At 47.9% G+C, this 60,948-nt stretch overlaps 1 protein-coding gene across 1 annotated transcript; it reads right to left on the bottom strand.

Annotated features, from left to right (window-relative positions):
* Nucleotides 1–410: 410 nt before the first annotated feature.
* On the bottom strand, nucleotides 411–44,942 carry STX12 (syntaxin 12). The gene is made up of 9 exons (XM_074976421.1): nucleotides 44,768–44,942; nucleotides 33,777–33,846; nucleotides 27,750–27,849; nucleotides 10,119–10,256; nucleotides 9,084–9,127; nucleotides 7,229–7,331; nucleotides 6,602–6,674; nucleotides 6,281–6,363; nucleotides 411–1,986 (listed from the first exon to the last, which is right to left on the bottom strand). The coding sequence occupies exons 1-9, from the start codon at nucleotides 44,886–44,888 to the stop codon at nucleotides 1,894–1,896; spliced, it is 825 nt and encodes a 274-aa protein (XP_074832522.1). The 5' UTR covers nucleotides 44,889–44,942; the 3' UTR covers nucleotides 411–1,893.
* Between the last annotated feature and the right edge of the window lie 16,006 nt (nucleotides 44,943–60,948).

Below are 60,948 nucleotides of genomic sequence, written 5' to 3'. Positions count from 1 at the left end.
GTGTGTGCCACGCATTCAGCCCACGGCATGCTGAGCGAAGGCCCCATGACGCTAACAAGGGGCCCATTACTGTGGGCTCTGGGGGTCTACTGCATCTCAAAAGAGTTCAGTACGTGGCCAAGTTCAGTGTTCTTTTAACTGAAGTGTCACCAACACAGTTTCAGCACGGAAATCTTGTACACATCCATGTAAAAAAAGGAGTAACTGCTCACTTTACATTACCTTTAACTAAATATGGAAGATCTTACACTAGATGTGAACACTGGAAATGTCACAAGCAAGAGTGGTTGGAATGAAAACAGCTTTCTACCCTACCTAGAGAGGACAGCTTCAAGTGACTAAGGATCATTTTCTCCAGCGTAAGCAGTTTGTCCACATTTCAAAACGTATGAGAAAGATGACTGATCAAACACTTTTAAAAATGTTTATTGACGGTTATTGGATGGAATGATGGTGCAATAGTGCAAAAAAACAGTGCAATTATGAAAACACATTCCCTCCGCAGTTTTCACATTTAGTTAAAATACTAACCTCAGACAGACATGGAATAAGGATTAAATACAAAATGGGTCAATATGCTACAGTTAGCTGCATGATGACGCACTTTAGTTTGAATCTTATTTTTCCATCAGTGCATTTCAGTTCAGAATCACATTGAAGAATGGGAGTGGCAGGTAGATGCTATCCTTTCCTATGATGGAACAGGAAGTAGAGCCAGAGATAAAAAACTTAGTCAAGCAATACCTCTGCTATTCTAAAACTACCACTGATTTACTAAGCCAAATTCCTTATCCTCTTATGAAATGATTAAGATCATCACAGGTTCATAACTGGTATTTGTTCACAAAATGCACACAATCTGTTCTAGTAGCAATTCCACATTTTTAACTAGCAATAGAGTTTCAAGAATCGTTTCTAGACAATTCAGTTTGACTAATGCAACCCATTAAACTTCAGTAAACCTCTGGGCTCAGTTTCCAACCTTGCATGGCTTTCTCATTGAAAACTCATTTTAAAAGCACCATTAAAAGTGAGAAGTTGTCACATTAACCAGTTAAGCTATTCGTTGTTCCAGATTTCAGGTTTGCGTATGCCACAGGGAGTGTTTCTGCAGCAATGTTTTATTTCTATACCAGTGGCGGGGGTGCTTAGTGGGAAGATTTCAGCTAAATTTTCTCTGGGAAACGATGTACTGTGAGCGTATGTAATGTCAAATGCTGTGTTGTCACCACAAACGCTAATGAGAAAAAGCCTGCTACCAAACAGTAATAGAAACAGTTACAACTATCTGAAGGCTAAACAGGTCGCTCACTGAGCCCACTAGTGACTCCAACTTAAGCACTCGTGCATTTTACACCTTACCAGAGTGGTGAAGTTTCTCCAGAAGAGTTAAGAACTATGGCCACCACCTGGGAGACTAATCAAACCATGGGGCAGACGACAGAGATTTTAGGAACTGCCGAGTCAGTATAAAGTGAGAATCAGCATTGTGTACTCTCTGGAAATAATTCCTATTTGCACCACTCCTACAAAGTGTAGCTGTACATAGAAACATGTTAGAAGAATTGTAGTGCACTTTTCCAAAGCAAAACATTTTCAACTACTGATCATATTCAAGATACAGCTGGGATAGGAAGTAATAATATAACACACAAAGCAAAAAACACAAGATCGTTTTGTTACATAAAGCAATATAATTTGTACATAACTGATAAATACTGTCTCCACGATTCACTAATTCCAAGTACTGTACTAATGATCTGCAGGTTAGTTTCTAAATCTACTACTAGAAGACATTCTGGTTTGTGCTCTCTCAAAGCGGTCAATTCTTTTTCAAGACTAGCCGGCTTGTTTTCCCAGCTCTGCAATGAAATTAGATTCTATATGAGGACTTCATTTTGTTGCCTGCCAGATAGCGAATCCCAAGATTACAGAAGCCACAGCAAGGCCAAGAATCAGGATGCAGATCTTCTTACGAGATTTCTTCTAATGAAAGAAACAGCACAAAAAATATTGTCATGGAAACGGCAGATGACAGGAGACGCAGTGAATCTGTCTAATTACAGGGTTCTATACAGGAGACAGCAGCAGAAGATGAAGCCCAGCACCTCTATCCTGACTCAAGTGGAAAGTAGCAAAGATTCCAGAGACCCAATTACGCTTTCTTTAAAAACAGAGTAGGACAGCGTGGAGGGTGAGCTTGCATTTTAAAATGACTAGCTGCCCATGGTACGTTTGGACACACCAGCATGATTTCTGCATAAATTATACCTCTACCCCCGGGAGGATTCTTTGAGAGCATCAATCAGGCCAGGGTCAAAGAATAACTAATTTACCTGTGTATTTCCTCTGTGTGTGTGCCTGAACTGGCCTTCTTGGGACTCTGCAAAGAATATGTGGGTGAGCTTGTCAGCCACAATTTCTGCTCTTTGAGGTAACAGCCTCTGCTCTTTGCATTATATGTTATCTCCATATCCTGACCTGGGCATCTGATATGCCAGTGAACACAGACATGCAGCTGTTCTAAAGTTCACTCACAGCAGCCTTATTGAGTCTCATTTCCCTAGACACATGGTAATGCCTGTAATGCACGCAGGCTCTAAATGCAAGTCCAGCGCTTGGGTTTGTGAAATTGTGAAGTAGTCCTGTGGCCCAGTGATCTCACACTGCTGGATGGCGAGAGCAGCTGCAGTTCTGCTGGAGTGGGAGTTCCCAAGCAGAGGGACATCTACCACCATTAGCACTGGCCCTTTCCCTTCTTCACGGCTGAAGCCAAGAATAGAGAACTGCTGCTGTACAGCACTGTAGCTTCCTCCTGCCCATCTCCAAGAGGCTCATATGTGCCTGTTCCTGAGCAGTAGCCCTCTCTACACAAGGAGGTGGCTGAACCAGAACCTTAGACATGGCACAGGCTCTAGAACTGCAAATGCAATAGGCAGGAGAGATGCATGCCATCAAGCCAACACTAGAGAGCTAATCAAAGTAGCCAAAAAGGGGCTCTGAAAAGCTACAGAGAGATTTGGTAGCAGATAAGTGTTTGGGTGCCAGAGGGAAGAATGGATGAGTGGGTAGTAACCAAGTAAGTTGTAAGGAACTGACAGCAAATGGCAAGATAATGCAAGTCCAGAGGTGTGTGGCGTGATATTATATCAAGAGATAAGTATGATGTGATAGTCTGTTAAGCTTTTTGAGACTGGGCTAGTGTGTGTTGGCATCTCTGGTAAGTATTGTGTAGTAAAGGTTTGCCTGGGCTATAACATAACATTTAATATTCCTGTGTTGGGAAGAACACCGCAACAGTCCAACATTCTGGTATTTAATTTCAAAAAGGGGAATTACACAAAAATGAGGAGGTTAGTTAAACAGAAATTAAAAAGGTAGAGTAACTAGAGTAAAATCCCTGCAAGCTGCGTGGAAACTTTTCAAAAGATACCATATTAGAGGCCCAACTTAAGTGTATACCCCAAATTAAGAAACACAGTAAGAGACCTAAAAAAGAGCCACCATGGCTTAACAACCGTGTAAAAGAGGCAGTGAGAGATAAAAAGGCATCTTTTTAAAAGTGAAAGTCAAATCCTAGTGATCAAAATAGAAAAGAACATAAACACTGCCAAATTAAATGTAAAAATGTAATAAGAAAAGCCAAAAAAGATTGAGGAACAGTTAGCCATAAATTCAAAAAACAATAGTAAAATGTTTAAGTACATTAGAAGCAGGAAGCCTGCTAAAAAAGCAGTGGGACCCCTGGACGATAGAGACATAAAAGGAGCAATCAAGGAAGATAATGCCACTGCGGAAAAACTAAATGATTTCTTTGCTTCAGTCTTCACGGCTGAGGATGTTAGAGAGATGCCCAAATTTGAGCCATCCTTTATGGGTGACAAATCTGAGGAACTGTCCCAGATTGAAGTATCATTAGAGGAGATTTTGGAACTAATTGAGAGGCTAAACAGTCACAAGTCTCCAGGACTGGATGGTATTCACCCAAGGGTTCTGAAAGAATTCAAATGTGAAATTGCGGAAGTATTAACAGTGGTTTGTAACCTATCCTTTAAATCAGCTTCGGTACCCAATCATTGAAAGACAGCTCATATAACACCAATATTTAAAAAGGGCTCTAAAGGAGACCCTAGCAATTATAGGCCGGTAAGTCTAATGTCAGTACTGGGCAAATTAGTAGAAACAATAGTAAAGAATAAAATTGTCAGAGACGTAGAGGAACATGATTTGTTGAGCAAAAGTCAACATGGCTTCTGTAAAGGGAAGTCGTATCTTACTAAACTATTAGAGTTCTTTGAAGGGGTTAACAAGCATGCAGACAGGGGGATCCAGTAGACATAGTATCCTTAGATTTCCAGAAAGCCTTTGACACGGTCTCTCACCAAAGGTTCTTATGTAAATTAGGTGGTCATGAGATAGGAGGAAAGATCCTTTCATGGATTGGGAACTGGTTAAAAGACAGGAAACAAAGGGTAGGAATAAATGGTAAATTTTCACAATGGAGCGGGGGGTAACTAGTAGCATTCCCCAAGGGTCAGTCTTTGGACCAATCTTGTTCAACTTATTCGTCAATGATCTAGAGAAAGGGGTAAGCCGTGAGGTGGCAAAGTTTGCAGACGACACCAAACTGTTCAGGATAGTCAAAACCAAAGCAGACTGTGAAGAACTTCAAAAAGATCTCAGCAAACAGTGATTGGGCAGCAAAATGGCAAATTAAATTTAATGTGGGTAAGGGTAAGGTAATGCACATTGGGAAAAATAACCCTAATTATACATATAATATGATGGGGGCAAATTTAGTTACAACAGATCAGGAAAGGGATCTTGGAATTATAGTGGATGGTTCTCTGAAAACATCCACGCAGTGCGAAGCGGCAGTCAGTAAAGCAAATAGGATGTTAGGAATAATTAAAAAAGGCATAGACAATAAGATGAAGACTATCTTACTTCCCCTATATAAAAACTATGGTACGCCCACATCTTGAGTACTGTGTGCAGATGTGGTCTCCTCACCTCAAAAAAGATATATTGGCATTAGAAAAGGTTCAGAAAAGGACAACTAAAATGATTAAGGGTTTAGAACAGGTCCCATATGAGGAGAGGCTGGAGAGACTGGGACTTTTCAGTCTAGAAAAGAGGAGACTGAGGGGCGATGTGATAGAGGCATATAAAATCATGAATGGTGTGGAGAAAGTGAATACGGAAAAGTTATTTACTTGTTCCCATAATATAAGAACTAGAGGACACCAAATGAAATTAATGGGTAGCAGGTTCAAAACTAATAAAATAAAGTTTTTCTTCACACAGTGCACAGTCAAGCTGTGGAACTCCTTACTGGAGGATGCTGTGAAGGCCAGGACTCTAACAGAGTTTAAAAAAGAGCTTGATAAATATTTGGAGGTTAGGTCCATAGATGGCTATTAGCAAGGGGTAAGGTATGGTGTCCCTAGACTTTTGTCGAAGGCGGGAGATGGATGGCAGGAGACAAATGGCTTGATCATTGTCTTCAGTTCACCTCCTCTGGGGCACCAGGCATTGGCTACTGTTGGCAGACAGGATACTGGGCTCGATGGACCTTTGGTCTGACCCAGTATGGCTGTTCTTATGTTATGCGCGTGTAAATTCACAGATTTACTGTATCAATATGAACATCAGCCTTAACATAAGAGCATCACATAACAGCCCACACCGGGTCAGACCAAAGGTCCATCGAGTCCATTGTCCTGTCTTCTGACAGTGGCCAATGCCAGGTGCCCCAAAGGAAATTAACAGAAGAGGGAATCATCAGGCAATCCCTCTCCTGTCACCCATTCCCAGCTCCTGACAAACAGAGGCCAAGGACACCATTCCCGCCCATCTTGGCCAATAGCCTTGTAATGTCTCCACTATGACAGTTACCTGCCTCTGCTAAGGAATATTCTTTATCATCTTCCAACTCCAGTTTTACTTTAAAAATGCAGTACTGGAGAAAGAAGCCAGCAGCTATCTTCAGCTATTCTCCAGGTCTGTGCATGCCACTTTATAGCCACTGCATGCCAGTGCAGGCCGAGTAGAGGGGCCCCAGAGAGAACCCACAGTTCATTTCCATTACTGATAAGCTGATTAGTAAATGTGGCTGCAGGGTTTCCCGCAGATGGAATTCATTCGATGATTTAGTCCCACCTGAGCCCTGCTATTTGTGAGACAACGTGCCTGCCTGGCTGTGTCTGCCTTGTTCTGTGCACTGTGAGATCAATGCCAGGCAATGCGTCCGTGTGCAAGGGCACACAAAAGGGTTTACCTGATAATAAGCAGCTCTCTGTAACTGTTCACTGGCTCTTTCCACGTGGATTTCTGAACTTTCCACATTTGCTTCTATGCTATCTGCACAAGTGCAAAGGGAGAGAACTCAAGTTACATTAAAAGCCAGACCTGCAGAATAAAAGATTAACTGAACGTGTCACCATGTGGCATTGATATAGAATAGCTGCAATGGGTCAAAATCAGCCATGCTCAGTTTTTCCATTTACACTGAATTTAAAATGTGGAATAAGCATAGAATAAAGTCAGATAAAAGAGAGGAGTTATTCTTCCAGGGCACCTGTTGTCCACATGTACTTACCAATCATATCTCCTTGATCATGAATCATCATTGCTAAATCCTTAAAGATCTGATTGACATCCAAAATGTCTGCCTAAAGACAAAAGTTTAGTACTTAACAGTCAGACAAGCTATAGCAGGCACAGAACATTTTTTCAAAGCTAGTTGCTTCTTTGCTTAAAGATCCATTTTAGGAATATTGCCCAAGGCCTAACAGAATAAACCTCCTCTACAAAGGAGCTCGCATCCTACTTGCGGGTTGATTTTCAGTGGTTATGGCAAACAGTATTTTCTGCCTCATGTGAGATGAGAGCTTTCAAAACGTGTACGTCAAATACAGCAACGAGCAAATTTCACGTGTATTCAGTTGTCATCCCAAGGCACTAGCGATTGGCCCAATGAGGGATTATTCTGAACACTTGATGAAGACTTTGTCTCTACCACCTTTGGAGCATCGCAGATGGGTACTAGGGTACCCAGACCTCTTCAGCTAGGGGGTCATTCACTGAAGAGCCAGTATCTCTACAAGGAGCTCCGTCCCAATGAACTCTCAGCCCTCTTGATCCCTCCCTGCAGACACACAAGCCTAGAGCCCGTTGCTCAGTCCTCCTGTTCAGATCCCCTTGCTGACTGGACTGCAGAGCTCACCTCCAGCTGCCTGATAGCCGTTTCCCTCTCTTTAATGAGTTCCAGGTCCTGTTCAGTTATTGCTACATCTTCGTGAGACTGCATTTGATTCCAGTCTTCGTTACTGCAGAGAGAACACAGACTAAGAGCCCGTTCCTCCTGAGCAGCAGACACTTTCACTCCTCATTCACACCACAGTGCCAGAGGACGCTCCCTCCAGGGACAAAATCCAAACAGGAGTGGATTTAAACCTTTAGGACATGGCTTCCCAAACTGGGGGCATGAAGAAATTCCGTGGGGAGGGGGGCACAAGGCAACCCAGCCCCTATGTCATGTCTCCCACCTGAAGAAAAAGCTGGTCTTTGCTTCTGGCTCTCAGCCCCTGTCATTTTACATGGGGTGACCCGGTACAGCCGCTATAAAAAGCGGGCAGCTGGCGAAGACCCTCCTGCAAAGGGGATTGAGTGGGGGTTGGGGAGGGGAGGGGAAGGATAGGGTTAAGATGGAGGCTGGGGGTGCCTGGCTTGGGAGAGGGGGATGGAGTGAGTGGAGGTACCTGGCTTTGAAGGGGGCTTGGGCGGGGGGCTTCGTGGGGCTCAGGCAGCTGGTTTGTGGGGCTCATTGGGTTTGGGTGGCTGGCCCCAGCAGTGCGGGGCTCAGTCAGCTTGGATGGGTGGCTCTGGCACCACAGGGCTCGGCTGGGCAGCTCCAGAGGCTGGCACAGGGCTCAGGCAGCTGCCCAGCTGGGGCTGCACCAGGCACTCGCAAGGGGCCAAGAAAAACTATTTGTGCTTATTTTTAATTTCAAATATCAAGTTTGTGTTCATTTTAAATTACAAATTAAGTTTTTTGTTAAAGGGGGTTGGATGATGGTAAGAAGAGGTGGGAGGGTGTGAGAGTTTCTCAAAATCAGAAGGAGGGGGCGTGATGCTGAAAAGTTTGGGAACCACTGCTTTAGGACAAGTAAATGGATTCTGGCAATGCAGTTCTACTTCGAGACAAAGTGGGTTAGTGATGAGAGGGACGATGGGATGCAGGTGGGTTTTGTATGAGGACATGTTAACATCGCAGTAAAGAAACTAAATGGTGGTCTGTGTAGGATGCTTTGCTCTAAGATGTATGCTTTCCTTAATGGGAAGGATTTTCTATTGTGTGTTTATACGGCACCCAAGGAGGAAAATAGGCACAGATGAAGTCTATGGAGAGCCAACTCCAAGCATGCTGTTTTGAGATCTAGGCAGAGAATGCCATGCATGGGTCTGGGTCGAAGGATACCCACTGAATTCATGACATTGGAGGTCTAAATAAGGCCGTTGGTGTTTTAATTGACTACCCTACCAAAACAACTGCAAATGAAAACCAACAGAGATGTTAAAGCAGGTTGTCCTCATGCACAAGTCATCTGCATCCTGGACAGACAGCATTAGTCATTAGCAACAACACTGCACAAGGTAGGCACAATTATGGGCAAACCAGCAAGCGCAATACAAGACTGTTTTCAAATATTTAGGATGAGGAGAGGTGTCCTCCTCCTTCTCCACTCAAAGGTCAAATGCTTTGGAAGCCGTACCAAAGATTCCACATCTGAGTTAGTTCACAGCCCTCCAGGAGTGTTCACGAGCTGGGATATTTCAAGATGTCAGGGTACCAAACAGGCAACATGTGAAGTAGTCTAGTTTTGAAATAGTTAAATGTTTTGGTACAGCTAACTATATGTGGAAATGTTTCCTATGGTGTAGGAACTGGGTTTCCTGCACTCTCTGCATTGAGTTCAGGGATAATGCTGCACTACTGCAGTTTCTGGTAGTAATGTGTTAAGCACAGATAGATCGAAGTGATACAATGTCCCCCCAGGAATGCAAGTGGTAGTTGTTACCTATCAAATGACACCAACTGCTCCTCTTTGTGTCGCTCATCAGTCTGGAAGAGAGGAATGGCTCATTACCGTTAAAAAATGCACGCGTAAATGGCACAGCCAACAAAAGCAAGGTATACTTAGATTCTCACTAAGTGGAGATGAAGAGCTGTAATGTACTAGGGTGAGCATCTTTAAGGCGCTTGCCTTGCCTTGGTTTTTAGACATAAGCTATAAGGGGCACTGAACAAGTTTAAGTCTTTTGTAATTGAGAAAGGGATGGATAAGCAATCAGTGTTTCAGTGCATTTACTTCTGAGGCCATCAGTCCATTCAGAATAGACTGGGTGGAAACTTCAGCAAGAGAACAGAATTAAGACTCAGTATTCCAAGGGGATTAGACAAAGCAGGCGAGAAGGTGGGTAAGAGGACTGGGGGAAAAAACAGTTTTGGTTACGCTAAGCAGCATTTTATTAGGAATGCTTCTTAGTAATCGTGAGAGAAACAATACATCAGAACAGGATTAAACCACCCACAGATTGGAAGAAAACTGGTAACAGCCTGAGGCAGTAGTAGGACAAATGGGGCACAAGAGAAGGGGGCAAAGGCGATGGAGAGACTGCCTGCCAAGAGGTGGCACAAGGAGGGACAAAATTTTAGAGTCTTTTTGGAGTACAATAAACCAGTGCTCAGCCCTCCAGAGTTGTTCCTCTCTCCATATATACATGCACATGCCTGACTTCCCTCCTCCTCCACTACAGTGAGCAGGCAAGGCCCTGGAAGGCTTTTGGCCCCGTGTTTCAGAACACAGAGCGAGTACACAGACATTGCTCAGTGGCAGTGCAGGCTGACGGTTAAGAAGCTTGCAGCCAAGCACACATATAAGCTGATAAGATCTCAGCAGGTTGGTGTCCACTTTACCCCACAAAATACAAATGCGAACATTTTCCTTTGTTCATGCTTTGTCAGAGAAGATCAAATATTTGAGTGACAAGTGCAGCTGTAATGAGGACTTCAGAGATGGGTGGATTCACTACACAACTCTTAAAGAACTTACCAAGAGACGAGAGCCAGCCCGAGCCCTTGCTACAGTCTCCTTCTCCTTCTCGGACACTCGTCTCTGCACTGCTTGGAAGTTATTCAAGGCTGCAGAGAAGTCACTCATTAAACGCTCCTTCTGCAGTTTCTGTTGGCGCTAAAGAATTGAAATAAGATAAAGATTTATTCAAATATCTCCTGAGGAGACAAACCACAAAGCATGGAGGCCCCTATCTCCAGCGTTCAGACAGATTACCCAGTCTAGCCCTGGACAATGACAGACTATTCCCTACCTGTGGGGAGAGTTCTCTAGCTTGCTTTAAGTTTAGAGAGCAAGGAGACTTTCCTGCAGACATTCACAGAATCTAGTATGTTGTGTAGTAGTGAGAGGACCTGACAATCAGGCTTGGTGTAAGGCCCAAAATAATGGTCAAGGCCTTGCTAAAGCACCTCAAGCCTGAACAGAGGGTTAAAGCAAAAACTGAGCTAGGTAGATTCTGCTCACACAAATGCAGCAAGAGACAGGGCTGGTAAGTCACAGGGCTTCAAAGCTCATAAAAACCACCACAAACCACCCAGCACCAGGCACTCAGTGATACACATGAGCACACCCTGCTTGGTATCATAGCATAGCATCCCCATAGACAATAGCTTAGCACCAAGTACATTCTGACCCAAGGTCAGGAACAGGTCACAATGCCAACATGATGGATAGTGTTGTTTTGATGGTACCACCATTATCCCCCAAGTTAATAGGTCGACCTAGTTACACTGAGGGGCGTCGATGTATTACAATGAAGGGGTTGTACCTGGATACGTAATGTGTATGTAACTTGTTTGCACCCGAGTATAAAAGCGTATGTCACACTGAACGTATCGCCCAGTTTAGGGGACAGTACTGGGGCACTCCGGCCCCCTGAAAATATACCAAGGACATGGTGCTTGCACACACTGCAACAAACATAAAACAGTAGACACCTAATCTAGGTGCCCGGGGAGTTGGAGACATATGTCAACAACAATAAAAACTGCTTCCAGCGCCTTCGTAGCTCGCTTGATTTGTGGTTCTTGGGGGCTCTGAGGTCCGCAGTGTTGGCTAACCAGAGTCTACACTGCTGCCCAAAGAGAGCACATGCATGTGGCCAAGGTGATTACCATCAAAGGGAGCAGACTGGATGTCCGAGCATTGTTCCGGTAAAGACACCAGACTACACATTGCAACCCATTAATCCTAGTAATGCAAGTGTATGGCACTAAATCATCAATGCACCACCTTAGGTTAACAAACTTCAGGTATCTGCAGCCTCTGCTCCCTAAAGATGCACCGGGAACTCATTTTGGCACATTAGCAGGATTAACCCCACCTTTTCCTACTGTGCATGCGAGCCCTGCAAAAGCTAGAGGCTGGTGAGTGTTTTCTCCAAGTGTCTGCAGCTTTGTCTATATTTACTGCAGTATGGAACAGTGTGTTGTGTGTGTGGTTACAACAGAGCGGTACATGGGGACCATGACCATCCTGTTCATGAACTTCCTCCATATGCAGCTGCGGGCCCATTTACACTTAATAATTAGGTCAACTTTATAAGTCACTTGCTTAAGTGATGTGAAATTTTCACACACTCACGCACTATTAACTATGCTGACTAAGCCCATGGTGTAGATGTGCCTGGGCTGGTGGAAGGCGGCTTTAACTGATTGAGCTACCGCTGTTTGGGGAGGTGGCTGTAACTCAGTAAGAGAAAGATCCCTTCAGTCACTGTAGGGACTAACCACACTTTGACACCCTGACTAGAGTGCAGCACTCTCCACAACACGAGGGTGTCTCTCAGTTGTGGCTTATTATTGTTTCATCTCACTGCGTTACTGCTTTTGTGGTCTGTGTTTCAGCTGGGATTTCTCCAGATTCATCAGCTGCATTTCCCTCCACGGCAGATCTGGTATTACTTTATTCCTATTTCCCACACTTGTTTAAACTACTTGATTTCTCTCTTAAGGCTACGTCTACATGACAAAATAAAATCAATTTTTAATAAAATCAACTTTTTAACCTTGATCTGTAAACTCAAAGTTAATTGTCCACAAACATTCTGGGAAGTTGACTTACCAGATTCTCCGCTGTCTTATTCCAAGTTTGACTGCATGAGCAGTGCATTGTGGGTACCTATCCTACAGTACCATAGCCCTGTTACATTCTGGGGGGTTTTGTACTACCGGGTTGTGGGGGAAAAAAAATTGTTGCAGTTGCTTGTAGATGTTTGATGTCACTATCCCAGAAGGCAAAGCACTCCCCCAGAATTCAGAGCACCCACTAATCAGATGGTTGGAAAGGCCCGGGTTGAACATTAGGAAAAATTTTTTCACTAGGAGGGTGGTGAAGCATTGAATGGTCTACCCAGGGAAGCAGTGGAATCTCCATCCCTGGGAGGTGTTTAAGTCTCACCTTGACAAAGCCCTGGCGGGGCTGATCTGATCGGTTTGGTCCTGCTTAGAGCAGGGGGTTGGACTCGATGGCTTTTTTAGGTCTCTTCCAGCTCTATTGTTCTATGATTCTATGAAAAACGAATGGGAGAGCCCATCATTTTCTCTGATGCAGAGCCAGCGCAAGCATGGATCCTCAAATGCTTCTAGTCATTGCAATGACCATTACGGCAACTTCCCAGAATGTCGTGCAGTTTTTCTTTTTGACTACGAAGGCACTGGGCTGAGATGGTTGAGGGTGATGAAGATGGAGAGGAAATCACTCAACTGCAGGCCAAGAACTTAGAACTGCTGGCTGCCCTGGATTCATTGCTTACATTGGAGTGGCGGTTTTGGATTCGTGAAACCAGCACAGACTGGTGGGAACACATCATTTTGGAGTCCTGGAACGACCGGAGTGGGTGCAGAACTTTTGCATGCACAAGTCCACTTTTATGGAACTTTGAGATTTGCTGGCCCCACCCTGAAGCACAGCAATACAAGAATGAAATTGGCTTTAACAGTTCACAAGCGAGGGGCAATTGGTCTATGGAAGTTTGCGGTGCCCAACAGTTACCAGCCAGTGGCAAAGCAATTCATGGTGGGCAGATCTACAGTGGGGGCTGCACTGGTGCAGGTAACCAATGTAATCTGTCAGTGTCTCCTAAGGAAGACTGTGACTCTAGGAGATACACAGGCCATAGTGGATGGATTTGCTGCCATGGAGTTTCATAACTGCTGTGGGAGAATAGACAACACACATACCCATCATGGCTCCGGACCACCTGGCCTTTGAGTATATAAACAGAACGGGATACTTCTTGAAGATATTCTAGATGTTCACCAACATCAATGTGGGAAGGTTATGGAAAATTCATTACATGCACATCTTCAGAAGTTCTGGGTTATACAGAAAGCTCCTGGATGGGACTTTTTTCCCAGACCAGAAAAATCAAGATTGGTGACATGGAGATACCTATAGTAATACTGAGTGACCCTTCTTACTCTCTGCTTCCTTGTCGCATGAAGCCATACACAGGTACCCTGGACCGCTGCAGGATTACCTCCATTTCAGACTCAGCAGCTGCAGAATGGTGGAGTGCACTTTCATCTGTTTAAAGTGAGGTTCAGGTGCCTACTGACCCATCTGGACCTTTCAGAACTTAGTGTTCCCATAGTGGTGGCAGTGCATTTTATTTTGCATAACCTTTGAGAATCCAGGTAGGAGAACTGCATGAGCACCTGGAGCGCAGAGGTTGATGCTATGAGCAGGGCTTAATTGCAGCCACCTACAAGGGCATTCTCCAATACCATTGCAGAGGCAGCAGCAATCAGTAGGCTTTGAAAGATAGATTCATGAATGACCAGGCAGCCACATGATTGCACTGTATTTCACTGCTGTAATACCACCCCCCCAATCCCCAAAATGATTTGCTCACACCACCAAATGTGAACCAATAAATCAAACCATGGATTTCAAAGAACAAATACTTTTATTTGGGGGAAACAGGTTAAGGTTCAGGAAGAACAATGGATGTAAAGGGAGAACTATTTTCACAAAAAGAATGTTTGTATTTTGGGGTGTGAAAAGGCTATTTCTTTTTTAAATGAGAGGAACACAAGCATGAAATAAGCCAGGTTTGGCACTCTGGGGTCTCATCAGCCCTACTGGCTTTTGTAACCCACTCCCCTGCCCAGGTCCCTCTGCCGTGAGTCCTCTGCGGACCTTGCCGTAGCAGCAGGCAGCTGTGCTATCAGCCATCTCCACCCCTGTTCGAGTCCCTCTGCCCCGAGTCCTCTGCGAGCCTTAGTGTAGCGGCAGGCAGCTGTGCTATCAGTAGTCTCCATCCCCGCAAGTCCCCGCAATGATCTGTGCACCACGCCACACATGGATACCAATAAATCACACCATTAAAAGACTATGTTTATTTGGTGGGGAGAGGTTAAGTGGCAGGGGAAAGAAGGGGTGTCAAGGGAGGTGGAATAGCCTTTTCAAGTGGGTGTTGCAGGAAGAGCTGCAGACTGTCCTTGCTCTCCTTCCCTGGGTTCAGGGAGGTGTGCTGATGGCTGTCTGCCACCACTGTGCTGTGTCCCTGTTGCTGGCAGCGGCTGCCGTTTCAGCCCACTCCAGGTGCTTCAGGATAAGGTCCTGCTTGGACCTCCTGCACTTCCTTGCCCTGTCTCCCACGCTGTGGTTGCCTACTGTAAAGTGAAGGTCAATTCACACAAAGAGCTTACCCATAGAATGAATGGGTCTTTATAATCAGTGAAACTCTTTTCACAAGGCTGCTTTAGGCTTCTTAAGGATGATAAGGATTCCAACTATGCATTACACAAGCCACCACTTACCCAGACCATTTCATTATGGACATGGTAAGCTACTGTCTGCTTTACCAGTGCGCATGCATGCAAAGCAAGGGAAGCCAGCCAGTGTCTGGGAGCAGGGGAAAAAGTTTTTTTCAGCCATTCCCTGGATCAATCCTCCCCAAGGAAAACCCACCTATGCTAAACATGTGGTATCCAGGAACAGGGTATGCAGAGCCTGGCAGTCACATGGCAAAGGGGAAGGGTTCAATTCCAGCTGCATGGACAGCTGGGTGGGGAGGGATCCCTGTACACTATTTCCAGCAGCATGCAGGGGGTCGGGGAAAAACGTTTCTTGGTGGCTCCTGATCAAGCCAGCAGTGTGGTCAGAGAGGAGACAGCTAGGACAGCCTGCCAGCTGCACGGAGGGGGAGAAGACAGAGTGCCTGCCAGCCACATAGTGCAGCAACGCAGGCAAGGGAAATGTAAAAGAGTAGGGAGCATTGCAAAGAAATCCAATCCAAATTCCTGTGCTTCTTTAGGATGGCAAAGTCATCGCTCTCCTAAGCAAAACAGAGTGAGAAAGAAGAGATGCTCATCCTGCGTGAATACAAGCCTGGAAAATTTGCCAAAATGCTGTGTAGGTGCCATGGTACCACATCGCTATCTGGTTGCCTAGCATGGCAAGGTGTGCTATTGTGGAAGCTGCAGTAAGTCAGGCCTGCCCAAAAATCTCATGCAAAAATTACAAGACTGCCTGGATGAGGCCTTCCTGGAGATGGCCAAAAAGGATAAGTGCTCCATCCCCAGAAATATTAACACACTGTTCTGAGGGGCACAGATCCATAGAAAACCTATACTCATATCTATACCTATACCTAGCAGTAACTTGCTTATAGTATTCAGAAAAAAATTACTCACCAGAACAGCTGGGCCCCAAGGGTTTGGAGGATCAGTGTGGAGGGACCTGGCTCCAGGTTGATGGTGAAGAGCTCCAGACTGCTGGGAACAGCTTCCTCGGGGCCCCTGCTGACTGAGCCCATCCTCCTCTCCATTGGCCTCTTCCTCCTGGCCCCCCACACTAGACTCAGCTCCTCTCGGCTCACCCCAGACTCTGGAACAAGGCCTGCTGAAGAGTCCCAACTAATATTGGGCAATGTGGTTGTGTACCTCCCAAGAAGGCGTCTACCTGTTCATAATACCAGCACATCTTTGCAGATGACCCAGACTGCCTGTTGGCCTCCCGGGCTGCGTGATAGGCCTGCTGGAGTTTTCACCTTCACCTGGCATTGCTGAGAGTCCAGGAGTAACCTCTGCTGATCATCCTGCGCTAAATCTTTTCAAATATGTCCATGTCCATGTCTCCCCAAATACAAAGTAGATCCATAATCTCCTGATGGGTCCATGTTGGAGCTTTTGAGATCCTGAGAACTCAGATCACAAACATGAGTTTTCATGATGGCAAGAGATGGCTACAGCTGCGATGGCCACCAATGTGCTGTGATGTTTACAAAAAATTCTGGCTTCTGGGCAACCTTTCAAATTTCCCAGGCTTGCTGGCGATGAATTCAAATTTGCAGGCTTCCTGGGGCCTACTTCCTGTGCACTTGGAGAGCAGTAGAGATGGAAGCAGCCAGAGTGGACAACTGTGGAGCACTGTGGGATGCATACGAGACACTTCTGGAGGCTAATAAAGTTGATTAAAAGACATGGCATTGCCACACTAGCCTTAATTCAAACTTTTAAATTCAAACTTGATACTATGTTGAGTCGCTTCTCAAGGTCTTATAATATCAACATTAGCACTGCCTAAACACGACCTAATGGTATTTCCAGTGAAGACAGTGACACTATAAAATTTGGGCTAATTGCCTTAAACTAGACTTCATCTTGGAGTGTAGACATAGCCTAATTAGGGTTCAACTCTTCCATTTTCCTATCACATGCCTATTTCAGTAAATGTGCATCATGTGCCTATCTTCCAGCTCTTTGAGAGAGTTAACTAAGATCAGGGTAGGTTTGTGTAGTACCCTCTGTAAGTTTCCCACAACTTGAGACCCTAATGTTTGGTACCCAGACCCGTCAGCCAGTTTCCTCCACATTTCAGCATTCCCATTAACCAAACAGTAATAATTTTTCAATTTCATGAGAATGTATTTGAGTAGTAGCATAAATCCAACGAAGCCTGTTGAGATGCTGAAAAATTGCAGCCCTTTGTTTTGGGAAACATTTTACCATAACGATTCAGGCTTTCATGAATTTTTGGCTGGGCAGCTACAAAGTAATTATTAGCATGTCCAGCAAAAAGAAATTCATGTATTGCAACTATAAGTCCACAGAGGAGCATAACTTTAGGTAGAGATTTTGTCCACTCGATGGAAACTGAATTGCACACATTCAATGACTACGCAGAGCAAGGGGCTACTTGTACACTACAGCATGGATCAAAGCTGAGATCAATTCACCAGGCCAAGAGAAGACCTGTCAAAATGACCACAGACCATTCTCCAGTCAACCTCATTTCTCTCCCTCAGATGAGAACAACAAGTTGATTCAATGAGACAGTTTCTCCCATCAATCCCCCATAGTAATTCGATTTAAGTTACATCAGCTCGAGGTATGTTATTTGGGTACCCCAGGCCAACTCACACAGCAGTGCAGACACAGGCATCGTTACAGCCGATAAGACTCTAAATACTGAATGAGGTGGCAACACCCGCTGACCCACGTTCACAGCAGATCATCCCATAATGGCATTTTGAAGAGGATTGCACACAAGAGTTCCCTTCACCTAGCACAGGGACATACCTCAGCACGCAAGCACCACCTTTCAGGCAAGGCTCCAAGATGGTTCCTTTATCACTCAATTCAGCAGGAGAGGCTCATGGCTTACAAGTTAAGGTTTATAATTTGTATAAGGTTTATAATTTCCTGGCCTGTCTCTTTAGTTCCCATGGACTTCTGTTATGATTACAACATCCAACTATCTACCCATGGAAAGGCAAGGACATGCAAACACACACTAGAATTATAGAGATTTGATGCTGGCCAACCAGCGTACCACAATTCTGCATAGTGGAACAATTTCCCACAACCTGTAATTTAGCTTCATCACGGTTAGCTATCGACAAACAACTTTCCAGACCCTTAGTAACAGTTCCAAATACACAACCCAATGTACTTAAGTGTGGTAATACCGCCACAGGGCAGGTGGAAAGCGGGCAAAGGATAGAACCATTGTACAGCAGCAGTGAGCTCCTTCTCTCAGCAGATCTGCAAGATTCGGGTAAGAAGCTGGAGGAACAGGCCTTCTCTTCTACAGCATTCAGGATCCAGATAGCTAGGGAAGGTTTCCATTCAGCGTTTGTCAAACCAGCAATTTGCAGAGCACTTCTTGGTGGTCTGCAGAGAGTTGGCTGGTCACAGAGTCAACTTCCTCCTCTTTCCCACCAGCCCCCATCTACTAAACTACAATAGGACAACAAAGGATGCACTGCATGGAAAGTATGAGGAAAATCACGTACAGAATTGCTGAATTCATCATTGGACTGTTAGTTTGCTCAACAGGTTAAGAAGTCATCTGTACTATTGTATGAAAGGGGAGGGAGTCTCCTAAGACATGACAGAACAGTCTTTGAAAAACCCCTGTTCTAGTAATATTCCTGCACTGGGAGGGGAAGTGTGGGGTCATCAGACTCCAGACTGTGCCTCTTTCTGAAGAAACATTTTTGTGTTTAAACACAAAAGCGAGCAGGCAGCCAGTCCTTGGTTATCTGGGTCACTTAAACATTTGCAATTATTGAACAAACACCTATTATTTTACAAAGGCATTAGCAGGCCTGGTTGTTCTGGGAAGGATCAGTGTCTGTTTTTGAGGAACATCCCTGTTCTGTTGAATTAAGACAGTGAGGAGAGATTTTATTCTTCTCTCCTGAGACAGCTTGGAGAATGCAATGTTGATTTGCATATTTAATTGCATTAAGAAAGAGAAGTTACTCACCGTAGTAACGATGGTTCTTTGAGATGTGTCCCCGTGGGTGCTCCACGATAGGTGTCGGGCTCGCCCCGGCACCGCAGATCGGATCTTTCCAGCAGTTTCTGCCGGACCGCGCATGCGCTGGCGCGCGCCGCTCCACTGCACACTCCCAGCCACGTGCGCGATCTGGTCCCCGCCAGTTCCTTGACCAACCGCCTCGGATGCTCCTGAAAAACACCAAACAGAGATCCGAAGCGGGGAGGATGGGCGGGTGGTGGAGCAACCATGGGGACACATCTCGAAGAACCATCGTTACTACGGTGAGTAACTTCTCTTTCTTCCTCGAGCGTCCCCGTGGGTGCTCCACGATAGGTGACTACCCAGCAGTAACCCAAGAAAGGAGGCGGGTAATCGGGTTATGTGCAGCTTGCCCCCGAAAGGACCGCTGTCGAGAGGCGGGTATCCTCTTGGAATACCCGGTGTAGGGCATAATGCTTGGCGAAGGTGTCATAGGATGACCAGGTCACCGCTCTGCAGATGTCTTTTAGCACGATGCCCTTGAAAAAGGCTGTTGATGCCACCACCGCCCGGGTGGAATGAGCCCTAGGCGGGGCCAGTAAAGGAGTCTTTCGAAGTTCATAGCACATCTTTATGCAGGACACAATGTGCTTCGAGATTCTCTGTGAAGAGAGACCCTCTCCTTTTGATGTGGGAGCGAGAGAGACTAAGAGTCTGTCTGTTTTCCGGAAGGACTTAGTTCTGTCTATGCAGAAGGCCAACGCCCTCCTCACGTCCAGGAGGTGCAGGCGTGCCTCCTTGTTGGAGCTATGAGGCTTCAGGTAAAACGAGGGTAAAACTATAGGTTCGTTAAGATGGAACTCTGAAGAAACTTTCGGAACAAAGGCTGGGTGCAGCCGTAAGGTTACTGCCTCCTTTGAAAATACCGTGCAGGGTGGCGTTGCCATAACTGCTGCAAGCTCACTCACCCTGCGAGCTGACGTGATCGCAAGAAGGAAGGTTGTCTTTATCGTAAGGAGACAGAGGGAAACCGTGGCTAAGGGTTCAAAGGGTGGTCCCGTTAGCGCGCTGAGCACCAGGTCCAAGCTCCACGATGGTGGAAGCGGTTTCCAAGGGGTGTACAGGTTCACCAGCCCCTTCAGGAACCTGGTAACAATAGGATGGGCAAGCACCGTGGGCCCTTCCTCTTCATGCTGAAAAAGCGGCGAGATGGACCTTCAACGATGAGAGGGAGAGCCCGCCTCTCTTGAGGTCCAGTAAGTATTCTAGTATGACAGGTATAGGCACTTCAAGGGGAGCTAACTGCTTGGTGGAACACCATGCAGTGAATCGAGTCCATTTCTGTTTGTAGGTCTTCCTGGTGGAGATCCTTCGGCTATTTTCCAGGACTTGTTGTACTCCCTCCGTACATGTACTTTCTAGGGAGCTGAGCCATGGATTAACCATGCTTGTAGGCGCAGGCCTCGGGGGTGTGGATGCACTATTCGGCGCCACCAGAAGGGGAAGTGGTGGACGATCTGACATGCGGAGAAGCAAGGGGAACCATTGCTGTCGATCCCATGTGGGGACCACTAGGATCATGAGGGCTCTCTCCCTCCTGGCTTTCTGCAGGACCTTGTGCATCAACACCATGGGGGGGAAATGCGTAAAGCAGTGGGCCCTTCCACGAAATCGCGAACGCGTCCCCCAGGGACCCCCGCCCCAGTCCTGCCCTAGAGCAGTATTGGGGGCACTTCTTGTTGTGCTGAGTGGCAAACAGGTCTATCTGGGGAAACCCCCATGCCTGAAAAATCAGTCGTAGCAGATCGAAGCGGATCTGCCACTCGTGTGTGAGCGCGAAGCGCCTGCTCAGCTGGTCTGCCTTCACGTTGTGAGCGCCTGGTAAGTACGAGGCTTTCAACGTTATATTGTTGGTGATGCACCAGTTCCACAGCCGGACTGCTTCCGCACATAAGGCACGGGATCGAGCTCCGCCTTGTCGATTTATATAAAACATGGTGGAGATATTGTCTGTATTGATCCTGACTACCTTGCCTTGTATGTGGTCTTGAAAGTGTTTGCAGGCGTTGAACACCGCTCTGAGCTCCAGTATATTTATATGCAGTGACTGTTCCATAGGGGACTACAGTCCTTGCATCACCTTTTCGCCAATATGTGCTCCCCACCCTATGCGAGAGGCGTCGCTGGTGAGAAAAATAGAGATTTGTGGTTGGTGAAAGGGTACCCCTGTTAGCATGTTCTTGGGGTTTACCCACCATTGCAGAGATCTGCGCACCTCTGTTGTGGGCGACACCACCCTGCGGACAGTATGGGATGCTGGCTTGTAAACGCTCGCCAACCAATGTTGTAGGTTGCGTATATGCAATCTGGCATTCTGTACCACGAACGTTGCCGCTGCCATGTGGCCGAGCAGCTGCAAGCACGTTAAAACCGGCACCGTGGGGCTGTATGTAATGACTTGTACCAGGGAACCGATGGCGCGAAAGCGAGCGTCGGGTAGATAAACCCTTGCTGTGATAGAATTTATGCATGCCCCTATGAACTCTATGTCCTGTGTGGGGTCGATCTTTGACTTAGCAAGGTTGATGACCAGGCCCAGCGAAGAAAACGTGTTTGCTGTTACGCGTATCATGCGTAGTACCTCCGTCTTTGAGGCCTCTTTCAGTAGGCAGTCATCCAGATATGGAAATATAAATACCCCCTGTCTGTGCAGGTAGGCTGACACCACTGCCAGGGTCTTGGTAAAGACTCTGGGGGCCAAGGAGAGGCCGAATGGCAGAACCTTGTATTGGAAATGCTCTTTGCCGACCATAAACCGGAGAAAACGCCTGTGAGCCGGGTGGATCGTTATATGAAAATACACATCTTGTAAGTTGAGGGCTGCAAACCAAGCCAATCTCCATCGTCCAGTGCCGTGAGTATAGAGGCGACTGTGATCATCCAAAAGCGTTGTTTGCGCAAGTACCCGTTGAGGCCTCGAAGATCTAAGATGGGCCTCCAGCCTCCTGTTTTCTTCTCTGTGAGGAAGTATCGTGAATAAAACCCTTTCCCCTGAAGTCGCTCCGGCACTCTTTCCACTACCCCATAAGCATCACGTGGTCCACCTCGTGCTTGAGTTTCGCCTCGTGGGAGGCATCCCTGAGATGAGGCCTGGGCGGAGGTCTTGGCGGTGGGAGTGACTGAAAGGGGATCACGTAACCCGTGGCTATGATCTCTAGTACCCACTTGTCTGTGGTGATCTTTTGCCATTGTGAGTGGAACGGTCGGAGGCGATGATGGAACATTAATTGTGGATGACATTGCGCGATGGTAGTAATAGTGCAGCCCTCGACCTGTCCGTCAAACTTGTTGCCTTTGGGCCTGCCCCGAGGATGCACAGCCTTGTTGGGAACGTCGCCTAGGAGTTCTATACTGTTGTTGCCGCCCTTGGTCATAGCCCCGTTGGTACTGAGCACGCTGAGGTTGGTACAGGTATCGCCGTTGCTGAGGGTAATACTTTTTCTTTCTGTATGGAGCAGTATAAAATACCCAGGGTTCTGAGTGTGGCTCTTGAGTCTTTACTGGAATGAAGGACCGAATCAGTTGACTCTGCAAACAACTTCTGGGTGTCGAAAGGGAGATCGACAATTTTTGCCTGCAGATCCCTCGGGATACCTGATGTCTGGAGCCAGGATTCCCTGCGCATGACCACTGCCGTGGCCGTTGAGCGTGCCGCCGTGTCCGCTACGTCCAGGGCGATCTGGACTCGTCCTTGAAGCTGCGTAGCCCTTTTGCACGATGGCCTTCAGCACCGGCTTCTTATCTTCTGGAAGCGAATCCATGAGAGAAGTAAGCCCGGAGTAATTGTCGAAATTGTGGTTCGCTAGATGTGCTGCATAATTAGCCACTCTCAGCAGCAGGGTGGAGGAGGAGTATACCTTTCTGCCAAATAGCTCTAGCTTCTTGGCATCTCTATCTGTTCCCCCTGCTTTGTACTGGGAAGTCTTCGATCTCTGCTGAGATGATTCTACCACCAGAGAATCTGGTTGTGGGTGACTAAACAAACTCCATGCCCTTTGCCGGGACGAAGTATTTCTTATCTGTCCTCTTGTTTATAGGTGGAGCGGAAGCCGGGGTCTGCCATATGGTAGTAGCAGACTCCATGATTGCTTCGTCGAGCGGGATAGCAATTTTGGATGAGGCCGGAGGCCTCAGGTTTTTGAGGAGCTTGTGGTGCTTCTCCTGAACCTCTGCTGTTTGGATGCCTTGCGTGAAAGCCACCCTTTTAAACAGCTCCTGAAACTGTTTGAGGTCGTCCGGGGGGGGGGGGGGGGGCAACATCCCCGGGGGCTGTAGCCTCGTCGGGGGAGGACAAGGAGGAACCACTAGGGTAGACCTCCCTTGAACTCTCAGGGTCCTGCTGCCGGTGGTACACCCTCTCGCTAGAGGCTTGCGAGGGAAAATCTCGGGGTTAAAAAATCAGCTCCCCTTGAGACAGCTGTGTTTCTGTCCCCGTCCGTGAGTGCCCTCAGGGGTACTGGGCGGTCGAGGGGGACCTGCCCCTGGGTGTATGCCTGTGGTGTCTATGCCCAGCGTGATAAGGATGACCGTGGCAGCACAGGCATGGTTCCTGGGATGGAGACCTGGACCACTCTCGAGGTGCATACCCCCGATGTCTGGGGGAGCGAGATTGTCTGGATAATTGAGACAATGGTGAAACTGGTTTGTGGTAGTACTCCAGAGGGTCAAATCCCAGAAAAGGCGAGGGTGGCCCGAGCCATGGTGATGCTGGTTGGAGGAACGGAGGAGGCGGCTCTGGGTAAGGCTGGGGGAGACCCATGTCTCCTGGTTGGTGTATGCAGCATAAGGGGAGGACTTGTTGAGAGCAGCCCTGCAGCCCTGTCCAGAGAAGGGCTGCGGTGCCGGGTTTTCGCTGTTGCCTTTCCCCTCCCCTGCGGGGCTGGCTCCGCCCCTCCCCATGCCAGGGATCTCGGCCCTGCTGTCGGCGCCGCGCTCGGCACGCTCATTTGTGGTGCCGCGCAGGTGGTCTCCTCCGGTACCTGCAGGCTACGTGCCTGTTGGCCCTGCACCATTGGTGCCGCGGGGGTCTGTGCCGCTTGCGGCGGTGCTGCCAGTTCCGGCGGTTGCCTGGCCGCCGCTCTGAATGCGCGGGCCCGCTGTTTAGTAATTGGAGGCCCAGCCTCTGCCACGTGCGCTGCCGCGCTGCCGCTTGCTTGTGACTGCAGCTGGGGGCTGTGTGCTACGCCCGTCCCACTCGCTGTGACCGCTGGCAGGGATCGCGCTGGAAAGAGCTTTCTCCGTTTCTGCACCGAAGGGGTGAGGGACACCGCCTTCCTTTTATGGAGCCCTGTGGGTCCCTCCGGTTGAGGCCTCTCTGGCACGTCTGGCTGGAGGACCTTATCAAACAGCAGCATTTTCAGCCGCATTTCTCTATCCTTTCTGGCTCTGGCCGTGAGCTTTGCACAGAAGGAGCATTTCTGGGTGACGTGTGATTCCCCCAGGCATCTAATACATTGACTGTGCCCATCAGAGGCTGGCATAGCTTCGCGGCATGACTCACACTTCTTGAATCCTGAAGAGGACATTGCGGTGAGTCTTTGAGCTGTTAATAGGGTACTTAGCACCTTCTCTGTGCCTGTTTCCCCTCACGGACTCCAGCCTGCTGCAGCAGGAGGCCTCCTGGCCTTCACGTCCCCGGGTTGCCTCTGCTCCTCCTCTCGTTACTAAGACTTTCTACTTATATAATTTTTTTTTTTTTTTTTTTTGCAATAAAGAAACAAACAATTTAACTAAGAACTCCGAAAGAAAACTCTAAAACCCTGAAAAACTCTAAATACGCTGACTCTGGCTGCAGCCTGAGCAGATTCCGTCTGCAGCCGATAGCAGTTAAGAAGGAACTGGCGGGGACCGGCGTGCGCCGGCGCATGTGCGGTCCGGCAGAAACTGCTGGAAAGATCCGATCTGCGGTGCCGGGGCGAGCCCGACACCTATCGTGGAGCACCCACGGGGACACTCGAGGAAGAAGCAAAATTCCTCAGTGCTCAGCTTCATAGTTATATACACATTTTCCTAAATCTCATCACGTTCTTAATATATTCTTAGAAACTATTCTACATTCACAAGAGTTATAACACTGCATTTCTTGCCATAAGAATTAACCCACAGGAACACAGTACAGACCCAAATTTCCTTTGAAATAGTCAGGCATTACATATGGCTGCAATAACCAGGCACAAGTCTTACTTCAGGGACGAAGAAGTTTAAACTGTCGTCTTCTCAGATGACAAGCCTTTCTGATGAACAGCTGGGCCCTCCAGGCCTGGACAAGCACCCTGGGTAATTGCAAGGGCTGAAGACCCAGAATAAATTTTCACTGGGAACCACACAGCTCTTACAGGGGCATCCCACTTAAACCATCCCACTTTTGGCAGGGCACATCCAGGACACTCCACTATTGTGTGCTGAGCTGGCACAAGAGATACCTTTGAAAGGATGACCATGAACCCAAGCTACTTTCTTGCAGCAAGTTTCTTCCCCCTTGTGCGCCTACGTACACCTCCAAGGGCAGCTTCAATAGCATCTGTATCACCAATTCTTCAGTCTGAAGCAGTTACTTTTTGTTCTAACCCCACACTAGCTCTTGCAAGTCACTTTCTTTTTGTAGGTTAGCCATCCTTGCCATACTCTTCATCTCAGAGTTCAAATCTGCTTGCAAACTCACTACCAGAAGTCACTGGTAACAAATGACCATCTTCCCCCACCCCTCACCCCCTCCCCAAGCAGGTAAGCTAAAGTCTCATCTAGCAAGGCAAGCATCTGCAATCACTACCTAGCAGCATCTGCCGCGCTACGGCCAGAGAATTGGTTTTGCTACAGAGGTATTGCCCGCTGACAGTCACAAGAGTTGTGGGGAAAAAGATGGTTATGAGCGCAACTGTGTGATGGGGTTGCTGGTTATGCTGGGAGTGAGGGAAAGGCTCAGCAGCCCAGGAGCTCACTTCTCATCTGTCTTACACCCCCTAAAGCTTTGTATCTCATGCTTCAGGTAGCCACCTGAGGGCAAGGAAGAGATTCCCCAAAATGTTCTTTGGGAGAGCTTTTGTTTTTCACTTCTCCCTGACTGGAAACAGGACACAAGACAGAGAAAGCCAGAGCTCTGAGCATTCTCTCTTGGGTGCTTGGTGGCTGGCTCTTACTCACGTGGTCAGAGATAACCGACTGTTATGTGTGACATCAAAAGAGTTTCCCCTCAGGTCAGATGGCAATAATCTTGGGGGATTTTTGTCTTCCTCTACAGCATGTGGGGACATATCACATCCCATGATTATCTCGGTATAGCTCACAATTATTTCCTGGATGCTGCACAGACCCAGGGCACTGGTACATCTCAGTCCCCCTTACTCTCTCTGCCTATGATATATCAATCTAGTCACTTGTGGGCTTCAATACTTTGGTCTATTGTCAGCTTTAGGTCTTACGTAGTAGGAAGATGTCTACAGCTCAAGGCTGCTGGTGGTCTGTGATTACAGAAGTCAGACTAAGACTGCTGCTATACTACTGCTCTTCCATCAGAGGTGCCATGGTAATGAGGTGATTGATAGCAAGCTAATGAGGCGCTAATGTGCATACTCAGTGCCTCATTAGCATAATGATGGCCACATGAATTTTGAACTGCAGACTTCAAATTGCAGACAGACAGTGAGGATGGGGGCAGCTTCGAAATAAGTACCCCACTTTGACATTCCCTTGTGCCAATATAGTTCTGTGGGAGTAAGGGAATGTCGAAGTGAGGTGCTTATTTCAAAGCTGCTCCCACTGTCACCGTCAATGTGCAATTCTAAGTTTGCACTTCTAAATTCATATGGCAGCAATTATGCTAATGAGGCACTGAACATGCACATCAGCACCTCATTACCACGGCTTCTCTGACAGGAGGATGCTAGCATCGCGGCAGCCTAAGTAAACTAACAGTCCCTTTTGTCCTTAAACACTGAGAGCTGGAAGCCATCAGGAAACTGACATATACTATTCAAACAGTGCTTGCTCAAATGTCTGACCCAGAAGGCAGTGGATTTGTGCCGGCTCCTACAGTTTCAAGACTGTTCTTTAGTAAGCTGCTCACTGAAGCATAAAATTCCACATGGCACTTCTAGCGCTCCCAAGGTGAAGCAGGTTTTACACCCGTTTTATGGCTGGGAAAATTAAGAAGCTTCTTGAGGCCAAAGAGGAGCTCAGTTTGCTTATACTGGATGATGCTGCACAGCCAGCCAGGGTGTGACTCTGTAGTGGACCAGCTTGCTGCATATTAATACCGTATATGGACACTGCTACAGTGCAGTGGAACTTCCATAGTGCTCTTTCACATCCCAGTGGTGGTACTCCATGAGTACACAGTGGAACTTCCACTACACTGCAAAAGTGCCCAAGTGGGGCACTAGTGCACAGCAAGCTGGCGTGCTGCAGAGTCAGACCGTGGCTGCTTGTGCAGAAACAGCCACTCTGGACAAGTTCTCAACTGCAGAGCCAGAGTTAGAACTTGGAGGTTCCAGGGTATTCACCAATGATCAACATCTGAAACAGCTGCTGATTAGGGTGCCAATAGCCTAAAGGTCTCTTTACAAGAAAGCTTCCTAGTTTACCATATACCTAGAAGTCTGTCACCATGACAGAGTGATCACAGAGCCAGGTTCTGTTCCAGTTTCCTTTGTATTCTACCAACTCTTGCTCCAGTCGTCGTTACAAAGGATCTGCTCTCTTGAAACAGACCACCCTATCAAGTGACCTAGATTTGCTAGCTCCTACTTGTCCTATAAAGACAAGTTACCGTATTTCTTTCTTAAGAAAAACATTAGGATAGTTTTGATTCCTTTCCAATAAAGCTTCACCCCCACAAACCTGTTCAGAAGCAGACAAGGGAAGTGGCAGCGATCCTAGCTCCTTGAGGTACTCGTTTGTCTCCTTGGCAAGCCGGTTTGCAGAATGCTGTAATTGTTGTCTAAAATAAAAATACAGGTTTAAGTAGTTTCCTCTGAATTAAATTTTTAGTGCAGTCTCCAAACAATTAACAGTTGTCACCAAAGCACACAAGGTTTCAAAATTGTGCACATTTAAGTGGTACATTATGACAATTCAAATGATTGCAGGTCATTAAATATTAGGAGTTTCCATGCCAAGAGGGAAGAGGATTCTTCAGGGTCTGCAGAAGCTTGCAGAAGCTTACTAAGCATCAGAATCAAATAACTAGAATAGCCTTTACCTGACAAGGCTCAAGGACCATTTTTTGAGTAAGGAGTTGCAGGCATTATACACATCGCATAGTAGACAGAGCCTTCCTTTGCTCAAGGTGAGAGGAGGCACTGGTAGCTTCACTTTGCACACATTTTGTGGACGTTACTTATAAGGGACACAATCTAGCTAGATTAAGGAAAGTATTTAAAGTCATTTCAGGTTCTACATCTGCTCTAGACCCTCTCCTAACTCTTCTGGCTCAGCAGTCACTTAAAGATGTTTCTCTCCTCCTTGTTGCTGTAAGGGACACAAAAACCCCAAAGGAAACAGCATATACCATGAAACAGTGAGAATGAACACCTAACTCCACAGAACTGCTGCCTATTCAAATCTTTTCACTAGTCACCTATGGAAAACATTTTTACATAGAATTCTTTAAATACTGAGTCCCATTTGCTTTGGTTTTGCTTTTATTTTGATGACTGTACAGTGACAGAGAAAAGCCATGGCAGTGGCGGCGGAAGAGAAACGAAAGCTGGCTCTTCAGAGATTTACAAGACTGGTTTCTGGAGCCTATGAATACTATTGTCCCTACAAGTTAGGATGGTCCCAAAATGCTTTGCAGTAAGAAGTGATCTTGCTGTTTAATAGACAGTCAACCATAACCTACGGAAAGTCCTCAGTTGTACAAAGAGTCCAGCAGCAGCAGCAGCAGCAGCCATGGACTCAGCACCCACTGGTGTCTGATGCCACTCAATATTTCCTTCCATCTTTCCCTGTCCAGTGCAGAGTGGCTTAGTTTCTGTAGACTAGCTCTGCACCAAATCTACTATATGATCTCTCCGTTCCCTGTGGGGTCTGCTTCTCCCATTCAATGCATCCATTATGCCAAATGGCAGGGTCTTGATTTTTCGTTCATTCTGCAAGCATGCCCAAATAGCTGTAACTTCCCTTGCACAACTTTCTGCAGTATGTTCCCTTTTGGCTGTATCTTCGTATATAGTTCCTCACTGGTGACCTTCTGCATCCATCCTACTCTCAGGATCTTTCTATAACAACTCCTCTCAAACACCAATATTCTTCTTGTCAAATCTTTCATTATCACTCATGTCTCACATCCGTACAACATGCTGCTGAATACACAGGCTTTCAAGATACTTAGCTTTGTTCCTAAGCTAGCAGCTTTGCTTTCCCAGATTTTATCTATCGCCTTCAAACTCGCTCTTGCTTCTGCTGTTCTAGTTGCTATTTCCTTCTTACAGTCTCGATCATATTGGCTGTGTCTACACTACCCCAAAATTTCGAAATGGCCATGCAAATGGCCATTTCGAAGTTTACTAATGAAGCACTGAAATACATATTCAGTGCCTCATTAAAATGCAGGTGGCCGCAGCACTTCAAAATTGACGCGGCTCATCCAGACGGGGCTCCTTTTTGAAAGGACCCCAGCAACTTCGAAGTCTCCTTATTCTTATGTGCTCATAGGAATAAGGGGACTTCGAAGTAGCTGGTGTCCTTTTGAAAAGGAGACCCGTCTGGACAAGCCACGTAGCTGCAAGCCGCGTCAATTTCGAAGTGCTGTGGCTGCCCGCATGCTAATGAGGCACTGAATAGGTATTTCAGCGCTTCATTAGTAAACTTCGAAATGGCCATTTGCATGGCCATTTCGAAGTTTTTGGCTAGTGTAGACACGGCCATTATGCTGTTCCCCAGATAGGTGAACTTCTCAATGTTCTCTAGTTCAATCCCATCTACGCTGATCTTCCTTCCTATTTCCTTATCTCCAAATACCATTGTCTTCATTTTATTGATGTTCATAATCAGTCCGTACTTCTTCCCTTCCTCGTTTAGCACCTGCACTGTTTTCGCTAGCTTCTCTTCATCTTCCTCCATGATAACTGTATCATCTGCAAACCTCAAGTTGTTGATGCTTTTCCTGTGAACAGGTATCTCTTCTACCTCTTCCTTGATCTTGCCCATCATGCTCTCTAGATGCATGATGAAGATATTTGGTGATATCTGATCTCCTTGTTTTGTACCTCTATTCATTCTAAACTAGCCTCCCAACTCCACGCAGGTTCTCACCGCTGCCTCCACATTGTAATTGATATCCTTCAACAACTGTATCAGTCTGCGATGCACTACATGCAACTCCAACACTGCCCAAGTCACTTTCTGACCTATACTGTTAAATGCCTTCTGAAAAAAATCAACAAAGCAAGTGTAGATGTTCTTGTTCTTTTGTCGAGCTTTCTCCGCTATTAATGTTAGTGACAATACCTGCTGTATGGTACTTTCTTTCCTGAACCCCACTTGCTCTTCTGCTAGGTGTTCTTCTATCTGCGATCTTAAACTCTCCATCTGTATCATTATCACCACCTTGCCTAGATGACTTGTTAGGGCAATTGTTCTGTAGTTCTTGCACTCCAATGCACTTCCTTTCTTATGTATTGTCACTAGCACAGATCTTGTCCATTCCTTAGTTGCCTTCCCTTCTTTCCATGCTATATTAAATAGTCGGTGTGTTTCCTGAATCATACTTTCTCTGCCTTATTTGATCATCTCTCCCGTGATCTTATTTCCAGGGCTCTTGTTGTTCTTTAGTCATTTCACCACTCTTTCTACTTCCTCCTTTGAAACCATCAGTCTCACTCTTGGTGCTCAGTGGAGATATCTTTCAGTTCTTCGATTAGTCTCTCTGAGATACTTGGGTCCAACCGTGCTTTGTATAGATTGATTATACTAAAGTAGAACTGTTTGTCACCAGAGATTTCACGACTGGAAACCCCACACATCATTGATAAGCTTACCACATGTGCTATGTTAAATGCATCCCAAAGCTCCCAGACACCTTGCTGTCATTTGTACTGCCTTCTGCCCTAAGAAGGAATTTGAAGGAAGGAACTTGGAGTGCTATCACTGCGCAAATGGTTCAGTTTCCTGCCATATGCATGCAGAACACACCCGTGGGTTAGCGCATAGGTTGGGAAAAGGAAGGAGAGGGCTAGAATAAAAGTACTAGGAGATAAATTCATTGGCATGCCTGCAAGGCACCAAGAGAGCATCTATCAAACACACAGCCCAATAATGTATATGGTTGAGGAGCCAGGGTTAGTAGAGTTTGTGGTGCTGCACTGCATATTCTAGCCCACACTAGGTAAACTTTAGAGATACACAATAAGTTAATGAAGATTGTGTGAACCAGGATTTCTCCACGCTGGTGTGCCAGTACAGTTGAGGTGTCACCCTTCAAAGCAGTTTGTTAAGCTCCAATAATCTGAGTGAAAGCTGAGGGCTTTTCTCTAACATAACTACATTACCTGGAAACAAAATTCATTAGACTGTTACCAGTGATTAGTTCTTTAATCCAACCATTAAATCCACATCAAATCAACTGTCATCTAATTGAAGCACTCAAGCATGAGCAATGGTGTCCTGCTCACATTCTAAACTTTTTCAGAATATAACATTCCATATGGAGTGCAGAATACCATGTTCTGTATGCACCTCAGGGGTCTACTATAAATGACAGCCCTCATTTATTGTGTCATTCTGAATTTCTAAGAACTGAGACAACAGGAAGAGAAGGGGCTCCCCCCACCCCTCTCCAACAGGGACCTTGTTTTTAGAAGAACTGGCTGGAAAACTGGACGTTCCATCCTGTGACAGATTTCATATGACAAATTTTTCATCCCAAAAAGAGAAAGTCAAAGCCATCCGATCTTTAATGGACAGGGATTTGCAGAAAATCCTGTTCGGGGAGAACCAAACTAGAAGTTTTTGGCTTGCTGCCTGGAAGGTTTTGCCTACAGTCAGAAACTGACTGGAGTCTTTGAGGCAGGCAGCCTTCCTTTAGTTTTCCCTGATGGAGAACTGAAATTACCCAAGGAAACTGAATTTTTTTCCCAGAAAATGTTTGGGAAATAGAGGGAGCATATTCCTTTGGAAAAATCATAACAGAAGCTTTGTGATCAACTCTAGTTACTAGGCATTTCTGTGCACTGGAGAAAACTCGATACAAATAGATTGGATACTGGACATTTCCTTTCACAGAATCTGTACCATGTGATTCTATGGCCATTTAGTTCAGGATCTTCACCACGTTTTCTAATATTTGATCAGTTCCCATTTTAATGCCCAAAACAACTGGGATTCTTCCATTTATTTTTGGAACTCATTCCAGGCATCAGACTGAAGGGTTCCTAGGTTTTTATTTGATTTTTCCTTTTAACAGTTTCCTCTCATTACTCTTAAGTTACTTTTCTACTGCTTGCATGCTTCAGTTATTTGTGTGCTTGAGTACACATGTAGTTGTTGTTCAGGACACGTCTGCGACATGGTTTTGTCAACAAAAGTTATGCCACTTTAAAGTGCATTTGCACATTCACACGACTTCTTGTGTCAGCAGAGGACAACCTCACTATTTGCTCTTCCATCAATACAAAGAGCAGTGCACTGTGGGTAATTATCCCACTGTGCAACTGTCCACAGGGTGCTTTGGGAAGGGTTTGCAATGCCTCACAGGGCAGGTTTCTTAATTCTGTCATTACAGGGACAGCCTACTAGATTGTCAGACTCTTTTCAAACCGAGTGTGTTTGTGGGAGGGGATGGTGCAGAAGTGTATGAGACAGTGGGGGAGGGGTGTGTGTGTGCTGGAAGAGAGCGAGCATCAGCATGCTCTTGCAAAACTCAGACAGCAACAAGCAGCAATCAATACTGAGGTAGGGAGAGGGGGTACCCCCAACATCAGACCTCACCTGCATCCCCAGCTCTACACAGCACAGCAGTCACCCTCTGTCCACAGCAGGACTCCACATTATTGATTTGTCCTCTGCTGTCAGAACTTCCTAGAGCTTTGCAAGGGGAAGGGGCATAATGTCTATGGAACTGCAGTCCATAGAAGCCAAGCTGAAAACTGTGAGCACAATGGCCATGCGTGGGATACAAACAGCAGCATCTACACTGACGCCGTCATTTTAAATTTACCACAAAAAGCTTTATGACTCGTCAAGGTGGTTTTATTTTGTCACAAAATAAGAGGATTTTGCTAACAAAACTGTGTAGTGTAGTCAAAGCCTGAGATAACGTGCGTAACTGCCTCTGGTCAGTCACTCCAGCCTCTCTGGGAACCTTGCTTGTTCTTTCTGAACTCCCTGCAGTTTGTCTCCCAGTTGCATGGTTTTCTCTACAGCGCCTGAACTTACATTAGGTATTTTGACTGCATTTTTTTTATTGCTGCTGATTATATCCTTGCCCAGTCTTTTGGGTTTAGAGATGTCTCTCCGCCATCAGATTATCTTGCTCATTATTTCTAATTTAGGATCCAAGAACTTTTGAGTGATATTTACATGTTCTTCCAAATCATACATGAAGCTTAAAATAGTACTAGCTCCATCACAGATCCTGCTCTAATCTGCAGAAGCCTGACCACAGCATGTTACCTGGCTGTTAGGCCCCTTTGATTATGGCCCTTCCACCCATTTTTGATCCATCTGACAGTATCAGTATCAAGCAGATATGAATGGCTTTTGATCCCAGTACAGCTACCAAATTCCCTTTATCACGCACACACACTACCGCCACCTTCCCATCATGCTGAGTTTTGTTCAGGATACTGATGACTAACTGGAAGAGACCCAGTTCCTTTCCATCATCCAAATGCACACATACATGTTTCTTCGCATAATACTTACAGGTTTTCCTGCAATTTGCTGGAATCCTGTTTGGTTCCAAGCTGGCTCATCAAATTCTTTATCTGAGAAGCTGAAGAGAAGAGTTTGCAATGGCTTGGTAATATGTAAGGAAAGGCTGGACCATTCTAAATCAATGAGTTATACCCATCCTCTTATTTTTCTTGACATTCCCTTTCTAGCTTCATTACCATCTCTCCCAGAGGAAAGCTGCTATTAAGTTTTGCTAAGGTTTGCCTATCGCTGTAAGATGGACCTTCAAGATACCTCCTGCCTCAGTCTAGATAGAAGAAATGGGCCAAAGATGTTAACATAAGCCAGTCACTGTCCAACATTAGGCAGTGTTAAACAAGGTCTGCTTAGTACCGTGGCAAATACCATTAAACATTTTAACCTTTTAAAGATAAAAAGAAAACAAGTGAAAAAAGTTTGAGATGTAAAATATCAAAACAGCCAGACTGGCTCAGACCAAAGGTCCATCTAGCCCAGTATCCTGTCTTTCTACAGATGCCAATGCCAGCTGCCCCAAAGGGAGTGAACGGAACAGGTAATCATTGAGTGATTCCCCCTCCTGTCAACCATCTCCAGCCTCTGACAAACAGAGGCCAGAGACACAAATCCCACCTGTCCTTACTAATAAGTATTGATGGACCTCACCTCCATTAAGTTATCTAGCTCTTTTTAGAACCCTGATAAGTCCTGGTCTTCACAACATCCCCTGCCAAGGACTTCCACAGGCTGACAAATGGAGAGAGAAATCTCTGAGCTGCAATTTATTTGTGAATTCAACTCCATTAACCAAGGATTAAACAGAGACTAGGAGTGGCTCACACCTTACAAAAGGAGCTTGTCTGCCCTAGGTGTTAACATCTCCACATTAGATTGAGAATGGGCCATATCCCACTCCCGACTCTGTCTTATTTGACCTGTTTTTTCCTCTGTTCATACACACTGCTGACAAAGGGCCTTTTTCACCCTGACTGAATAGACCTTGTCAGCTCTGGCCCTCCCTTTTTCCTGGGACCCCACTCTTTAAATACTCCTCTGAAAACACCCCCCATGCATCTGATGAAGTGGGTCTTTGCCCATGAAAGTTTATGCTCCAAAATATACGGTGCCACAAGACTTCTTGTTGTTCTTGAAGATACAGACTAACACGGCTACCTCTGATACACAGGCCGACTGTGTGCTGTGTGAAGAAACGCTTCCCTTGGTTTGTTTCAAACCTGCTACCTATTCATTTCATTTGGTGACCCCAGTTCTTAGGTTATGGGAATAAATAAGTAACTTTTTCTTATTCTCTCTCTCTATACCCGTCATGATTTTATAGACCTCTACCGTGTCTCGTTTCAGTTTAGAAAAGGGCAGAGAAAAGTCCGAGTCTTTTCAATCTCTCTTCATATGGTACCTGTTCCAACTCCCTAATTATTTTTGTAATCTTTCCAATGCCAATATCTTTGTTGAGATACTTAAGTAACAGAGAGGGAGCCATGCTAGTTTACATACTATCAAAACAAAAAAAGCAGTCAAGTAGCACTTTAAAGACTAACAAAATAATTAATTAGGTGAGCTTTCGTGGGACAGACCCACTTCTTCAGACCATAGCCATACCAAAACTGACTGGTATGGCTATGGTCTGAAGAAGTGGGTCTGTCCCACAAAAGCTCACCTAATTAATTATTTTGTTAGTCTTTAAAGTGCTACTTGACTGCTTTCTTATTAAGTAAGTCTTTCATTTTAACAACATCCCGTTTTCTCTTTAGCAGGAGAGGGGTCTAGAAGGAAATAACTGCACTCTTGGGGAAAGAGAAGGTAGTTGATAGGGGCTGGTGTTGTTACTATTGCTGCTAATCCTACTTTGTCTCAGGTGATGCTGGGATTCCACAGGTCCCTCTCAGGATCACAGTAACGAAGGGCACACTTCCCGGGAAACAGTGAGAGTTGCAGTCAGGTGGAAAAGCTTGTTATGGTAGCCCCCCTCTGTTTTCCTCACAGTCTCTCTCTTTGCAGAACCAAAAAGGGAAGAGATGGGTGGAAAGGACAATTCCCTTACTGCGTCCACCAGTCAAGCCTACTAGTGACACACGAATTTTTGTCAATTTTTTGTTCTACATCTTCCAGTTTTACCACTCAGGATATCAACACATTCCTTGAATTATTAAGCATTGCCCACCTTTTCTGTTTGGACTGATTGAGTCTCTCTTTGGTCATCTTACTCACTTATAAGTCTTTATTGAAAATAACTTGATCTACTTTCCATTTTAAAATTTTTAAGCAGGCAAAAGTTATACATAAATTGTCACAAACTACCTTACTCTAAATCACTTTTTATGATAGACCAAAGTATGTGTCTGTGTGTTTGAAATAGTCTGATCATTGATTTATAGAGTGCTTACAAGTGATTAGAGTTTTCTCAAAGGGTTTATTAAAATAGAGGGGCACCACCAATTTAGAAAGTCATATTTCTGAGTTTACCTGTTGATACAAACATCTAGTATTGCTGTAAGAGAGAAAAGTTACTTTTTCGTTTTGTTTACTTTAGACCTATTGTCTTCAAACATACTTGACTGGGCTCCCACTTCTTTGTTTCAATAATAGTTTACATGCCCCTCCCTGCCAGGTACGCATCCCAGCACACAGCACTAAAGGCTGAGTGGAGATCAGCAGCTGCTGGCCAGGAACCCACTTCTGAAAGAAAGACAGGTTGAACCTCTCTAGTCCAGCAACATCCATGGTCCAACATGATTTGAGTTAGCCAGATGTGTGGCCAAGTTTCCCACAGTCCCATTTAGTTTGTTTACACCCACCAGTCCTGGCTGTCAGTATTCTATACTTTTGTTTAGCTGTGATTTACCACAAAATGTCTTAAGAGCCCATCAGCTTTGGAAACACTGGTAATGCTGCTGGACAACACTGACCGCCCACGTTTAGCAAATTCTCTGATTCCCCGCACTAGTCAGAGTGGTCCCCAGGGTGCCGGACTAGAGGGGTTCAACCTGTACTGCAGGAAAAGTAATATTTGTCAATATCACTTTTCACACCAGACTCAAGGCTTATCTATCTCACTACAGTAAATTGATCTAATGTACCCAGTTTCCATAATGTGACTAGCATAATGAAAGTCAGCATTGCTAGATCCACTTACCACAGGGACTATACTATGCTGTGGCAATGGAATAGCATCTCCTGTCGACTTCCATTACGCTTCTCCCCACTGATTCAGCATTTCTTCACAAGACCCACTATACCAACACTCATTGCATTGACTGCAGCAGTGCTGATCTACTGACAAGTGATGACATACCCTTAGTACCCTACCCTAATGCTTTCTTTCACCAGGAGGGGGGTGAAGCACTGGAACGTGTTACCTAAAGAGGTGGTAGAATCTCCATCCCTAGAGGTTTTTAAGCCCTGGCTTGACAAAGCCCTGGCTGGGATGATTTAGTTGGGACTGGGCTTGCTTTGAGAAGGGGACTGGACTTGATGACTTCCTGAGGTCTTTTCCAAACCTATAATTCTATTCCACTGCCACCTTTACTTCCATGCTGCTGCTGCCACCACCCTAAGGCTGACAGCCCACCATGTCCAGGTGAGGGACTGTGAGAAGGAAAGGAAGAGCTTGAACCCAGGTTGGGGTGGGAGTTGTTCCAGTTTTCCCCTTTACCCCATCCCCACTCTCTGGTGTGTATGAGCAGCGCCACCCCTGGGGTGCTGACAGACCTCTTAAAAAGCACATAGCTCACACCTCCCTTGTTCCATTCCCATACTTCTCAAACCATAGCTTGAGAACCACCACTTTAACCAAAAAGTGCTTTCAATAGTCAGCTTCAGTCAGCTTTTCCTATTTGTGTTCATGAAAGACAGCAAGAGGAGAGAGAAAAAGTTAATATATAAGCCACTCAAATGGACGAGGACTCAAACAAGTACATAAAACTACTTTAGACTTTAACAAAAAAGAGTAGTTTAAGTTCATGGTATACCACTAAACACTGTGCAGAACTTAAAGTGCTAACCCTTCCTTACTACATCCAACTCCAGCTACAATCAGGCCAGTTCTGGTGCTGAACAACAGATGTTCATGGTTTCTTAGCAAGCAGTGTAAAAGCCTGATTAAACTTACAGGACAGATGCTGGCATTATAGAGCTGGCCACACGAAGGCTGCATCTACACTAGCAAGTTCCTTAAAAAAAAAAAAAAACAAAAAAAAACAGGCCTTTTCTGAAAGAACCGGCAGAGTGTCTACACACAAAATGCCCTCTTTTGATATTAAATCGGAAGAACGCAGCACTTTTTCCCATTGTCCCTCTTCCTCTCCCAGATGAGGAAGAGTGCCTTTTTCCAAAAGAATGTGTGTAGATGTCCCAGGCCCCGCCCCGCCCCCCCCCCCCTTTTTTTTTTGAAAGAGCAGTATTCATGGCACTGGATTTTTTTGATCCCCAGCCTGTTCTTTCAACAGAGCAGAGGCTGCGTGGGTGCTCTCTGTTGAAAGAGCAGATAGATTTTTTTGATCCACTTTTTTGTGTATGGAGACGCTTTTTCAGAAGAGGTCTTCCGGAAGAACTTCTTTTGAAAGGTCACTGTAGTGCAGGCATAGCCAAAGCATCTGAACTGGAAATTCAGTCAACAAATTGATCTGTTCCATGCAGCATTGTCCAGCATGGTTCTTTGCCTGTGCATCACCTGCAAAACAATTGCTGGCTTATTAATGTGAGCAGCAGATAGCAGCCCATGATTTGGGAAGAATCTGACCTTATCTGATCACTGATACTCTGGTGACTGGGGTGTTCCATTTGAGCTACTGGAACATTTGGTATTTGCAGGTCATCTCTGAAAACAAGTGACATACTGGGAAGGAGGAAGAATCTTAGAAGATGAACACGAACAATCTGCATTTGACCAGGCTGATCACGATTCTTCAAGTCATTCCATCATTTCAAAAGAACATTAGGCCCAGTCTATACAGAGAATTTGCACTATTTAAAATGATTTGTAAATTTAATTTAGGTTGTAAATCAATTTAAGTTTAGTTTAATTGGTGTGACTTCTTCATTTAGATTGGGTCTTGGACTGAGTCCCTTTTGTTGGGTTTGCTCATTGATAGTGGAGTGTATTTTAACTATACTGAATAGCATTTAACAATTTTTTTTACTGTAATGCCTAACAGCACAAATAGCACATTTGTGGCTTTAAGGAATAATTAAATACTGGAACTCAGAACCAAGCTTGAGAAGCACATTGATCTCTTGGCGTTCTACTTTGAGAACTAATAGTGCATGGGGAGTTCCTTTTACATCTAAGATTGGGGTGGGCAATAATTTTTCATGGGGTGACGGAAACCACTCCAATAATTTGATAAGTGGTCAAGGGCCACACTCTTCTGTGACATTAATGGAGTAGCGCGGGTTTGTGACGGAAGTTGGAAGCAGAAGATAGCTTGGGGTAGTGGACTGTAGGGCAGGAGGGCGTATGGGAGGGAGTTCTAACCTACAGCAGGGAATTGGGATGCAGAGTCTGAGAGGGGGTATGGGTAGAGGAGCAGGGGTACAGAGAAGTAAGGTTAAAACCTGGGGCATGGGTGCTGGGGTGGGGTGTGAGCGTGTGCCAGAAGTAGGCTCTGGCCAGACGACAATTATCTAGGCTACTCTTGACCAGCAGGTCCCTCATACAGGGTCCCTGGCTGCTCCACCCCCACCGCAAAGTAGTCAGCTGTGGGACTATGCTACAAGTCTGGGACAGTGGAAGAGATGACGCTTTGTGTACTGCCATCACCCTCACTACTGTATTGTAGTTTCCACAGGCTGGGGCAATGCATGAAGCCTCTCTTGCTCCACCCCGCCTCCTGCCCCCAAACATTGCAGTAGCACTCAGAGCACGGCCACACTGAGCAGTGAGTAGAGGTGAGGTAGGCAGGAAGCCTGCCTGAGACTCCTGCTAAGCTATGAGCTGTATTTGGTCCACAGGCCATATTTTTACTCACCCCCACTAAGATTAATACCTATTCTATGGATTGACAACATCACAGATCTCATGACAGAAAAACTCTTGTGATGGGTCACAAGTGCAATGTGTTTTGGGGAAAGATAAGAACGGCCATACTGGGTCAGACCAAAGGTCCATCTAGCCCAGTATCCTGTCTGCCGACAGTAGCGAATGCCAGGTACCCCACAGGAGGTGAACCGAAGACAATGATAAAGCCATTTGCCTCCTGCCGTCTACCTCCCACCATCGACAAAAGGCCAGGCACCATACCTTACCCCTTGCTAATAGCCATCTATGGACCTAACCTCCAAATATTTATCAAGCTCTTTTTTAAACTCTGTTGGAGTCCTGGCCTTCACAGCGTCCTCTGGTAAGGAATTCCACAGCTTGACTGTGCGCTGTGGAAAGGAAAAAAAAACAAAAAAAACCCAAACAAACCTCTTTTATTAGTTTTGAACCTGCTACCCATTAATTTCATTTGGTGTCCTCTTGTTCTTATATTATGGGAACAAGTAAATAACTTTTCTGTATTCACTTTCTCCATGCCATTCATGATTTTATATACCTCTGTCATATCGCCCCTCAGTCTCCTCTTTTCTAGACTGAAACGTCCCAGTCTCTCTAGCCTCTCCTCATATGGGACCCGTTCCAAACCTTTAATCATTTTAGTTGCCCTTTTCTGAATCTTTTCTAACGCCAATATATCTCTTTTGAGGTGAGGAGACTACATCTGTGGGTGTACCATAGTTTTATATAGGGGAAGTAAGACATTCTTCATCTTATTTTCTATCACTTTTTTAATTATTCCTAACATCCTATTTGCTTTACTGACTGCCGCTACGCACTGCATGGATGTTTTCAGAGAACTATCCACCAATATTCCAAGATCCCTTTCCTGATCTGTTGTAACTAAATTTGCCCCCATCATATTATATGTACAATTCGGGTTATTCTTCCCCAATGTGCATTACCTTACACTTACCCACATTAAATTTAATTTGCCATTTTGTTGCCCAATCATTCAGTTTGCTGAGATCTCTTTGAAGTTCTTCAGAGTCTGCTTTGGTTTTGACTATCCTGAACAGTTTGGTGTCATCTGCAAACTTTGCCACCTCACGGCTTACCCCTTTCTCTAGATCATTGACGAATAAGTTGAACAAGATTGGTCCCAGGACTAATCCTTGGGGAATACCACTAGTTACCCCCTTCCATTGTGAAAATTTACCATTTATTCCTACCCTGTGTTTCCTGTCTTTTAACCAGTTCCCAATCCATGAAAGGATCTTTCCTCCTATCTCATGACCACCCAATTTACATAAGAGCCTTTGGGTGAGGGACCTTGTCAAAGGATTTCTGGAAATCTAAGTATACTGCGTCTACAGGATCCCTCCCCGTCTGCATGCTTGTTAACACCTTCAAAAAACTTTAATAGATTAGTAAGACAACTTCCCTTTACAGAAACCATATTGACTTTTGCTCAACAAATCATGTTCCTCTACTTGTCTGACAATTTTATTCTTTACTATTGTTTCTACTAATTTGCCCGGTACTGACATTAGACGTACCAGTCTTATAATTGCTAGGGTCTCCTTTAGAGCCCTTTTTAAATATTGGTGTTATATTAGCTGTCTTCCAATCACTGAGTACTGAAGCTGATTTAAAGGATAGGTTACAAGCCACCGTTAATAGTTCTGCAATTTTACATTTGAGTTCTTTCAGAACCCTTGGGTGAATACCATCCAGTCCTGGAGATCTGTGACTGTTTAGCTTATCAATTAGTTCCAAAAACTCCTCTAATGATACTTAAATCTGAGGAATTGTCCCAGATTGGTCACCCATAAAGGATGGCTCAGATTTGGGCATCTCTCTAACATCCTCAGCCGTGAAGACTGAAGCAAAGAAATCATTTAGTTTTTCCACAATGGCATTATCTTCCTTGATTGCTCCTTTTATGTCTCTATCGTCCAGGGGTCCCACTGCTTTTTTAGCAGGCTTCCTCCCTCTAATGTATTTAAAAAACATTTTACTATTGTTTTTTGAATTTATGGCTAACTGTTCCTCAAAAATCTTTTTTGGCTTTTCTTATTACATTTTTACATTTAATTTGGCAGTGTTTATGTTCCTGTCTATTTTGATCACTAGGATTTGACTTCCACTTTTAAAAAGATGCCTTTTTATCTCTCACTGCCTCTTCTACATTGTTGTTAAGCCATGGTGGCTCTTTTTTAGGTCTCTTACTGTGTTTTTTAATTTGGGGGTATACATTTAAGTCGGGCCTCTAATATGGTATCTTTGAAAAGTTTCCATGCAGCTTGCAGGGATTTTACTCTAGTTATTCTACCTTTTAATTTCTCTTTAACTAACCTCCTCATTTTTGTGTAATTCCCCTTTTTGAAATTAAATACCAGAATGTTGGACTGTTGCGGTGTTCTTCCCAACACAGGAATATTAAATGTTATTATGTTATGGTCACTATTTCCAGCAGTCCTGTAATAGTTACCTCTTGGACCAGATCTTGTGTTCCACTCAGTACTAAATCAAGAATTGCCTCTCCCCTTGTGGGTTCTTGTACCAGCTGCTCCAAGAAGCTATCATTTAAGGCATCAATAAATTCTCTCTCTGAATCACTTCCTGAGGTGACACTTACCCAGTCAATATGGGGATAATTGAAATCCCCCATTATTAGTGAGTTTTTATCATCTTGATAGCCTCTCTAATCTCCCTTATCATTTCAGCATCACTATCACTGTCCTGGTCAGGTGGTCGATAATATATCCCTAGCGCTATATTCCCATCAGAGGAAGGAACTGCTATCCATAGTGATTCTATTGAACATTTTCATTCATTTAGGATTTTTATTTCATTTGATTCTATATCATCAGAACAGCCTTCAGAGCGACAGAAAGCTTTCAGATAGCACTCTGATCATCTGTGTCAAAGTCAAGAAAGGTTGTGCATGAAATATCTTCTGTTTGAAGCCCACTAATGGGGAAAATTAAGTTATCTACTCAAAGCACTTTTTGTCTAAAGTAAGCAAAATGACAGTAATTTCTCTCTTACAGTAGCACTGGGCATTTATATCAATAGGGGGACTCAAGTGTCATTTCTAAGTGGATGACGCTCTTTTATTTTATTAAGACATTTGGCAAACATTTATGCCTTGACTATTTAGAGAAATCTGTGTGTTTGTCTCATTTATATCATGTTTGCGCACTAATCAGGTGTAATGATACAAGGGGCAAACAGGAACAGGAGTCTGTGCTGTGTCACTCACGGGCCAGGAGAAGAATTAAAGCAAGGCAACAAGAGAAGAGAAAGAGGTGGATAGGTAGGGAAGAGGGGGACAGAACAAAAGCAAATAACACACTATTTTTGTCTTACAGACATGAACTGATCTCAGGAGGCTTGTCACCTGAATCACACCATCCCTACATAGGCTAATGGCTCAATCCCCAACCCTTACTAAAGACACTTGGGCTTGTAAGTGATTCTGTGCAGAGAATGCATTGTACAAACACAATATTTACAGCACTTCATGGCTGAATCCTGAGTTGGTCATCTGGATACTGTCGGTATAATCCTACAAACCCATTTGCAAGATCAGTCCATAAGTTTGTGCAATATTCTGCTGTTGTAGAATTCGCTTGAGAGACCTGTGATCTTGCACAAGGAGGAGAAAGTTTTGAGACATCAGTTTCTCCTTCTCTGCTGGCCCCCAGCAGTTGTCTTTTTCCACATTTGTAAACTAAACTGATTGAGTTGAGGGGTCTACAATTTCTAGTGGTACAGCATGAATCTCTCTAGCTCAGTCTGGCAACATCTGTGCTCTGGAACATTATTTTAGTTAGCCAATACCCATTTATCAGGGGTGTGGCCAAGTTTCCCACAGTCCCATAAAGTTTGTTTGCAGCCACCAGTCCTGGCTCTCAGTGGTCTGTGTGAGCATTAGCTGTAATTTACCTCTAAAATGTCTTTTAAGAGCAAAATAAGCAGTCATAGTGTTGATAATGCTGCTAGACAATACTGACCTCCTGTTCCTGTTTGGAACGGGTCAAGTGCCCAGGTTGCCAGACTAGAGCATGTCAACTTGTACTTAATGAAGAGAATTGTAAGCACGTTTATTTCACTTTAACTAAATAATTAAAAATATCAGTGACAATTAAGAAGTGCAGCTGGATACGGCAAGTCTTCAGTGGTCCCATGGGTGGAATTGAAGCAGAGATAACGGAGGGAAACCAGGGCTGAATATCCAGGAAAAGAAGTCCTTAGTGGAAGTCAGGGACAGACTAGCTGATGTTAAGGGATTGCCAGCAACTGCAGTAACATAGATGGGTCAAAACAAAAAAAGCAGTAAAGCAGCACTTTAAAGACTGACAAAATAAAAGTGCTTTAAAGTGGTACTTGACTGCTGTTTTGTTCCGATAGGATGTAGACTCGCAGGGCGCTCTCTCTCTCTTACTAACCACAGATGGGTCAGCGACAAAGCACGCTGATGAACAACCAGGGAGCTGCCGTGCCCCGTGTTCAGTTACTTCGGGTTCCCTAGATACCCGATGTCCAAGACGCCAGCAGGAGCTCCGCTGCAGACAAGTGACTGCCCAGTCGGAAAGGCGGGAGCCCAGTCAGTGACCGGGGGGGGGGGGGACTGGGAGGCGCAGCCTGACGCCGTTCACGGCTGCCCACCCGGCCAGGAGGGGGAGAGCAGCGGCGCCCACAGGCAGACTGGAGCCCGGCGGAGCAGCAGCCGGGGAGCGGGAGGAAGACTTACGGAGGGGGGGTGCGGCCCCGCCGGGAAGGGATGTCACGGGAGCCCCGTGCGGCTCGGACGCGGGGCGAGGAGCCGGCAGGGGGAAGCCCAAGTCCGGCCGTGGTGCGCGGCGAGGGGCGGAACCGAGAAAAGGCCGTGCCGCGTCCCTCCCCGGGCCGTGACCCGAGCCAGGCCCCGGGCAGGGCCCCTCCCCCCGAGCCGAGCCGAGCCGAGCCGAGCCGAGCCGCCCCGGCCGGCATCACTCACTGCACTGGGCGATGCGCTGCACGTTGCCGCTGCATGTCTGGACGATGCCCCCGAAGTCCCGGGGCGGCAGCTGCCGCAGAGGCCCCGCGGGCCGGCCCGCGTCCGAGGGGCCGAAGGACATGGCGGGGCCGGGCAGCCGGGAGCGCAGCTCAACTGGTCAGAACGCCGCCGCACCCACTGCGCAGGCGCACTACCGACCGGCCCCCAGGCGGCGCAGGCGCGCTCGTTGCCTCCCTCTTCCACAGCGAGCAAAAGGGCACTTGGTCGCCATGGTTACGGATCATGGCAGGAGGGGAGGACAGAGCTCGCCTTGCTCCGCCCCCTGGCGGGGCGGGCTCTCAGCCCTCGAACTGCGCCTGCGCTGCGGCGGGCGTGCTCTGGGGACGGGGGTGAGGCAAAAGGAAGGGCAGGCTGCGGGGGAGGGGCACAAACGCGGGGCTGCGACGGCATGTGAAGCCCCGCCCCCACCGCGAGCCGGGCCCCGCCCCGCCGCGCCCCGCCGCGAGCCGGGCCAAGCCGCGGGCCGCAGGGCTTGGAGCGAGCCGCTGCCTGCGTGGGGGAGGATGCGCAGGGCCGGGCTCCTGCCTTGCGTGCTGCTGTGGCCCCTGTTCTAGTCACCCCCATCCTGTCCCCGCCTCCACGGCCGTGCCAATGGGAGGTGTCTCTGGGTAGCGCCCCCGAGACAGGTCCTTCCCCATCCTGCCCCCCCGCGGTCAGCCTGCACGGCCGTCACGTGGGGTTTGTCTCCCCTCAGCCCCCCGCATCCAGCCGCGGCGCGACACAAGTGGCAGCCGGCGCCGCTGCGCTGCACCTGCCCGCCCACTGAGCCCCATTCCCCCGTGGGTGGCTGGGAGCAGTGGCTGGTTTCTGCCGCCACGGGAGAAGCAGACTTAGGGGAGCCCCGAGGGCACGGCGGAGTGTAGCAGGCTGCCGCTCGCGGCCTGCGGTGAGTGCTGGAGGAGGGGGAGCCAAGGGGAACCAATCCCCTGCTGCTGCACCTGCCTGCCCCCCTCAACTCCCCAGGCTGCTGCTCTGGTCAGTTTCCGGCCCTGCAAGGGGAGGGGAGCCGGGAGCCAGGCTGCCACTTGGTTCCCAGCTCCCTGCAGCATGCACGACCTGGGAAACTGACCAGCCCACCGGGCCGATCAGTTTCCTGGCTGCTTCTCCCTGCCTTCCCCCAGCTGCTCGGCTGTCAGTCCAACAGCCATGCTGCTGGGGGTAGACAAGGCGAAGGGGCTGTTTGCCTGCCTAGCTGCTTGCAGTTGTGGGCAGCCAGGCAGGCTGACAGCCACAGAGCAGCTTCAAATTGTGCTTAACTCCAGGGTTTACTGTATCCCACATGGGGTACTCCTTCATGCTGAGTCCACACAGACTGAGTCCAGTCAGTGGTTGAAAAGGCAGGTGCCTAAGCATTCGGTGACAGAATCACTGGAATATAATAGTCACTTGAGATCCTGTATCAAGCACGGCTCTACATTCCATCTGTTCTATCTTCATGGTGACCTCTGCTCGCGGCCCAATCAGTCCCTGTGGGATTGCAGTGGGTCTGTCTCTTCTAGAGGAGCCATCAATTTCTGAGGGTTTAGGCTGCTCTTTTCCCAAACCCTATGGCTGTTTCCCAGCTTTTCCTGGGTGATCCTCAGCTTTTGGTACACCAGTGCTGGATTTTCCTTATTCTGACATGTTGCAGCAGTGTGTCCATCCTGGCCGCATGTGTAGCAGGAGGATCATCCTTTCCTTTGCTGACCAGTGAAGGTAGTTGTTCTGAGGCTGGTCTTTTGGACCACCACTGCTGGCTGTTCTTCCAGTCCTGGTGTCTGAGCTGGGCATACAGTGCCCGACTGCTCAGCCATGTGTGCCATCAGATATTTCATTTGCTGACCCAGTTCCTCTCCACTGTTCACCGTCAGTGCCTTTGGTGGTCGAGAGAGGGCTGTACTGCCAAGTTTGGGGAGGTGACCCAGACCTCACTGGCAGCCTCTCTCTCTTCCTGGATCTCTTTTATTAGCTGAGAAGAGCTTGGTGGACTTGCCAGTCATGCTCTTAACTGAAGGTGGAGTAGAATTGGGTGTTGGTATTGGGCTCGCCTCACAATTTGGGCCACTCTAACTCAATCCATTTGCTCTGCTTTGACAGCTCCCTTCATGATGACCTTCTGCACTAATTTTTCCAACCTCTGGATGTAGGCTGATGCCTTTTCACCCTTCTGTTGTTGGGTATTAAGGAACTTACAGTAAACATCCTCTAAACCGTCTGTCCCCACAAGGGCATGGCCGAAGGTTTCTAGGCAGTCATTCACAATAATCCCCGGTATCGGGGCCTCACCCCCCAGAGAATAAATTTAACCTGAGGTATGAACTATACTCAGGATGAGGTTGCACAATGTTTCCCAGTGCTTGCCATAAAGCTTTGGCCCATTCATCAGCAGAAACCACTAAGCTCGACATCTGCCACACTCTCCATCTCATGCCAATCAGGCTGTCATTTTCTCTTCACCCCCAGCATTTGAGTCAGGGCCTATTGCTGGGCCCTGGTGACTGCAATTTTCCATTTGCCACTGGGAGTTTTTATCTCACTTGGAACCTGCAAAGAATCCACAGCCACTGGCACTGCACATAACGCCACAAAAACCTTGTCCTCCTCTTAAGGTCTGTGCCCATGCATGCAACAGTTCATTAGAGAGTCAATGGCTTTTGTTAGAATGGCCTCAACCAAACTCTCCGCAACAGTCTCAGGTATCCCTAATAGCAATAGACAATTCCTAGGATCAATACTCAGCTCCTCACACCTGCCTTCTAGCATGTGGACAGCCATTATGCAAACTCCAACTTATCCTTCAATAACAAGACTGCTCTCCACAGTGGTCTATACAGATGTGCTTGCAAGGGGTACTATCCAGCGACAGGATCCCAGATAAGCCCCTATTTATGTAACCTTTCTATTACTGGCGGGTGACTTCCAGAAGGGCCAGGTTCAGTTCCTAGGGGTTTTCTTTCAATAATGCAACCAACCAGCTCAAGTGCCCACCCAGTAACCTAAGACAATCTCACCCCACCTGCTGGGTGCCTGTAAAGGCAGTTCTTCTCCTCTGTCAAGCACACAGTCTGAGATAGAACCATCTTGTTCAATAATGGTATCCTAACATAAATCTACACAGTGGCATATGGAATATGCCTCAGTAAAGGAGAGGTAGACCACCCATTAAGCAAGGCACTGACCCCAGAGTCTGCTGAGCCATGTATTTATCTACGCACCCCAACAGAGTCTATGTCTAACACGGAGCTGTGCTGCTGGCAGTGTGATGCAAAGCAGCAGTCTCAAAAATACAAATGGCTGCTCATTTGGATTTTCGTGTGGCTAATTTGCATAGTCACTCAAGATTGCCCTGCCGGCAAAGGCTGCTGCCAGCAGAAAACAAGCCGTGTAGACAGTTCTGCTGGCAAAACCCCCCTTTGCCAGCAGCCCCTTATGCCGGGAAAAAGTCAGGCAGCAGCCTCTGCTGGCAGGGCAATCTCACGTGACTGTGCAAATTAGTTACATAAATACGCAAATGAGCATCCATTTTCAAGATCGCTCCTTTACATCACGCTGACAGCAGCATGGTTCCATGTAGATGCAGCCTTAGCCTGTACCTCCGCTCATGGTCTGTACCAACCCAGAGTTCTTGCTGCACCAGGGCAGGATCACCTGCCGGCTGCCTGCTGCATTATGGGTTTTGCTCAGCTCTCCACGGCTTCAGCTGCTGGTGATAAGTGCAGGCTAACTCACGCTGGAGGGAAAATTGTAAGCTACTCTGTTGCCTTCCTAGCACCTAAATTGTATCCCCTCCATTGTATGGAAAGCCTGAGTGTCACACAAGACCAGCACCAGAAAGGACCTGGGTGCCATGGAGTTGCCAGCCTTAGCTCAGGTGCCATGGCCATGAGCCAAGTCCTGAAACCAAAAACCAGCTCCAGATCAGCCCTGCCTCACAACGCATCCGTGTCCTTCTGATCTCTAGCCCAGGTGTTAGAGCACTCAAGGAGGATGCGAGAGACCTGAGCGGCGATCCAGTGCCCCAGTGTCTCTTTCCTCCCTGCATGAATGCCCGAGGCACTGGGCTAGGAGCTATTTTAGGGTCTTTCTCAGTCTCTGCTGTTGAAACTGTTCCACATTGGAATGGCCTGAGGCTGCTGAACCTCCCTGCAGGGCGCAGGTCTGTCAGTGGTGGCTGTGTGACTCCAGGAAAGAGGCTAACTTGGGCTGGTTCAGAACCTGGTTTGCTTGAATAGCAATCCTGCCACAGAGGACACTACAGACCTGAAGAGCCCTGACTCTTTGCCCAGGGCCCAAAGAGCTGCCTCTTGCTCACTGGCTTGAATTGGAACTGCTTAAGCCTTTGTACTGAGGGTATTTGCAACATTTCCCTTTCCCAGCTCCGGTCGAAACCTTCCAAGAACCATGAGCCTGAAAGGGACCCACAATGCCGAGCAACTGGTGCACCTACAGGGTGTGCCTCTGGGATGTGACACACTGGATCTGTTATTGCCCCCTCCAGGTTCAGTAATAACCTTACAGCAATGATCAGAACCTGAAATAGCCTGGGCTGGTCCTCTGCCCCTCCCACATGCTCAGCCATCCACACAAGCAGCCCAGCTGTATGTAGAAGAATGATTTTCAGGTCACTTGTTCCCAACTCCATTTTCAGTGTCTTTGGCTAGACCTTAACATGCTGGGTCTCCACCAGCAAATCAGGCAAAGGGACACCCCATTTTCTCAGTGCAGACCTGGAAACAGGGATGGCGAGAACTAGCACCAGCCGTTTGGGAACTATTCCCAGCACCCTCACTCCACTCACAACATTGAGGACATCTTGTCTTGTGTCTCTATTGCCTTCCCTGGTCCTCTGGATTTGGAGGCAAGATTGTGTTTCATCAACAGCCACCAAGGGGCAGCAGCGTGCTGGGAAAAGTTCAGGGGCTCAGGGGGTGGGGGGAGCTTGTACTGAGTTGTTTGTACAGGCACTTCCTTCCTTTGTTTTGCACTTGTGCTAGCTAGCTACAGAGCACCACTGTTGGTTATGAGTACATACATCTGATAAGCTGTCAGTGTCAAAATCCCCTGCCCCAGCTACAAGTAGGGAACTTGTCTTCCAAGCAGAGCTTGAGCACCAAAGAAAACACTGCTCTGTCCAGGTCTGTCAGTCTGTCTATCTGGGGACTAACCACTGCAAAGCAAGCAAAAGACTCTCTGTGGATGCTGTGGTTGCAAAAACAGCCACTTCCTGGCTATTCCCAGCCACGCTGATCTAGCCACTCATGGTCTTCAAGCTTGGTCAGTGCACTGCAACCTATTAGGGCAGCATCAGCGGGTGTAACACTCAGACTGTTCAAATGCAGCTCTGCAGCTACTTAGCACTGCAAGTCCCTGAAAGCATGTACCTGTGCTGCTGTGCTCCTTCTACTGCCTCCCCATTGAGCTCTGAGTCAGACTCCAGGCCTGGCGACTAGGAATGGGCCAAGCAACCTAGGGGGCTGTTGAGCACTCTGTGACTATAACTAGCCTCAACAAGTGTGCATCTCTGGAGCACCTCGAGCTGGTTCTGGACTGGGTCGCACCTTTCCCTGCCTTTGGGATCAAACGAAGCATATTCCTGCAAGGCTTCTCTGCAATAAAGGCTCACTCAAGGGGATTTCCCCATGGCTGAGGCCTGGGGACTGAGAGAACCAGAGGGCCACTGAGTTCCATTAGGATGTTGCAGGTGCTGGCTAGCTAGGTTCACACAGGAGCTAGTTTAACAAGGGCTAAAGGGGGGGCAGAGCAGGTTTCTGTAGGCTTTCCTGGCTTGGGGTAGTCTGGCTGCTGGAGCAAGTGGCGTTGTATTGGGGCTGCTGACTTCTTCCAGCTCTGCTGTTCCGTGTGGCCTGGAGCTAATCATTTCCCCACCCTGTGTCTCCAGCTGCCCACCTGGAGCTGACCAGAGCACCCTGCCTGCTGGGCGTGCTGCTCACAGTTGTGAAGCACAGGAGGAGGCTGTCCAGCAGCGCCCAGGGTCACTGGTCTGACACTGGTCTGCCAGGGCTTCTGCTCCGCTCAGCCTTGGCCCTTGCCAGATGACAAACCCCTGTAGCTCTTGCGTAACTTGGAGGCCAGCAGAGCTGAATGCAACAACCAGGGGGGCAGGGAGCTCTGATGTTGTGTTTTAATGTGTCCTGTGGACTCCCACTTCGTTCTCCTAAGGAGATGGGCTATGTTGCCCCCCGCAGCCCTGGAATTCTTCCCCAGGCTTTGGGGAGGAGTAACTGACTGCCCTGTCCCTCCTGCACTGAGCGTTACACATACCTGCCCCAGTGAACTGGGGGACAAAGTGGCCTTGGGGGGCGCTGGCTGGGTGCATTGCCAACTGACAGGAGCAGGGCTAGTGAACGCTGTTTGTTCTTCACAATGTCCTGTCACGAGAACGGAAAGTGCCTTTTCCTGCCCCAGGTTATTTATAACCAAGAGCTGCCGCCGCCACCACCGCTGCTGCCTTCTCATGCACAGCCAGGAGCACTTGCAAAGTTTACTTCTGTTGCCCTTGAGTCAGCCAGCGCTATTTGGATTTTGGGGAATAAGCTGTTCCTGGCATTCAGTGAGCAAACACAGCTGAGTAATTCTTTGCTGTCAATAAACTCTACTGAATAGCTAATTAAGCCTTAATTAACTATGCCTTCAGCAATGCTCACCCAACGGGGTGTGTGCTGAGGGTTTGCTAGACAGCTTACTCATTTACTGCAGTTATTTGCCATTAACTCCTGGAAGGGCCCCTCCACTTGCCAGCACCACCTAAGACAATCAACCTTGTGCCCCAGGACAATGGCTCTTCTGCCTATTGCACTGGGGGGCTTCCCGAGTGGGGTCCCTCCAACAGCCTGCAGCGTTATCAGGGCTGTCCCTAGCAGGTCTGGTGCCTGCACAGCCCAAGCACCAGCAGCTCCTCCACACTAATCTCCGGGGCCACCTTGCTTGGTGGAAGGAGTGGAGTGAGGGCAGGGTGTGGGTGGAGAAGGGGCAGTGCAGGGCTGGGGCTTAGTGGAAGGGTCAGTGGGGGCTGAGCTAGGGGTGGAGTGAGAGGAGGAGGCGGAGAAGAGGGGTTGTCCTGGGTCCGGCCCCACCGTAGGAACCTTAGGGTAGCGTTGGGTTAGGGTCGCTGGGCGCACCTTGCGCTGGGGCAGCTGCCACTTCGTACACAGCATGCAGCTGCACCCCGCAATTTGGGACGACGAGGAGCGCAGGGCTGGTGGTGCCCCACACAGCTGCGCGCTTTGTGTGTTGTTCTCACGCCGTGGGACATGGACCCATGTATGCACGTGGCGTGTTTGTGCAGATGTATGTGTGTATGCTGTTGCGTTGCTGCACGTACGCATGCTGGGGCCAGGCTGGCACAGACCTGGATGTTGCAGGTGCAGCTCTCTGAAATGGGCTGAAAGTAGAAGCCACCTAGAAAGAGGCCCCCGGCCTGTCTTGGAGTCTGAGTCACTGTGAGCTTGGGGTCCCCTCCACTGACCCACAGGCACCTTCCCTTGCCAAGCCAAGCCAAAGGCCTCACTCTGACCTTCAACAGGACAGAAGCCAGCCCTGCAGGGCCTCCGTCCTGGCCTCCCCAGCCCTGCTGTGTGCTCCACCCATCCCACCCAGGGGAGCCCCAGACAAAGGGCTGCACAGACCTGACCTAGGTCAGCACAAACTGAGCTCTGCAGTCAGAGGCAGCAGGCTTTAGGGGTGGCAGTGTAAGGAGCTGGCTGCCCCAGGCCCCCTCCCCCAACTACCCCAGGCTCCGCCCCTTTTGGGAGTGCATTCCCTCCCCCGCCCCTTGCTCACTGTTCTGAATGCAATGGGAGCGTTACGGCAACTTTAACTCTCCCTCTGGGAAGAACCCGCACTGCAGTGCAAGCCAGAGAAAGTGGTGCCGAGCACACCCCAGTGCGTCACCGCTGTGCTGTGTTTGCTCCATTTGTTCCCTCTGCACGTGGAAGGCGCGACTCACTCATCTCCAGTCGCTGCAGGACTGGTGCGTGCAGCATGGGGCAAGTCTAGGGCTCCGTGTTTCCAAACAGGCACATTTGGTTGAAGGGGCAGGTGGAGTTGAGTCAAACAAAGCTGCCCCTGTGTTACAGAGAATTGAGGAGGGCAAAACTGGTGCCAGAGAGGAAATGCTCACACCCAAGCCGTGGTCACAGGAAAGGGCCAAGCGCTCAGGGCTACCCCATTCTTTGCCCCACCCAAGGCAGAAAGCGAGGGATGCTGAGCTTACCGGCTCCACCTCTGAGACATCAGCGCCCAGCTCTGAGGCAAAAGCTGTGCTAGGGCAAATGTTCTGTGCAAATGGAGGCTGCAGGTCTGTGAGGTGAGGCCACAGAGATCGTTCAGCTCGTGTCTGCTCACTCAGCACTGTGGCCAGAAGGAATAACTGGCAACCAGAGATGTGACCATGGCCAGACCTGGCCCCGCCAAATGCTGGAGCTGGAACTTCTAAAACCCAACGATGCCACTCCCGACTCCAGACGAAGGGAACTTATCACAGGGACTTGCAGTCTCCAGTCCCAGCTTCCAGCTTCTGCGGTGGCAGAGAAAAGTTTTTGCTTCTCCTGTAATCTCTGACAAACATGTCGGCCCTGTTCCAAGTGGGGTCTTGGTGCCTGCGGCTGTTTAAATGCGGGACAAGCAATGGCATGTAGGGACCCAGCTCTGCCCTGAGCCTAGGGCTGAGGGAGATGGGGCTGGAAACCCAGAGGCCCACTCTGCATTTGTTGACTTTGCTGCTTAATCTGCCACTGCTCTCCCGGGAACACCAGCCTCTTGTGTGGCAAACCTGGAGGTCCCCTGCTTTCCTCTCAGTCCCCTGCCTGGGGCTGCTGCCATACAGGGCCACACCTACAGGGAGTGGGGCCTGGAGTAACCCCACTGGGCCCTGCCCCACCTCTTCCTGCTCCAGCCCTCCTCTACCTCTTCCCCAAGCCCTGCCCCAATGTGCCCCCTGCCTCTTCCCATCCCAGCCCACCTTCCCCACTGCCCTCTCCCGTGAGTGACGCGACCCTGGCGCAGGTCGGCAGCAGGGCTCAGGCCACGTCACTCGCAGCAGCAGCAGGAGCTGTGGGAGGTGGAGCGACCCAGCCCCCGGTCTCTCTGCGAGGTACTTGCCTGTGCTGTGCTGCTGCTCAGGAGCACTTCAGAGCGGTGTGCCCACAGCCAGGACTTGGGTTGCTGCCAGGGGTGCACACAGCCCGTGCACATACAAAAAGTTATTTTGTGCATGGATGGAAAAGATGAGAGGGTAAATTACCCAGCAGGCAGCTCTGCTCTGCTCCCCACCTCCCAGCCAGGTCTCAGCTTCACTGCGGCTGTATGTCCAGAGCTGCACAGCCTCCCCGCTGTACCTGCAGCCTGAGTAACCCTGCCCGGGCCGTGCCCAGAAGCCAGCACAAAAGTGGAGATGTTGTCGCTAGACAAGCTCTCTCAAGCTCATGCTGGTTCCCCAGCAGCTACCTGTAACACCCTGTTTCTCATTTCCACTTTGTTCCTACTTTGGGCCTCTGCATTATTGGGGAAGTGCAGAGCAGAAGTGGCTGGTTTCATTGGGACATCAGACAAGGAAGAGCTGAAGGTTCTTGTCAGACAAGAAAAAATGCTTTTTCACTGCTCGCTTTTTGTCTTAGAAGTCCTGAGGCTGTTGCATTTACTCGGCCCTGTCGGAGTTGCAGGTCTCATGGGAGGATGCAGAGCAGTGGATGGGAAATAGTCTCAGTTTTGCAGCCTGAACATAGTTCCTTCAGCTGCCTCTGGGACCTCTCCCTCATCATCCTCAACAACCAGGGGCTCAGCACCCTTTAGTGTCCAATGCCTCCCTCACTATTTCCTTCCTTCTTTCCCTGTCCAGTGCGGAGTGGCCTAGTTGCTGTAGACTAGCTCCACCCCAATCGTCTGTATCATCTACCCCTTCTCTGAGACCTGCTGCAGTTCAATAGGGGTGAGAAAGCAGAGAAACTCAGCCTTGTCTCAGTAGGGAACTGGTGCTCTTCAGAGACTTTAGCCAACTCATTCAGCAAGCAAGTCTAAGATTTACCTGGTGTGGCTGGAGCCTGTTGTATTGGAAAATGAGTTACAGTAAATCTCTTTCATACCCGGCAGCCCCAGGACCACAAGGCTGCTGGATATTCAAATATTCTGGGTAACAGAGAGATACACCTAGCAACACACAGCAGTAAAGAAAGACAAGATTAGATATTATGTAAAAAAAACAAAAATGCATGCAGAGTGCTTTAGTTACCAACAACAACAGTATTATACACTGTAAACCTGTACTGTGTTTGCTGTATGTATTTGTGTTTACTCTTACTATGCTCTACTTATGAAAGCAGTAACTCAAGCTGACATAGTTAAAATGCTGCTTAGCTGAGAGCTCTGGGTGGTAGAATGCTGGATATAAAGCCTTTACAGTAGCTAGTCTAGGGAGACCCCAAGGTATTCAAAAGAGGTGGCAAGTATGTTTTAACCCCCAGTTGTTTTCCTGGACTGAATAACCTGGAGGTGAAAAGCAGAGGCCCTCTCCACTACCCTGTTGTACAGGCAGGAGTGAAAAGTGAAAAACCTGTCCCAGCAGAGGCGAGACTGAGCAGCAGTGTGGGGACGGGGCTGACAAGTGGTGGGGCTGGGGAGAGCAGGATGGGAACTTGTTACTAGGTCACACTGAGAGAACACTGATTGCAGGTGAACAGACAGTGTTGGAATTTGAGGAACTCGGCTGGCATCCCTGCATTTCTGCACATCCCTGGCTTCTCCTGAGAGGGAGGAAATGATCATTGAAGATGAGGGCTGGAAGAGACCTCAGGTCATCTGATAACCTGGGGGTGAAAAGCACAGGCCCTCTCCCCTGCCAGCATTTACTTTCTGGTCCCCTAGCAACACTGCTGTCTCAGTGCAAACAGGACCTGCAGCTTGCACCTGGCACACGAGCAGACCTCTGCACTCCGTCTAGAACCTCCCTTCGAGCTTCCTTCATGCACTGTGCCAAAAGGGCACAAGCCCAGCTCCTCAAAGCAGAACCAGTCCCAAGTAAATCATCCCAGCCAGGGCCTTGTCAAACCTGGCCTTAAAAACCTCTAGGGAGGGAGATTCCACCACCTCTCTAGGCAACGCATTCCAGTGCTTCACCTCCCTCCTGCTGAAATAGTTTTTCCTCATATCCAGCCTCGACCTCACACACTGCAAGCTGAGACCATTGCTCCTTGTTCTGCTGTCTGTCACCACTGAGAACAGCCTGGCTCCGTCCTCCTTGGAACATCCCTTCAGTTAATTGAAGGCTGCTTTCAAATCCCTCTTCACTCTTTTCTTCTATAGACTAAAAAGGCCCACCTTCCTCATAAGCCGTGTGCCCCAGCTCCCACATAATTTTTCTTGACCTCCGCTGGACTTTCTCCCACTTCTCCATGTCCTTTCTGTAGTGGAGGATCCAAAAGAGGATGCAACACTCAGATGTGGCCTCACCAGTGCTGACTTAAGGGGAATAATCACTTCCCTTGATTTCCTGGCAACGATCTATTTAACACAGCCCTTCTCAGCAATACAGGTGCACTGTTCGTTAATATCCAGCTTCTCATACACTGCAGTCCCCTGGTGCTATTCTGCTGAAATGCTGCTTAGCCAGTCTGTCCCCAGCCTGTAGCTGAGTATGGGATTCTTCCATCCTCAGTGCAGGACTCTGCACTTGTCCTCATTGAACCTCATCAGATTTCTTTTGGACCAGTCCTGCAGTTTGTTCAGGTCACTCTGGACCCTACCTTTACTCTCTCCCCCTCCCCCATCTTAGTGTCATCCACAAACTTGCTGAGGGTGCAAACCAAGCCATCATCCAGATCATTAATGAAGATGTTGAACAAATCTGGCCCCAGGACCAATGATATCAGATGCCAAAAGGACATGGAGCGATAGGTCACTACCCGCTGAGCCCAACAATCCAGCCAGCGTTTTATGCACCTTATAAGCTGTGTCTACACGTGCACGCTACTTCGAAGTAGCGGCACTAACTTCGAAATAGCGCCCGTCGCGGCTACACGCATCGGGCGCTATTTCGAAGTTAACTTCGACGTCAGGCGGCGAGACGTCGAAGTCGCTAACCCCATGAGGGCTACGTCTACACGTGAAGCCAACATCGAAATAGCTTATTTCGATGTAGCAACATCGAAATAGGCTATTTCGATGAATAACGTCTACACGTCCTCCAGGGCTGGCAACGTCGATGTTCAACTTCGACGTTGCGCGGCACCACATCGAAATAGGCGCTGCGAGGGTACGTCTACATGCCAAAGTAGCACACATCGAAATAAGGGTGCCAGGCACAGCTGCAGACAGGGTCACAGGGCGGACTCAACAGCAAGCCGCTCCCTTAAAGGGCCCCTCCCAGACACAGTTGCACTAAACAACACAAGATACACAGAGCTGACAACTGGTTGCAGACCCTGTGCCTGCAGCATGGATCCCCAGCTGCCGCAGCAGCAGCCAGAAGCCCTGGGCTAAGGGCTGCTGCCCACGGTGACCATAGAGCCCCGCAGGGGCTGGAGAGAGAGCATCTCTCAACCCCCCAGCTGATGGCTGCCATGGAGGACCCGGCAATTTCGACGTTGCGGAACGTGGATCGTCTACACGGTCCCTACTTCGACGTTGAACATCGAAGTAGGGCGCTATTCCGATCCCCTCATGAGGTTAGCGACTTCGACGTCTCGCCGCCTAACGTCGAAGTTAACTTCGAAATAGCGCCCGACGCGTGTAGCTGCGACGGGCGCTATTTCGAAGTTAGTGCCGCTACTTCGAAGTAGCGTGCACGTGTAGACACGGCTGAGGGGATCGGAATAGCGCCCTACTTTGACGTTCAACGTCGAAGTAGGGACCGTGTAGACGATCCGCGTCCCGCAACGTCGAAATTGCCGGGTCCTCCATGGCGGCCATCAGCTGGGGGGTTGAGAGATGCTCTCTCTCCAGCCCCTGCGGGGCTCTATGGTCACCGTGGGCAGCAGCCCTTAGCCCAGGGCTTCTGGCTGCTGCTGCGGCAGCTGGGGATCCATGCTGCAGGCACGGGGTCTGCAACCAGTTGTCGGCTCTGTGTATCTTGTGTTGTTTAGTGCAACTGTGTCTGGAAGGGGCCCTTTAAGGGAGCGGCTTGCTGTTGAGTCCGCCCTGTGACCTTGTCTGCAGCTGTGCCTGGCACCCTTATTTCGATGTGTGCTACTTTGGCGTGTAGACGTTCCCTCGCAGCGCCTATTTTGATGTGGTGCCGCGCAACATTGAAGTTGAACATCGACGTTGCCAGCCCTGGAGGACGTGTAGATGTTATTCATCGAAATAGCCTATTTCGATGTTGCTACGTCGAAATAAGCTATTTCGATGTTGGCTTCACGTGTAGACGTAGCCATAGTCCATTAATCTAATGCAGACTACTTTAACTTACTGGCAGTATACTGCGGGAGACTGAATCAAAAGTCCAGTTATATCACACTCACAGCTTTCCCCATATCCACAAACAGGTTCCTTATCACAGAAGGCAGTCAGTTGTGACTTGGCCTTGGCGCATCCATGCTGACTGTTACTGATTGCCTTCCTCGCCTCCAAGAGTTTCAGAATAGATTCCTTGAGGGTCCCCTTCATGATTTTCCAGGAACTGATGTGCGGCTGGCAAGTCTGCAACTCCCGTGACCCTCCTTCTTCCCTTTCTACAAGAGGGGCGCTGCAGTCACCTTCTTTCAGTCGTCCAGGACCTCCCCCCATCCCCACACGTTTTCCAAGACAATGGCCAGAGGCTGTGCAATGACATCAGCCAATTCCCTCAGCACCCTTGGGTGCCTCAGATCTGGCCCAGGGATTTGTACATTTCCAACCTGTTCTTTCTCCACTGGGAACTGCCCACCTCCTCCACACACTGTGCTGCATCAGTGAGCTCTTCAGCTTTTCCCACCTCACCTGTCACTAGCTTGCCTGTCCCATTCAGGAGCAGCCCCACACCTTCCAGGACCTTCCTCTGGTTGCTAACCTGCTTGTGGAAACCCTTCTCACTACCCTTCACATCCCTCACTGGCTGCAACTGTGGTATCTATCTGTGGGCAAAATGCTGCTGTTGGGGCACCTGCACCCTGCCCAAGCCTGGGTCTCACCCTCTTCCCACGGAAGTGATAAGGAGTCCTGCCTTTGACTCCATCCAGCCCCCAGGAGTAGTGGGAAAGTAACAGGACAGTTCTGCAGGTGGTCAGAGATGTGTCTGGATTCAGGCCATGCAGAGCATTCTCTGCTGAATTGTTGGAGGTTTCTTGTCTCTTGGTTTTATCCTCCTGGGACTGTTTCCTACTGACCTACGTAGACATTTTCTGCCATGTTTATAAGTGTGAGCTCTGGGAATTTGTTACACCACACAGCTGGGCCAAATGCTCTGGGAGGCTATTAAACTGTTCATTGCCCAGTGCCCCTGAACCTGCAGGTGATGGTCTGAGGACATGGCCTGCAGAACAGCAGCAGATCTACCACTGGGGCACTTGGGAAAGCCCAGCTGGATTCTCTGGGCAAGGGTAAACTAGCAAAAGATTTGGCCCAAGATGCTGAAACATTTCTCAACTCGATTTAACAACCTGCAATTAACGGTCCTTTGTATTTACCGTTGAAACAGGAAGAGCCGAGCTTGGTCCATCCCTTGATGTAGCAACTGTGAGGTAAACAAGCTGTGGCCTACAACCGACCTATGAACTTCATAAACCACATCCTCCTCTCTAGCGTAATGTACCACAAACAAATATCAGCTCCGAAGAGGCATCCTAGAGACATGGACGGTGGAGAAACTCTGTAGTGATGAGTATGGGGTGCTCATTGTGCAGGCTGGGTGTGGAATCCCAAAAAGGGAGGCCTTGGCAAGAACACGAACTAATACTTAGCGATAAAAGTTGAGCCTCACTGTCAATACCTTGGGGTTGCAGAGCAAGGCTTCAGCAACTCAGCCGGGACTAGCTGCATAACAGCAGGTCCTAGAGCACAGTGAATGAGCCATGTGCAGATGCTGTAATATTTCATCTGAATCAGCCAGACTGCTTTACCTATCTGTGGCCTCTCCCCTTCAGTCAAAGAGCAGCCACATTCCCCGAGTCCCACCCAAGTGGAGTCGGGTTGGGGCCTGCAGATGCTGGTATCCTAGAGCAGGCCTGCTGTGGGGAGTACCTGGCCCGTGGCAGCCCCAGCTGACGGACAGCCCCTCGCACTCACCAGCTGGGAAGGTGCAAGCCAGGGTGGGGTTGTGAACACTCATTGGACGTTTCTCTTTCTGACTCCTGCTCCTGCTGAGCCTTTGGTGCCAATATCCAAGGAGAGCTGGAGAGAAAGAAAACATCAAAGCAGGAGGAAGACACAGGAGCTTTCATAGCCTGGCCCAACACTGAGCCACAACACAGGCATGCAGGCAATTGGCTGTACTGTGGCTTTCACTGCTATAGCCACAGACACTCACTGCTTGAGTGCTGGCCAGGTGGCATCTTAGGAGGACGGCTCCTTGCTCCACCCATGTCATGCGGGGTAGTGGCTTCATTGCCCTTGGAATCATGGGTCTGTCAGAGTCACACGTCTTGGGATTTGAGAAATGACTTCCTCGAGGGGCAGCACAAACGACATTAGCTCAATCAGGTGCATCCTTCAGCAGAGCCTCCTGAACCTGCAAGTGCTGCATTCTGCAGCCAGTTCAATCCTGGCTCCCCAGGCCCAGAGCTTGCCCCATGGACACCAGCACCAGTAGAGACATGGGGCCCTGGGGTTGTGAATCAGGGGAAATATGAACCAGTTTAACTCCCTTACTGTGTGTGTTTCCAATGGGGCATTGCAAGTCATTCACAAGAAGAGAACTGAGCTGGTTATTTCACTACACCCTGCAGCTATAACTCTTCAGATTTCACTGGTGTGGAAAAATCACGACTTGTGTGAAAAAAGTAAATAAGGAAAAGTTATTTACTTGTTCCCACAGCACAAGAACTAGGGGGTGGGAGTGTCACCAAATGAAGTTAATAGGTAGTAGGTTTAAAACAAACAAAAGGAGGTTTTTCTTCACACAGCTCACAGCCATCCTGTGGAACTCCTCACCAGGGCTACGTCTACATGTGAAGCCTACATCGAAGTAGTTTATTTTGATGTAGCGACATCGAAAT

Source organism: Carettochelys insculpta, chromosome 24 (assembly GCF_033958435.1).
Source record: "Carettochelys insculpta isolate YL-2023 chromosome 24, ASM3395843v1, whole genome shotgun sequence".
Lineage (NCBI taxonomy): Eukaryota > Metazoa > Chordata > Testudines > Carettochelyidae > Carettochelys > Carettochelys insculpta.
The sequence above is the reverse complement of the archived record's forward strand: the minus strand, read 5'-3'. Positions and strand labels throughout refer to the sequence as shown.

What these genes read in the sequence shown, in the direction of transcription:
- STX12 (XM_074976421.1), bottom strand. Translation starts at nt 44,888, where the DNA reads ATGTCCTTCGGCCCCTCGGACGCGGGCCGGCCCGCGGGGCCTCTGCGG. An exon ending in GCAGCGCATCGCCCAGTGCA is followed by an intron (nt 33,847 to 44,767) that starts GTGAGTGATGCC and finishes TCTTCTCTTCAG; the next exon opens with CTTCTCAGATAAAGAATTTG. An exon ending in AGCAAATTGCAGGAAAACCT is followed by an intron (nt 27,850 to 33,776) that starts GTAAGTATTATG and finishes TTTTTATTTTAG; the next exon opens with ACAACAATTACAGCATTCTG.